The 60,948-nt window shown below is 38.0% G+C and overlaps 1 protein-coding gene across 3 annotated transcripts; it reads left to right on the top strand.

The window, feature by feature from the left end:
* The first annotated feature begins 30,799 nt into the window (after window positions 1–30,799).
* Window positions 30,800–58,731, top strand: MED8 (mediator complex subunit 8). Of its 3 annotated transcripts, none has more exons than XM_083142349.1 (5): window positions 30,800–30,952; window positions 40,767–40,939; window positions 46,665–46,910; window positions 51,743–51,980; window positions 58,296–58,731. In XM_083142349.1, the coding sequence occupies exons 2-5, from the start codon at window positions 40,775–40,777 to the stop codon at window positions 58,373–58,375; spliced, it is 729 nt and encodes a 242-aa protein (XP_082998475.1). In that variant the 5' UTR covers window positions 30,800–30,952; window positions 40,767–40,774; the 3' UTR covers window positions 58,376–58,731. The 3 variants fall into 3 exon arrangements, with proteins under 3 accessions (XP_082998475.1, XP_082998476.1, XP_082998477.1); XM_083142350.1 differs by having other exon boundaries at window positions 30,801–30,956; XM_083142351.1 differs by lacking the exon at window positions 30,800–30,952 and adding an exon at window positions 31,065–31,210.
* The last annotated feature ends 2,217 nt before the right edge of the window (window positions 58,732–60,948 follow it).

The following is a 60,948-nucleotide window of genomic DNA, read 5'->3' on the forward strand; positions in this document are numbered from 1 at the left end:
ACCGTTGATGATAATTGTTTTAAGGGCCTGGATATTTATGTCGTCATATTTCTATCCTTTCTGTTTTTCCATGCCTAAATTCATTTAAACACATTTCTAACTTCTGTGAAAATCATCTCGTTGGTTTTATTTGCCACATAAATGCATTTGTTTACCAGCTTCAAGTGATATTTGTCCAAAATATGGTATAAAAGTGTACGCTTTAAGAAACTATTTACGTCGACATATCCAAGATGTCGTCCGTAGCACAATATTGGCAAAAATTATTAAACTGAAGTCAACCATTGAAATATATTGCATCCAAATAAGAATGTTTGTAATTTCATTGCTCGGCGGTTGAATCAGAATGGTTATCAGCTCTAACATGTAGGATAACTTTAAAAATTCTACACGGGTCTTCTTTAATTTAGGTCATAAAACGTAGATGTATCTTTGTGAGCATTGTCTTTATAACAATTCAAAGTGTGTATACATTTTTACCCGTATTAGAACACCTAAGATATGAGATTGTTTATTGATTTGGTTCATTTTACCTCGCATTTCTTCCACTTTTGGCTAATCGCGAAGATGAGGACGAGTAATCATGATGAAGGGACACTCATGAAAAACATTCATGATCAGGCCGGGTTTCGTTCCCGGGATCCTTGGCCTTGAACAATCATCCTGGATATATATAGCTTATTGGTTCAACAGTAATTAACGAAAAAATTGATTGCAAGAAATAATAATAAAAATATTAATATTTTTTTCATTTACAACTAAAGGGATTTACTTTTAATGCTAATACATCTATATCATTCATATTTATTAAATTTTATGTTCATCAGTGATAAAGCATAGTCCGCTTACAATTCATATATGAAACATGTTATACCAGTTATGAGTCATTCCATGCCAAATCAACACAGATACAGTAAAATCTCTATAATCCGGACTAATGTGGGGGATAAAGTGACCGGTTTAACGAAAGTCCAGATTAACTGAAATAACGTAAGGAACAGTACAAAGTGCATTAAAACTCCGTTTATAGCAACAAAACACGTTTATTACGGTGTATTTAAAGGGCATAGGCCTAAATACAGTATACAGTAAAGTACAAAGTCTGCGGGAAACAGAATTTCATCAGTGGTTGACTGCCTTTTCTTTGGGAAGTTGTCTTGTTGACTTCTAGCCATATTTAAAACCTTGCAGTCTGTTTTTTTTTTGCGGGGGGGGGGGGGCTTTTGCCTGTCCGGATTAAGCAAAGTCCGGCTTATCGGGGTCCGGATTAACGACGTTTTACTGTATGTGCGATTTTCAACCTGATCTTCCAGATTTCCATGAAATTTTAGGGTTGAAACTAAGCTTGTTCAATTCCCTGTACATACAATAAACTTTATTTCAGCTTTTTAGGATTTAGGTCTAATAGGGTCAGAGTTACACAACATTTAGTATTCCAAAACGGGCTCAGAAGGAGCAATTTCTGCGAAATTTACCTTGAATAATTTTACAGTTCCAAGAAGCACGAGACTCAAAATTTTCACAGTTTCTAAGTTCCATGCATAATTTAAACTTCCCAAATTTCATGAAAATCTGAGATTGTCAGGTTGTGGGCTGTGTTGATTTCGTATGGAATGACTCTTGTATAGTATCTTATTTAAAATATAGTAATTGTTAAAGTAACTTAGTGTGAGTTTTTAAATAGTAACTTTCCTGGTGAATTCATCAATCTAGAAGCCTAACTTCATTCACAGCTCTGATGCCGGTTTCTGTTATCTAGTGGCTAGCGAATGCAAGGGTTTCTCGCTGATCTGTAGAATCACAGTAATAAACGAAAATATGAATTGCAATAATCATTCGGATGATGAGCCAGCGTTCAAATGAAAGAAATGTAGACGGTGAGAAGCATCATAACTTTCTTCTTTGACATTGCAATATTTCTCAAGGGCTATGTGGGGTGTAACACTGAAAACAATCAAATGCCAAACTTTCTTCCAGTATAATCTGTAGGGCTCGTATTGTGTCCTGTCCATGTGTGTTTTTATTGTCCTTTGATCACTTTCATCTTATCCCCCATTCATCCTCATCTTCGCGATTAGCCAAAAGTATAAGAAAAGTGAAACGTAATAAAACAAATCAATCAATCAAGTGCTATGTCTAGGAGTTGGATTTCTATGGCATAAAAAGTGAAAATATACATGTTGTACGTACGTACGTATCTCTGAACAGTTTGTAGTAATATAAGTAGAAATGTGTACGTTCAGAGTGAGTGGTGGTTTACAGACTTCAGCCACATGGCGCTAGTGTGCATGGCAGATAAAAATGGTGGTTACGCAGAAACAGTGCACATAGTATGTCGTACGCGGGGCTGGAATTAATGTGTACTAGCAAGTGGCTTATATGTGCATACATATGAACAAACAATTGGCAAAATATGGACTACCACATGCGTAAAATGGCCCAAAACGATGCAAAGAAAACTTCTTCATAGTGAAGAGGTTTTCTCGGGTAATAATCAACCAGGTGATTTCCGGAAAGGCTTCCGAGCTTTCGAGAGCTAAGGTCACTCTCATCTTCAGAGATAGAAGATGACTTCAAGCCTTTCCGGAAATCACCTGTTTGATTGCCCGAGAAGAAACCTCTTCAGTTTTCGCCACCAGGAAAGCTTCAAGAATTATTTCTTCATAGTGATTTCCTCATTTGCGTGATTAAAAAGTAAAAAAACAATTATTATTTTCGTCTTCAATGTTCAATCCAAATAAACCCGTCTAAACTGGTAATGTCGACGCGCTAGCTACGTTAACGAGCGGCTGGCTTTGAAGTCGACGGAGCGCGCCCACCAGCTCCAACAATACTTCCACCGCACGGCTGAGACTCCACGTGGACTAGACGAGCAAAATGACAGCTGCGCCCATTGGCTCAAGGACTTCACGTGGAGTAGACGAGCAGAATGACAGCGGCGCCCATTGGCTCAAGGACTCCACGTGGAGTAAACGAGCAGAATGACATCTGCGCCCATTGGCTGAAGGTTGAGTGTGATTGGGCGAAAACAACTCGCCCGCTGTTTATCCCCACCCACGTTCGTGGCGGCATCTCGCTTCAGATCTTACACGTTAAGCAAGTAAACGCGTCAACTATACTGGAATTGCAACGACAGGTAATACACGACTGACACTACCAATGGTTTGAGAACTAATAACCTGCGAACGTTTTAAACCGCGACAATTGAGGGGTCTAGTGAGAGAGGGAGCTATGCCACAAATCTTGAAAATTTTATTTTTGGCCATTTTCAGTCTTCTACTACCATCTGTCATCTATCATGTGAACTACAACCATGTGGCATAGCTCCCGCTTGTTCTGCAGCAGATTTTCTGAGTTCTTGAATACGTCCTCATCAGCATTTTAAGTGAGAGAAGGAGCTATGCCACTTACTGATGGTGTCTGCAATAGGAGTGGCAGAGGTTGTGTTGCAGTAACCGGTGCAAGATTTAATATCAGCCCTGAAGTTAAAAGATCTCATGGCAATAATGCCTCCAGTTCTTCATGGTGTTTACCAAAAACTAAAATCCACAGAAACAATGGACAGTGAAGATCCTCCAGAAGACATATGAAGTTGTCTTTATGTAAATCATATGTAACGCTGTGAACATGATTTACACTCAGGCAAATGTATTTAAGCCTTGTTCAAAGTATTTGATGTGCTAGATTGTTTTTTTCACATGGGTATACTACAACAATATACCACACATGTTCATAATAAATGGTATTTATATTGAAATTCATATTTTTCCTTTTGAATAATTTACCTAACAATATGTTCAGCAAAAAAAAAAATACCCTTTGTTATACAAATTATGACTCAACGCAATGCTTTAGAAAACTCAATTTATTTCCATTTCTTGTCAAAGTGGCATAGCTCCCTCTCTCACGAGACCCCTCAATTGTACCACAGCACTCCTCCTTCAGAAGTATTATTTCCTCGCTGTGAAGGGCAACAGTCGGCTTTCTTCGTTGTACATTTACAAACGATACCAGCTTCCTCCACATATACTGCCACCAGACGATAAGCTGCACAGCTTTTTTCTTTTGCTATGAAGTTGTCACCCAGCGGCGGCCGCTCATGAGGACGATACGGACGCCGCACTGCCGTGTGTAACCACAAGTGAACAAACATTACATTAACATTTATATATTAGCTTTTACATTGTCTGAATTGAAATGTTTCCACTGCTTATAGATCGTTGGTTAGTCGGTTCAGTATTCATGCTTCCGCGACCATTGCGAAGTTTGCACGCCACCGTGCTGGGGAATACGGAACTTCGAGAGAAATGTGGCGGGGCGCCTTCCTCCCACTTTAGGAGACGTAGAGCATTCTCAGGCGCGGCCGCGAGGGGTAAGAGGCGAGGGAACTGGGGGAATAACACGCGCGGGATCTGTGCCTGGAAGGACGGAGGGTTTGTCGTCCGAAACCCAGCCCCTAGGCGAAACTGACCCTCTCTCCGGAGAACGGTAAACAATGAAGAGTTGTCAGAAGCAATGAAGTTAACATAAGAAAGAAAATTACCAACCGTTGAAAAAAAATCATTCTGTATTCCATAATCTTATTCACTTATGACATAAGAGTAGAGCAATAAATTACGCAATTTCCAATGAGGAAAGAAAATATCGGTAACTGAAAATGTACAGACTCTTGCTTATTTTTGTTATTTACCGTCCCTTTCTGCTACTTTTCGGTAATCACGACGATGAGGATGAGTGATGATATAATGAAATTGATGGAATAGCACTCACAAAGAACACACATAACCATGCCGGGATTCGAACCCAGGAGCCCTGGCTTTGTAATGCGGTATGCTAGCCACGGAAGTCGACTATATATTCTTGTTACTCTCAAAATTATCGCATATGTACATTGTAATTTTTCTGAATTTAGTGGAAAGTACATTTGGATTACAATAATGTGGAGTACATCATGTAGATTTAATTACATGTTTTGATCAGCACGTTTGAAAAAAATCATCCTGATAATGTGACAAAGTTGTCCAATTTCTTTTCAAGAAACTCGTCAATTAAACTCACCAAGAGCCGCTACAGGAACCTGTGAACTACAAATTTCCGAAAATTTGGCAAAATTGTCTGGCAACCCCGAAGCAATAAAACGACCTAATGGGAAGACGATAGTTTTGACACTTGTTGTTTCTTCGTTTTCCATGGAAAAGTGAAGCTTTTTCGGTAGTTGTGTGCTGTAATTGTGCATTTGTCGCGATGAACAATGTGTAGAAATTGTTGGTGCGAAGTTTTTCTACCAGAAGTCTGAAGTCTGGATGAAAAAATAAACATAAAAAACATAGGCCGAATTTGAATCTATAACACGTGTCCAAGAGGAGAGGTCGTGAGTTCATTCGCAAATTTCGCGTTGAAGGACAGAAGGATGAATTTCAGTTACAAGCATGTGTGAAGATTTCTGGTAAGTTTGAAGTTTTTACTTTAGAGTTTTTGGTAACGCAGATATCACCTTTCCAGTGAGATATTTATTTTGGTGCCCTATTTTACATATCAATTAGTCATGTTGGACAGGAAACGTTTTATGTGTAACTTTTTGCTAGAAATTTTCACGATCAATGCACGTAAATATTCGTCATTGTGCTTATCAAGTTATGTAAAAATTAATATCCCTTCTTCTGAATTTTCCCCTCTGTTAATTTTAAAAAATGCTACGACTAAATCTATTAGAATTATATTTCTTCTTCCATCTTCTTCGCATTACTGTTAAATAATTATTAATTTATTATAATATGTGCAAACGTGCAAAACATGATATTCGGTAAACACGAACATATTAATTTCTTATCACGTTGGTTGTTCATCATTTAAACTCACATTACTAGTAGAGTAAATTTGTGAGCTATCGCCCCTCCACTTTGGTTCACCACGAGCCGCCATGTCACCCATTAAAGCAGTTATATCAAAGAAAACAACATGCATAGCATTAAGCAGCAAAAAGAACAGCCTCCTTTATAGAATTCCTACAAAACACGGACCGGGGTGTCGTGCGATGAGTGCACGTACTTATATCGAGCGCACAAAGGAAATTTCGTATGTACAGGGTGTGGCACTTAAAATCAGCCCGTCCCTTCATAAGATATCATAAGATGAACAATTTGAATGATTAAGTGAAATTAAAACAAAATGAAACAAAAGCAATACACCAAATGAAATTTAATGTTGTGTGTTAAGATTTCTCACCTTCAGAATAGATGCTGAAAGTGTCCTCCACCCACTTCAACACACGTCTGAGCACGTTTCAGGAGATTCATGTACACCTTTGTTAATTCTTGAGTGGTGATGCTGTTCATGATATTCTGGATGGAGGTCTTGAGTTCTTCAATTGTGTGTGGATTTGTTTCGAATACTTACCCCTTTAACATTCCCCACAAGTAAAAGTCACAAGTTGACAAGTCGGGTGACCGAGGAGGCCACAGGCCTTTGCTAATTGTCCTCTCTGGAGTAAACATTTCATGCACACGGGATAGTGAAGCATTTGATGTGTGGCTTGTTGATCCGTCCTGCTGAAAGTAACAGAACTGACGCTCCTCTTCTGCCAATTGTTCATAAAACTCTTCCAGAATTCCCAAATACACGTTACTGTCTACTGTGGTTTCAAAAAATATGGGCCCCATAACGCGTTGTGCGGAAATGGCACACCAAACACCAATCTTTTCGTCATGCAATGGCTGCTCGTGGATTACGTGTGGATTCTGTGACGACCAATAGCGATTGTTTTGGAAATTTACGTATCCCGACAGGTGAAACCACGCCTCGTCACTCATGATAAGCATCAATGGATCCAAAACACCACTGGCAACATTCGTCAATACCCATGAACAAAAATCCACCCTCTTCCACGGGTCAAGCTCCCTCAGTTGTTGCACTACACTTATCCGGTAAGGTTTTAACTTCAGCGCCCTTAACACACGTCTACAACTTCGCTCACAAGCTGGAACCTGTTGACTTAATTTCGTCGTTGATTTACGAGGACTTGTCGCCATTATGTTCTGCACCTGCCTCCGTAATTCAGGTGTGCAGACAGATGGTCTTCTGTCCCTGGGAGCATTTGCAACAGATCCTGTACGCCTCCATTTCCCAATCAAATCCTGTATTGTGCGTTTTGCTGGGACAGGACGTCCTGGAAATTTCTCCTGAAACAACTTCCTTGTTTGCACAAAGGATCCGGTGCGCACAAAAGCTTCAACAATTGCAACACGTTCAGGAATCAAATACGGCATTATCACGGCTTCACCCAACAAGGCCTGATTCTCAACTGCTTTCACTCGACCACGGGTTCACAAGCCACCTGTTGGTGAGAAACAGAATTAGTAACTCATGCAACGCCATCTTCTGTTGACATGTTCATTTAGATGTTTTACATGTTCATTAGCAAAGCAATTACATCGGGATTACAGCGGGCTGGTTTTACGTGCCGCACCCTGTACATCTAGCGCACACTTCCTGAATGACCTTTAAACGACCGTATATCCAGCGCACACATATTTTTCTACCTTTATGATTAAATGTCAACCTTCCCTCAACCGGATTATTTGTCCGGTGTCTTTGGCCAGAAACATTCCATACAGTTGTTGTTATATTCTTGTTGTTCAACCACTGCTCCACAAAATAGTCCAGGAATTTTGTTAATTTTAGACCCTGTGGAGCGCTCTCCATAATCCCGAGCTAGGCTTCGTCGACTTTTTCTGTCGGTTTCAACGCCAAAGCAGCGCACATCGTACATGTTTTCCTAATCTCCTCGTTTCCTTTGTACTCCTTTGCTAAGGCCAGCTTTAGACGAAAGCATTTATTTTAGCATTTTTGCTAGAATAAATGCTATGTAAAAGCTTCCAAAAATCTTATAGCAGATAGTACTTTACACGCAACGCAAGCATTTCATGTAACTTTTCGGCTAGCTCTTGCGATTACAATGCATAACATATACAGCTTGAAAGGCACTTCGAGTTATACCATATATAGCGAGTGCGGGTGTTTACAATTGAAAGAACTAAAATATCATTCCATACGTGCACAGTAAACGTTGTAAAGTATATATTTAATCAGTGCCATGCTTCTCTACCTAAAACCATTTAATATGAAGCGTAATTCCTCTCGGTTGAATAATTATCGTGTTTTAAAAATGTGAAGTGATACGTTGTCTACATCTCACGCGGCCGCCATTACAAGTGCGCTCGTGATCTAGAGGTCGCTCCTGATTGGTTATGCTACGAAAAATGCTACGGAAATAGGACGGATCCTATCCTTGAGAAATGCCATGGTATCTGAAATGTCATAAGATTTCTAACTCTACACAGTAGCATTTTGGTCATGGCATAAATGTTAAGAAAAATGCTAAGGAAAATGCTTTCGTCTAAAGCGGGTGTAAGCCTAGTTGCTGTATCTGCCCCCACAGACACTGCTTAAAATGATAATTACAACCGGACACGAAAATCTTTGGGAACACATCTCTGATCGTCTGTATCACCGCTATCTCAAGGTCCAATTTGACGGTTTTCGGAGACCAGCCCCAACGTTTTAACGCTGCAAAATGTTGCGCGTAGGTCGATTTCTTCCCAGTAAGACGTTCCCCGCTGGAAAAATGTTCGTTTCTTTTTCTGAACTTCCACAATCAGCTTGGATTGTACGGGGGTTATTCCTGAGAAAAAAATAATCGATCAGGCAATTCGATTATAGATGGCGGGGAAAGAACTTCCGGTTTGGGCAATTTTCCAATGTAAAAAGTGGAATACAGATCGTCACCGAGCTTATTTTCTTATAAAAGATCGAATACAACATGGATCACTCGAAATTTTTGAGTGGTATAGAGGAACAAAGGTACTACCTAGAAAAGATTGGCAATTTCCCTGATCAGTTTCGTGTTAAGACTTCTGCAGGTTGAAATAAAGCTTACATAAATTATAAACATTGAAATACTTCAATTTCACAACAGTAGAATGTATAATTTTCGACATTGTGTAATCAAACACAGCCCCTTTAAGTTTAGATTAATTTTGTCATATGGATTAGAGAGAGCGTTGTCAGGAATTCTTGTAGGGGATAAAGGCCAGTAATAAAAGTAGAATAGTAGACATAATAATAATAATAATAATAATAATAATTACAACTGTTATAAATGTTATACAATAAATAATTACTAAACTAATGAAATAAATTTTATTCGAAATTTATTATTATTATTTATTCATTAATGCTATTCGAGTGCATACCCAGCACAACAGTTACAATACTGAAATAGAAATACACAGTTAATGTATTTTATTATTAACTATTGCAAGTGTCGTTCAAGAAAATACTTTATTTTACTAATAAAGTTTAAATTGATTACATTAAATTATAAAGTTATAATTTATGGAATTCTGGATGATTATGAACAGTTTCAATTTTTAAATATAGTCAACACATGTGCGTTAGACGATTATGATTTTTGAAACACGTAAAACATTTTCATTTGAATTACTCCGGTGATGTAGTGTCGACTATAGAGCCTATTCCCTCGTGTTTGTGTCCAATCTTTTTGCTTTACTGCCTGAATTCACCGATTTTCCCTATCGGATCTGCCTAAAAACTATGTATAGATACCCGAGAAAAAAGATTTGTTCCCAACCTCGTGTTGTAACCAAAAGCCACACAATGAATGTTGCCTTTTCTTAAGACACTGCCTTTACACCTTTGAACTCCATGCTATTATATTCAAAACCGGAAGTAAAGTTCCCGCCAGCGTCAAGGAAGCACAGAAATGTAAACATCTGGTGAATAGCCCCCATACATCTGTTAAAACCACGCGGTTCCTGTGGAAAGAAGGTGTGCCTACAGCTATGATGCATGATCGACTACAAGCAGTGTGTGGTGAATCAGCTTCAAGCCGTGTAAATGTGTTCCGTTGGGTGGCACGTTTCACAGCCGCATATTCGCTGATCCCACTCAGTTCAGCATAGGCGATATAATTATCCTCTCTGATTGGTTGATTTCGCGGGTATGATTTGACTACAGCGTCTTGAATAACATAGTGTGGAAAACGACACTCTTCTGGGCTCTTTGGCTGGTTCCACTCGAATATGATACCGCTAGAGGCGCTGGTGTCGGTACAGCTGCATGGCATTCGTCTGCTTATAATGGGAGTAAATGGAGTTTTCGCTGCAACGTCTGATTCTTTTACATGAAGCATTTCTATGAATGTGATAATTGCTATGATATTTGGTACAGTGGTCGCGAAGATATTAACGAACATTCTAGACAGTCGACCACGTCCTGTTATCGTTATACTTTCATTACGCGTTGAATGCTATTGGTAACTACATTTTTGTGTATGAATTAGGTTGATTATTATTATCATCATCATTTCTTTTAAAGATATACACACTGAAGCATTTGTATTTTTGGTCTCTTTTCTTCCGCTTGAAAATAATCGCGGTAATGAAATGAGGATTGCATAAATCGACAAGGGAAACCCACAAAACTTCTTTAGTGCCATCGACATGAGTGTAAGGAAACTTTCAGATCAATGCAATGGAACAAGCGACACGGGATGTTCACACTGATGTGACTAGTGACACAGACACTTCCAGACTGTAAAATACCATTCATTGCGCATGAGGGTCCAAACAGCGAATGACACATTCATATGCCGTAATTGCGTGCTACTTGTCACTTCGGTCTGAAAGCTCCTTAAAGGAAGTGTGATCAGACCGAAGCGACGTGCCACAGGCAGGCACGTATCCAGGAATTTCTTTCGGGGGGGGGGGGGCTCAACACCATTTTTTTAAGTAGTATATAGTAAGAACCTCACAATTGTGTTTAAGACCAGAGGTGGCAATTGCGTTCCAAAACGGGGGGGGGGGGGGGGTGCGGAGGGCGTTGCAAGGAAAGTTTACTTTCTCTTGGTAGCCAAGGCTTAACATTAAGAGGTCATAATGTTGAGGCAAAAAAATAAAAAATGGGGAGCAACTATTCCTTAAATCGTTGCCACTGTAAGGCTATCATTTTAATCAGAACGTGAAATCGGAACATTTTTTACCACTCGACTCCTCTGTTTTCATGCATTAATATTGTGTGCCGGAACCATCTCAGTATGTGGGTTTGTCCATTTCTTCTGAACAGGCATAAAAACATGTATGGTGTCTTTGAGTGTTTTTACGAAGCTGTTACACATGCACGGGATGGACAATCCACTCGACAACGCGAGATTCAAATTGTGGGCTGCGAACTGGACGCAGACAGCTCTCGAATATTTCTCTCTGATTCGAGCCTGAACACCACTAATGTGTCTTGTCCTCCCATGTTTGCAGCTCTTATAAAAGCCGAAACCCACCAAATTGTTCAGATTCAAACCTTAGCACTCACAAGTGTTCAAAAATGCCTGTCACAGCTTCCGCTGTCTTATCATATATCGGCACGAAACAAAGGAAGTCTTCTCGAATACAGGTGGATCACGAAACAATTAATGCACAGTGAAAACCCTTCCTTTCCCAACGCATCTAATGTTTCGTCTCCCAGTATGATGAAATGCTTACTCATTTATATCCAGTGACGTGCCCAAGGGAGGTTTGGTGAGGTAATAACCCCATTTGACCCAGTATTCCTTTTTTTTAAAAAAAAAAAAAAAAAAAAAAAAGAGGAACGTCAAAGACTGGGAAAAAATGGCAAAATCAGAACTGACCACCAAAAATAGTATGCGTAACCCCTCTCCCTTCCGAAAATCCTGGGCACACCTCTCTTTATCTCGGACACATTTTTTAAAAATCAACTCACCAGAAGTTTTTATCATTCCGTATTGGAGATTGAAGTAAGATGCGTTCTTCCTGTAGGTTTGGATATGATCCTTTAGGGTGCTGTCGTCTGCCTGCCTTCACACCTAACCTTAACAAGGCCCTAATTTTCCATCCTTGTGACTTGGATTTTCAAGACTTAGGAAGGTTTCACACCGAAGGGACACGCGATACATGTCGATTGGAATGAACCAATCAACAGCAACGTTTCACACCGTAGCGACACAAAAGGCTGCACAAAACTAATTTCGACTTATGAAATCCTCAGGCGACACGGTGTGAAATCTCCCTTATTAGGCCACTGTCATTGTCACCTCGAAATAGTAGCTCTTGTTGACCACGGAATACTCCTCAGTTTTCTTCTCTCTCGTATATTTTCTGTGCTTGTTCACTATACAGGCAACACCTTACGATTTGATATACACAGGACATGTACTATGTAGACATTTTAACGAAAATTCAGTTGAAGTCAAGGATGGCTAGGTGGCTCAGTTGGTAGATCCCTGATTTGGGTTCTGGTAGAGCCTGCAATTTCCGCCTAAAATGTCTACATATGCAACATCTTGCTTTCTCTTCTCGACATTCATAAAATTTTCGGCTGTCTCTTTATGGTAGTTAAGTATTTGAATTTGTTTCGAACCCAGTAGGCTTAAACAAAAGTATTTTTTTATGCCATGAAATTCTCGGACTGCATATACGAAATTTAGTTCAGGCAAAACTAAATCATCACTCAAAACTTTGCTTTTCAGTTGATCTATGCAGTTTATTTCTGTTTTAATAAACCACTGCAATATCCGGTCCTGCTGAAATATTCACTTTAGAGAGAGACAGACCTTTGATCTCTTCGGCCCTCGAACCGAACTTAGCACTACACTGAGGCATCTTATAAAGCAACCAGAGGATGCTGACTGATCTGATCACCAATCGACTGTATGAATTGTCACACTTACCTCTGAAATCTCATTAACCGATTCTTTGTACAGATCAACCGAAAAATTGAATCCGCGTATTTATATCCTCATTATATTATAGAACGTTCCACAGATAAAACGATTCTTTAATATTGCCAGTAGTTGACTTCTTCTCTCATTCAAAAACGTACCCTCTCCCGCCTTCCAGAGATTAGAAATTACAACGAATCGCCCTACGTGTGGAGCTACCTTTGTTGTGCAGCTTCCAAATACTGACAAGTCTCTACATAGTGCTCAAGTGCGCTGCGACAACACCGAACGCGCAAGAAAAGTGTACGTGCAATATTATCAACAACATTGTTATAGAACATTCTCCGTCTTGCCTCGATAATTATTTCTCTCCTTCAATTATTGTCACATTATTTTATTTCACACCACAAGAAATGAAAAACCTCATTTTATCTAATGTAAACCAAAAACTTTCGGGGGGGCTCGAGCCCCCTAAGCCCCCCTCTGGATACGTGCCTGGCCACAGGGGAGTTCCCAACTAAGTGACAAGCGACATTTTGTGCTTTTATACCTAAGGGTTTATTCTCCAACCCCTGGCCATTACATATTTTTCACATCATTATACAGTTTCATCCTTTTAAATTTTTTATACATATGTTCATTTATCATTATACAATTTTAAAAGTTGAGTTATAATATGTTTCTTTCTTTTATCTTGCTTCACAAAGAGTAAAATTTATAATTTACAAGTTGCAGTGGACAGTTGATGCATCTGGTTGTATACAGGTTAAACGCTCTTTTCATCTGAGCGCTGATTAGCGGAACATTAAATGCGTAATACAGCCGCGTTACATTTTTCAACATTTTGCATAAGAATAAAGCCGTAACAAATAAAACCGTAACACGGTGCAGTCAGAGCTTGTGTCCCTACGATTCGAAAGGCTGCATTGATTACCGACTGCTCGTTTCCAAGCGACACTTGTGGTTTGTCGCCTCGGTATGAAATATATCTCAGGATACTATTTATATTCTAATAACATAGAAAAATAAACTCTAGTACACAATCCAACACCTGACGTCCGGAATCAAATTGCGATGTTTCTTCTTGTGTTACACATTATATTTATTTATTAATTTTATTTCACTTTCTTTCCAAATTAATGCCATTTCGTGACTGCAAATCAATCCACAAATATAACTGTTTCCATCAATTTACGTACCGCCTTTCAAGACAAACAAATCTACACAATATATTCCAAAAACTAACTAAGCCGCATTACTTTGATAAGAAAAGTATCAGCTGTGCTGATCGCACTGCCATCCATGTTGTCATCCGTCTAGGGAACTAGTTTTTCTTGGGTCGTTTTCCACACTGGTTGGAATTAGTACCACAACACTTTTTCCTTGTCTTCTTCTAATATGTAGCGTAAAAGGTAGGCATGCGCATGTGCTAGAGCAACGTCATAACAATGACGTCAGACTTGAACTTAAATGTGGATCTTGAATCTTAAGGGCCAAACAACACGATTCAAAAGCTCTTGTTTTAAATGGTGGCGTATCAAACATCATTACTTAAAAACTTGAACGAAGAAAGAAGTCATTTATTGTGAAAGACTGCCCTCAAAAATAGGCACAATAAAATTGGAAATAATTAATTTAAAACTAAAGATTGCCTCACATTCGGTACATTTTAATATTTTATCAGAATTCTTAGGTGGCATTAATCAACACACTTGAGCAACAAACTGTTGTGGCAGCAATACATTCAAACCTCTCCTGCAACGAACTGTTGTGGCAGCAATACATTCAAACCTCTCCTGCAACAAAGTGTTGTGGCAGCAATACATTCAAACCTCTCCTGCAACGAAGTGTTGTGGCAGCAATACATATCCGTTTCCTATCATTCCCACTAAATGCTTGCCACATGTGGAGAAATATTCATTTTAAACTTTATTTCTACATATTTTCAAGGAGTTCTGCCATTATTTTGTGAAATAATGGTTAATTTTTAAAGAGCGTCTCCCTTCAACCCAAAGTGTTGTGGCAGCAATGCATAATCGGTTCTTACCTTTTCCACAACATACATGCCATATGTTTTGAAATATCTAGTTTAAATTTCATATCTACACTCTTCAATGGTTTCCGTCATTTCTTTTACTTTTCTTTTGTCGGATTAAATTTAATTTTTAAAACGTCTTCCTTCAACCCGCTCCTACAATGAAGTGTTGTGGCAGCAATACCCTACCCGTTTCGTATCTTTCAAAACTAAATGCATGCCACATGAAGAAAATATTTTATTTGAACATTATGTCTGCTTTTAAATGGATTTTTTCAAGGAATTATGCCATCAATTTGTGGAATAACGAACATTTACAAAGAGCGGCTTTCTTCAGACCACTTCAGCAACGAAGTGTTGTGACAGCAATACATTCAAACCTCTCCTGCAACAAAGTGTTGTGGCAGCAATACATATCCGTTTCCTATCATTCCCACTAAATGCTTGCCACATGTGGAGAAATATTCATTTTAAACTTTATTTCTACATATTTTCAAGGAGTTCTGCCATTATTTTGTGAAATAATGGTTAATTTTTAAAGAGCGTCTCCCTTTAACCCAAACTGTTGTGGCAGCAATGCATACTCGTTTCTTATCTTTTCCACAACATACATGCCATACGTTTTGAAATATATCTGGTTTAAATTTCATATCTACACTCTTCAATGATTTCCGTCATTTCTTTTTTTTTGTCGGATAAAATTTAATTTTTGAAACGTCTTCCTTCAACCCGCTCCTACAATGAAGTGTTGTGGCAGCAATACCCTACCCGTTTCGTATCTTTCAAAACTAAATGCATGCCACATGAAGAAAATATTTTATTTGAACATTATGTCTGCTTTTAAATGGATTTTTTCAAGGAATTATGCCATCAATTTGTGGAATAACGAACATTTACAAAGAGCGGCTTTCTTCAGACCACTTCAGCAACGAAGTGTTGTGGCAGCAATACATTCAAACCTCTCCTGCAACAAAGTGTTGTGGCAGCAATACATATCCGTTTCCTATCATTCCCACTAAATGCTTGCCACATGTGGAGAAATATTCATTTTAAACTTTATTTCTACATATTTTCAAGGAGTTCTGCCATTATTTTGTGAAATAATGGTTAATTTTTAAAGAGCGTCTCCCTTTAACCCAAACTGTTGTGGCAGCAATGCATACTCGTTTCTTATCTTTTCCACAACATACATGCCATACGTTTTGAAATATATCTGGTTTAAATTTCATATCTACACTCTTCAATGATTTCCGTCATTTCTTTTTTTTTGTCGGATAAAATTTAATTTTTGAAACGTCTTCCTTCAACCCGCTCCTACAATGAAGTGTTGTGGCAGCAATACCCTACCGGCAGGGGCGGCGCCAGGAATTTTGGATGGGGTGGGCAGAAACTCCATATTGATAGATTAGGGTGGGCAGTATAAATCTAAGACCATATATAGTATATATGTGTATGTAAGACGTATGTATCCCCCTCTCTCTTACACTCCCGATTTTCCTCTTACTTCTTTTCCCTTTTCGATTTCTTGTTTTCCTCATTATTCTTTTCAAATTTATTCTCGTATCTTGTTCCATTTCCTTTCGCTTTGTCTCTGATGGGACACAATTACCGGTATTTCAAGAAGTGTTTACCCATAATCACATTCTTTCATGCATGTTAATACAGTGAAATAAATGTGAATTAGGTTTAAGCTTGTGTTGCGAATACAAGGCACATACATGATTTTATGTATTCGGCGACAGTGATAGAAAGTGCGATGGTAGACAGTCGTGAAGTTTCTTCTAATTTAAATGCACGTTCCTGAGGATAGTATTTTCATCTATGAGTTTTTGACTGAAAGAGATTTCTTACTCCTTGGGGGTTACTTTTCTTAGCTTACAAGGTTTGTACAACTGACAAAATTATATGAATGTTTGTAGTAGCAGCGATTGGGTGCCAATATTTGAGGGGGAAGGACAATATACTTTTTCTTGGTAGAAAAGGCTTAGCATTAATAGGCCATAGTGCGGGGGTGAAAAGCGGCAAAATGTGGCGCGGGGAACTACATCCCCCACTTCCCGCTCCTCCTAATCGCTGCCACTGAATGATTGGATTAAAATGAACGTCTTATTAGGAATGATTTAAAACACACACGGACAATCAATTCTTTGTTCATTGTCCATGAAGTATTCCTAGGCTAAAGAAACGCTATTTTAACAAATTATCACTCATAAATAATAAACAAGTAAGATTGAAAATCTATTCAGAATTGAAGAGCTAAGTTGCTATTCGTTTTCTGTACCGTCATGTTACTAATGCGGGAGACGCAATACACGTATGCTTACGTGAACATATTTTTTGAGGTAACAAAATGATTTAGGACAAAGAATTCATCGAAGTTGATCACCATACCAGTAATAATTAATCTATTTTCATAGATGACTTGGGTTGTATGGCGTGACCATTTCGAATACACTAGAATGTCAACCTCTATCCTGTGCAGAATACCCTGGAAACTTTTTTCTTTCAGGGCAACGAGTCCCTGGGGCCTTTAACCGCTGTCAAAGTAATAATTTATGAGGGTTTGTATTTTGAGTGTCAGCATGTGTTTGTTTTAGATCCTTGTTCACTTTCATCTAATCACCATTGAACCTTGTCGTCGTCATTATCAAAATTAGCAGAAAAATTACTTAAAATAAAACAAATCAACCACAACTTACTCTTCCAAAAATGGAGTTTCATTAGTTCATACCTCTTAGAAAGTTGAGGTGGTAGTTTCAATTACACAGCGTTTCATTAGTGGATCAAGGTAGCTAATTCCGTGAACAATGACGTTATTTTCTGAAAGTCGCAAATATTTGTCTCACCCTCTAAAATGGACGCATCTTCTGTGGTGATAAAATGGCACGTTTGGTGCGAGGTCTTTCTGTATATGTTTCTCCAATGGCATAACGCTGTCGCATTATAATGAAGAGGTCCTGTGTTCGATTCCCCCCCTCCTCTACTCTCCCCCCTCCTCTGGTGGAAGCACAATGCACACTGGTTCGGACTACACGTTAAACTGTAGGTTTAATCCCGATTAGCCTATCTGAGCATAAAAGCGGGCTTAAGAACAAACTAACAAAATCGTCTTCTGGATACTTCGTGACATGACTTACTTTCTTTACTTCAGCTGCATCTACAGATTCTGTTGACATTTTCGGCTGATTCATGTGGCAAAATTTGTGTGGAACGAGGATTTCTAAATAGGATAAGCCACTTATTGGCAATTGAATAATTATGTAGCTTTTTCCATACATAACTGGTTTATTAAAATTTATTCACTTCGGTATTGTCGTGATTATTGTGATTCCTTCTTATTAGTAGAATGAATATAAAGTTGATATTTCGCATACCATATTGATATTGGAGATAACAGGTATATAAAAATTGTAATGAAATAATAAAAAAGGGACACTTCTGGAATTTCAATGCAGAGCTAATTAAAACTACATTATACTCTCTAGCATACTTAAACCCGAAGGTTTATGGCTGCACCAACACAAGCCTTCCTTCCATCTGTCCCTAATTAGGGCAAGATCAATCCAATCTTTCCCATCCTTTCCGATTTCTTTTAGGTCCATCTCAACGTTATCCCCCCATCCTCGTCTTGGCCTTACTACTGGTCTCTTACCATCAGGTTTCCCAACAAGAATCCTGTAAATTATTCTTTCCTCTGCCATTCGTTGTGGCCTGAACATCTAAGTCTTCTTGATAAAATTATTCTAATAATAATTAAAAAGTCGAAATAATTTATTGTGTTGCTGGAGGAAGTAACGCTAATATGATGTTTTTATTTGTTTATTTGGAGATTATTTTTAACCATGTCCCGGCCGGGATTTATATACGCATGTGGAGGCCCGGAGATGCAGACCTCAAGTTCACCCTAAATTCTGATCTAATCTTGATCATACCCTGCATAATTTTGAGCCTCCTAAGCCTACTATCTGCTTTTAATCATGGAAGTATTTATTTGATCACAGTTTTTGTTTCAATAGCTCTAGCAATTACTTTCACTTTCTAATGACAAAATTGGATTTTTTGGGTTGTTAATATTTGAGCATTTCTAGCATAGATAATATTCACAAGTAAAATATACATGTTATGAATACCAGAATACACTTATTTATTGAATCATTCATATATCCCCAAGTATATGTACTTATTGAATTTGATTGGGTGGGCAATCGGGTGGGCACACGAATTTTTGGGTGGGCGCTTGCCCACCCTTGCCCACCCCTGTCGCCGTCCCTGCCTACCGGTTTCGTATCTTTCAAAACTAAATGCATGCCACATGAAGAAAATATTTTATTTGAACATTATGTCTGCTTTTAAATGGATTTTCTCAAGGAATTATGCCATCAATTTGTGGAATAACGAATATTTACAAAGAGCGGCTTCCTTCAGACCACTTCAGCAACAAACTGTTGTGGCAGCAATACATTCAAACCTCTCCTGCAACGAACTGTTGTGGCAGCAATACATTCAAACCTCTCCTGCAACAAAGTGTTGTGGCAGCAATACATATCCGTTTCTTAGCTTTTCCACTAAATGCATGCCACATGGGCAGAAATATTTTATTTAAACTTCATTTCTACATCTCTTAAGGGATTCCTCAAGGAATTCCATAATTATTTTGTGTAATAATGGTAAATTTTATAAAGCTCCTTCCTTCAACCCGAAGTGTTGTGGCAGCAATGCATACTGGTTTCTTATCTTTTCCACAACATATATGCCATACGTTTTGAAATATATCTGGTTTAAATTTCGTATCTACACTCTTCAATGATTTCCGTCATTTCTTTTATTTTTTTTGTCGGATAAAATTTAATTTTTAAAACGTCTTCCTTCAACCCGCTCCTACAATGAAGTGTTGTGGCAGCAATACCCTACCCGTTTCGTATCTTTCAAAACTAAATGCATGCCACATGAAGAAAATATTTTATTTGAACATTATGTCTGCTTTTAAATGGATTTTTTCAAGGAATTATGCCATCAATTTGTGGAATAACGAACATTTACAAAGAGCGGCTTTCTTCAGACCACTTCAGCAACGAAGTGTTGTGACAGCAATACATTCAAACCTCTCCTGCAACAAAGTGTTGTGGCAGCAATACATATCCGTTTCCTATCATTCCCACTAAATGCTTGCCACATGTGGAGAAATATTCATTTTAAACTTTATTTCTACATATTTTCAAGGAGTTCTGCCATTATTTTGTGAAATAATGGTTAATTTTTAAAGAGCGTCTCCCTTCAACCCAGAGTGTTGTGGCAGCAATGCATACTCGTTTCTTAGCTTTTCCACAACATACATGCCATATGTTTTGAAATATCTGGTTTAATTTTTATATCTACACTTATCAATGATTTCCGTCATTTCTATTATTTTTTTTTGTCGGATAAAATTTAATTTTTAAAACGTCTTCCTTCAACCCGCTCCTACAATAAAGTGTTGTGGCAGCAATACCCTATCCGTTTTGTATCTTTCAAAACTAAATGCATGCCACATGAAGAAAATATTTTATTTAAACATAATTTCTGCTTTTAAATGGATTTTCTCAAGGAATTATGCCATCAATTTTTGGAATAACGAATATTTACAAAGAGCGGCTTTCTTCAGACCACTTCAGCAACAAACTGTTGTGGCAGCAATGCATTCAAACCTCTCCTGCAACAAAGTGTTGTGGCAGCAATACATTCAAACCTCTCCTGCAACAAAGTGTTGTGGCAGCAATACATTCAAACCTCTCCTGCAACGAAGTGTTGTGGCAGCAATACATATCCGTTTCGTATCATTCCCACTAAATGCTTGCCACATGTGGAGAAATATTTCATTTTAAACTTTATTTCTACATATTTTCAAGGAGTTCTGCCATTATTTTGTGAAATAATGGTTAATATTTAAAGAGCGTCTCCCATCAACCCAGAGTGTTGTGGCAGCAATGCATACTCGTTTCTTAGCTTTTCCACAACATACATGCCATATGTTTTGAAATATCTGGTTTAAATTTCATATCTACACTCTTCAATGATTTCCGTCATTTCTATTATTTTTTTTTGTCCGATAAAATTTAATTTTTAAAACGTCTTCCTTCAACCCGCTCCTACAATAAAGTGTTGTGGCAGCAATACCCTATCCGTTTTGTATCTTTCAAAACTAAATGCATGCCACATGAAGAAAATATTTTATTTAAACATAATTTCTGCTTTTAAATGGATTTTCTCAAGGAATTATGCCATCAATTTGTGGAATAACGAATATTTACAAAGAGCGGCTTCCTTCAGACCACTTCAGCAACAAACTGTTGTGGCAGCAATTCATTCAAACCATTCTTGCAACAAAGTGTTGTGGCAACACTTTATGGCCATTCATTTAAATCACTCCTGCAACAATGTGTTCTGGCAGCAATACATATTTGCTGCTTATATTTCGCACTGCATGGTTGTTTTATGGGAAAATAATACATAATTTCAGTTCATAACCCTTTCCTACCATTCCTGTTGCTGGTATGGCACAATTAAATAGATTTCTCATTAAAATGTCATTTCCATCTTTACAAGAAATTCCGTCATTATTTTATTGAGTAAGAATATTTTTAAAGACAGTCTTCCTTCAAATATTTGTAACAACCATTATAATATTTATTAAAATGAGCAGCTTCCAAATAATAAAAAAACAACAACTTAAATGTAACTTATTTTGTATTGCTTTTCAACACTGTTGGCTAATCATGTAAATAACCTTGGCCAAGATTCGAAGCAAGAATCTGTTACAACCGCCATATGAGCCAATCTGACTCATTAAAGTAAAGGCAGTGCACATATTGTCATGAAATGTTTTACTTATCACTGCCAGGAGCGAGTAAGACCCAACAATATGATTTTCATTTCGTACAAATTCGTATGTAATGTGTGTGAACCAATATTAAATTTTTGGACATTTTAAATTAATTTAATTGGTGTACAATTACTCTCGGACTAAAAATTATAGATACTCCAGTTTGGACTCCATTTAAAAATGATCCAGTAGACCTACATACATTACAGCAATCATTTGCAAAAAAAAAAAAACACAAAAAAAAAACTGTTAGCATAGAATAACGCAGAATCGAATAAGCTAAATTTTGCTGCAACATAAATGTCGACTGGTTAATTTCTAATTGGAGTCCAAACACTAGTATCTATAATTTCTATTCTGTCAGTAGGCCTCCCTATTTTACTTCTAGAGGATTGAGATTCGTCTTAACGCAATCCCTGGGTGAGAACTCGTCCTTCCAACCCTCTAGCTGGTGGAAGTAGCAGTGTGTTGTGCGTTACTAATTCATGGCTTTAATTCTCTGGAGTTACGTTTGTGGTGCCATGTTGCAAACGTTTGGTGACAAGATCAGTCGACAACCCAATCTATTAGGGCACCAAGGCAGCCAAACACAAACATAGATCTGATGGAGGATATAGCACATGAAATGTAAATTACTTTAAACTATACAGTGAAACAACCTCTCACCAAGGATTCTTGGAAATTATATTCTTATATGTGAGAAAATTTAATGATAAAGTGAAAATAAGTGCACATCATTCTTTTCCCTTTTGCATAAATTATAACCTACTGTGATGTCATTCATTCTTAATAATGTGTAGTGAACTTGTGAATGTAACAGTATGTAATTGTGAAGTTAGTTTAAACTATGTGCATTTGTCATTATTAAAAAAAATATTAATTAAGTTCTTACATATAGGACTTGAGTGTACCTCGTATCAAGCTGCTCCTGTGACTAAGTATTCATTAGACATTGCCCTAAGACATTTATTCGATACAGCAGTTGGTGACTAATTTAAAATTTATTTCATATTTTTCATAGCCATAATCAAACTATTATTATTTTTTGTTATGCATAATTAATAACACATAAAGTTAAAAAAAGTTAGGACATTTTGCAACTCTTTAAAAGATATGTCAGTTTCAGTGGTGTGCCCAAGGGGGGATTGGTTGAGGTTATAACCCCCCCTTTGGCCCAGTATTCCTAAAAGAAGAACGTCAAAGTTAGGAAAATATGACAAAATGAGGGCTAACTACCAAGAAAAAGTATACATAACCCCTCCCTTTTGAAAATCCTTGGCAGGCCACTGGTCAGTTTCATGCCATACACATGAGAAATTGCTCCAATTCATTCTGGAATAGTCATGAATTTTGTAATATGTAGCCCTTGTATGTAACAATGTATTCAGAAATTTGAATATTCCAGAAACAGGTACATTGCAACACACTGTAATCAATAATTTTTTATCCAGAAAATGTTTCCTTGGGCTCTGATAGCCAGCCACCTGTAGATGAAATAGTAATATTAACACCAGGACCCATTGGCGGCTGGCAGCTAGTATGATGGGTAGTGCCAACGTGATTAAGAAAATCGAAAAATTTTCGCTAGCATATGTCATAGAAATCTAATGAAAGAGGTAATTTTAATGGAACTTTGTTTACTAAAATTGCAGACAAAAATTCAGAGTTCCTAAGATTGGTTTATTTTACTTCACATTTGTACTAATTTTGGCTAATCGCGAAGGTAAGGATGAATGAACACTCACAAAGAACACCGATGCCCAGGCCGAGATTCCAACCCGCAATCCCTGGCATCGAAGCATGCTGTGCGGAGGTCGGCCAGAGTTTCTAAGCAATAAATGCGACTATTAAAATTGCGACGCCTGTCACCTTTACCATTTTTTTGATATTTTTAAATAGAATTGATGTTTAAATCTGGCATGGGACAGCCAAGTTGTTTAACTTTTAATATAATATCTCATAGTTCCTTGGAAAATGGTGTATGTAATAGTGCTCTAATCTGACTCATCTTTACTAACTACCCTTCCTTTCACACACCATCGGACACTTTCACTTCACTAAAAAGAAAAACACTGGACAATTAGAGACACCGAGTTGATTGGTATTCTCGCCTTGCTTTGTTTATAATTTGCAACCCCAGCACGGCAGACGGTACATCAACGATCGGTGTTACTAACAACTGAAATATGATTATCTGCTAAATGAACTAACTGTAGATCTACAATTTTTAGAATTCAATGCAAGAAATTGAATTATATCTCCAAGTGAAATTCTTATACTGATAGATTTTACGTGTGATTTTTTACAAATATTAAAGTAAAAAATCCCCTGGTGATGCGAATTCCCTTTGATATTTAGGCAATTCTTTTGTACTTACAGTAAATGTCTTCAATGTTGTCAATGTCAGTTGCAACACATGAGTGTCTGTGTGCGTGAGAGCAAGGGATATATCTTTTCTTAAGGAAGAAATCGATAACAAAAAAGTCTGGATGGCTCTTTAGACGCATCTATCTAAATGGTTATATAAATTTGGGGAAGATGTTACATTCGTTCTTGCCAAGTATGCAGGAAAGTATCTTTCTCACGAATTACTTCTTCAACGAGTATTACAAATCGGTCAGGATTAGTCACTTCTCCGTGAAGTTTGCAACTATGTCAACACAATGCAAAAGATCTCGCGTCGTGCCACGACGCGACCTGGCTCGGTTGATTGTCTCATGGCTACCACTGGGCTACCACCCCACCTCCTCGCTCATTGACTACGGAGACTTTTCCATGCCTCCGCACATGCCTCTGCGTGCAGGGCAGACTATGCCAGAGAGAGAACAGCTGGGGATATGGCGAAGAAATTGAGGCGGCTGTAAGCTGGAACGCTTTCGAGATTTGAATCTCCTTGTTCGTAAATGTATTAATTTAACTATATTTTGGCAAAGCAAGTGCTATTTCTTTTTCTGAGGGTAGAGCGATGGCACGGCGGCTCTCCCCTTAGAGCCGCCGCTGCCAGGACCACTTTATATGGAACACAAAAGGTCTCTCTTAACTCATGCATATATTTCCTTAGGGATTCCAGGTCTACACTCATAAATGTCATTCTCCTCTGAAGAATAATGAAATGCATCCCATCATTCAAAAAACATTAACATTTATTACAATTCAAAAAAATTCCTACAACCAATCATAAAGCATGATAAAAAAATTATCTTCCAAAGACTTCTTTGTAGAGTTGTAGCCCAACTAGATGTACCTGGAGTATAGTGTGGTGCAAATGCAATTCTTTCTGAATCCAATACTGAAATAAAAAGTTAAAAAAACCTTAAAATCCAAACCACAAAAATACATTGCACGTAGCTTTTCAAGAAAAGATCATCTTATGGCACGTACAAACAGATATTTGAAGATTATCTATTACATGAATCAGTGTGTACAAATAATTTTGTTAACCTTGGATTCAGAATTTGAGGTACTTGGCTTGAGAATGAAATATACCGCAGATTGAAATTAAAAATACAGAAGTTATGCTCTAATCAAAAATGCAAGAAAAGCTGAGGTTGGATATGCAATAAAATAAAAGTAATACTTTTGGTAATATATACATATGTATAATAATAATAAAAAAAATCATATGGGGTGTAAGGTACGTTCCATGTAGGTGCCCAAAAGTCAACCTCATTTCCACGCAGTACACCCTGGATGACATTTTGCAGACGAACGAGGCTCTGGCAACTTTGTGTGTGTTGTCCTGTTTTTTTGCCCTTATGTGCTGAGTGCCCCTTTACAGCCTCAGCTTTCAATCGGTCAGAAAATTTTCAAGATTTTAGTTACAACATGGGATTACAGTTATGGTAAGGGGCTGGACCTCGTATTGTGTTACGGGTGCAAAATAGCCTTAGTGCTGACGAACCCAATAATTTTAAATTTTTAAAAAATATCATATCTGGTACAGCGGGTGTGTTTAGACCTCGAGGGTCACTAACAACAGACCCTTATCTGGGTTTGCCATTATTATCTATATTGCAGGGAGTAAGAAAGCATTAATTTATCCACCCATAGAATATCTCGTGAAAACTCAATTTTCTTCTTTTACAAATGTCCCAGTTTTAGTTGTTTGGCATTAAATTTTCTTAACCCCCTTCCAACTGGAAATTGAGTTCAAACCCCTGAAGATAAGAATAACGTTGTTGCAAGTTTCATACAAACTGTTTCTTCTTACTACATTTTATGCACAAATAGCCCTGCTCAAAATTCTGTTACTTTTTCCAGTAGGTCGATGGGTGGTTTGAAACATCTACTGTGTTTAGATTTTTCAAAGTAAATATGAAAACAAATTGTTTATCAGGGGGAATGTCAATTTATATTTACAGCCAATATGTTAAAGAAATGGTAGATGAGTTATCCATCACAGTTTTCATTTAGTCTGTAAAAAACACAATGTGAAATTTAAATGAAAATGTTAGAATATGTGCTTCACTTCAACAAAATTCCATTCTTTAAAGCAACATATGATGTGGAATATAAAAAATGAAGGTAAAAGTTCAGTATTTCAGAGACACATTTCTTCAATTTTACAGAAGAAACTACTTACGGAAATGAGTTTCTACAAGGTTTCCAACATTCGTTGATGTGTTTTCTTTCATCGTGGAATATATTTGACCAGGAAATCATGTATTTTTCAAGAGAAATATCTCACTGATGCACAATTGCGATTGCTTTCACTGTCCACTGTCAGTGTATCCAAACCCCCTTTTTTCACTATACTTGCCTAACCAAACCAAACCGTATCGGAAATGGTTCGTGGGGCTATCCGTCAGCTACGTGTGCATAATGTACAATTTGCACACGTGACAAACACCACAGTACGTATTTTTTGGTGAAGAAGGTTCGAAACACTGCATTCCCACAACATGAGTCAAAATGTGCCCGCCATATTGTGCCTCACGGAAGCTAAGAAAGGAATAAAAAAAATTACTGTAAATGTGAAAAATTTTGGTTGTTTTCGTGTAAAAAGCATAATGGCACCTTGAACTATGTTCCGCAATACACAATAGGTAAGTACAAACCATGCAAAACACAAAATATCCGATTTTAATGTGTCTCCGATATACCAAACTTTTACCAAAATGAAAATAGCAATGATCATATTCGCCTACTATTATTTATGCTCTTGGCTGTACATTAGGTCTACTGTAGGTGTTTGGTAGGAAACCACTCAGTTTCAGTAGATTTCCAAGAAAACAATACAGTTGATAGCAGTTCTAAATAGAAATTTTCAGATAATCCTCTAGTTTAGTAGGATCTGAACCACTATGTACCTTCACTGGTTATTGAACCCAGCAAAGTAGAATGTGAAGCATTGGAATCACTAACGAAAATTAAAGGTTCACAGATTACAAATGTCAATAATTATTAGAATACACTTTTGAATGATTTTGTGCTAAAAAATTGTTCATGTCTTGAACTTGGCCCAACTTCTAATTCATAAATAAAATATTTTCATTTTACATGCTACATTTGTACATATGAATTTGATTTCTGACTGAATGCACATACTATGGAAACATAAAAGACAGGCCTATTTGCGACTTCTTTCAAAACGATTTTCATGTCCCATGTTATGTATGGATTTCTCAGCAGACAGTCATTCATTGTCTGTTGCCAAGAAGATGGACTAGTACTGCCACCACCTGGCAATATAAACAAAAATTCATTACCTATGAGCAGCTAGCGACAGCAAATTGAAGTATGCTAAAAGCATAAACCCTGACATACCTAACCTACTCACACTTGCATCTGAGAGGAAAAATAAATCAAACTTAACCAGTCTAACATTTTCAGATTCATATGCAAGTAGGTTTGATGCTTTTAGCACGTAACACCAAGCTGCTCAGGTATTATCTGTGTATACAACAACCACTTGCGTCACATTTGCTCACCCCTCCAATTAACAGAAATTTCATCAAATGATAATGTCAAGAAATGATTAGAAGTTGCACACATCAGAATATACCATGCATTCCTATAGATAAAAAAGAAAGAAATATTGACATTTTTAACCCATTTGGATTAGAAATCACACAATAATGAAAGAACCATATGGAATTATAGATTTAAAATAAAAATGCTCCGTTCACATATTCTTTACCTATTTATTGATTGATTGATTACATTGTTCTTCTGACACTTTTGGCTAATCAAGAAGATTGGGATGAGGAATGAGATGTTTAAATTGACGAAAGGACACTCACAATAACATCCATGTCCTGGCAAGGATTTGAACCCTTAACTCCTGGCATCTTAGCATACTTTGCTAACCTCTTTACACTTTGGTGCAACAAATTAATTTTAAAGAAGTCATGTTCTAATGCAATTTCCTCTCATGTATTAATTATTTTGAAAGTTACGTTGTTTTACAATAATTGCTACCACACATTTTTAACCATTAAAAAATAAGTAGTGTTACATAAGTAAACATGAATAGGTTGAGGGGTTGCCAATAGAGGAAATATAGTTCTTCTTGTTTATAATAATAATATGCTGATATCCCTATTTTACGAGCATCGAAAGATGTTTTGTGCTGGCTGATACAGGATTTGAACTGAGAAGTTTTATGTACAACACACTTCCCAAGCACAAATCCCATACCATGCCTTGCATGCATTAATGCTCCTGAGCCTGGATCCTAGGGAAGCCTGAATGAACTTGGAACCTGAGAAAAATAAAAAAAATATACCTTGCACATGGTAATGAACACAATCATAACAAACTAAATGTTTACATGTGTTCGTGTCAGTACAGTGTACTGCTTTGTAACAGCAGATAATACGTGCTCTATCTACACTATGCCATAAGTATACAATGTGTAAATAAAACCTGCTGTAAGATACAATGTTTATCCACATCTAAATTTTACATGACATATGTTTAAACAATTTGAATTAATGCATGATCAAGATCAAAATTATTTCATAATAAATGCATAATTATTGTGCTGTGAATTTACTTTATAAATTAAGCAAAAGCTGGTAAAATTTTCGAAGCCGGGAAATGGATTTCTTCAAATTTACATGAGGAAGTACTTATGTAATTGAGTTTCTGTAGAATTGTGATAGGCCTTACAAGTGTTCTCTCTCATCGGTCAAGTTATTTCACTGTTAATTCATGTTTGCATGTGAGTGCTAATGGAACCTAACCTAACACCTCGTAGACATACCTTGTCCCCGTGATGGTTCTTGGGGCTATCGTGAATTTTTTGGGCTAACGTCAGTGCTAATGGAACCTAACCTAACCTCGTAGGCATACCTCATCCTCATGATGGTTCGTGGGGCTAACATCAACCATCCACGGGTAGCCCCAAAAATTCACGACAGCCCGTGGGTATGCCTACGAGGTTAGGTTAGGCCTGTTAGGTTAGGTTGCATTAGCACTCATTTTCACCAAAAAATACCTATGGAAGGGGAAAAACAAGGAAGATTAATTACTCGATATTTTGAAAAAGGAAATTATTTTCGTTAAAAAAAGCTAAATCCCTGTTAAACAATGTTTCGCAATGAAGAGTAGGTAAGTACGAATGTCAACAATTACAGAATATTTATGGTTTGTAAAAGATGAAATTGGTGTTTGCAAATCGCAGCAAGTCCTAGGTAACAGTTCCGAATGTTTCATGATTTTTGCATTGCAAGTTTTATAGGAGCATTAGGAAGTGTTCACAAAACTGATAATGATTGTGGGAATAGGTTCCAAGCTAGGAGAAACTAATTAGCACAGTTAAGAGTTGCACAACGTATTAATTAAAAGATAAATTATGTTTTGAGAAATGTATTGTGCACGAGCAGGAACGCCTTGCAAAGAGGTGCTAACAAACAATCTGCTCGTGGAAGTGTATTTTGATATAAATCAGTGCAACATATTGGAAATTATTAATATTACTAACTTGGATTACAGGAGGTTCAGAGAAACAATACTTTTTTTTGGGAAAGACGTAAATCGAAATCGAACCATGTAAAAACAAAAGGAACTTGGGCGGACTAGAGATAAACGAAAGCTCTGGAACAATAAAAATGCTGCCAGTGTATTCTCAAGATTTAAAAATCTTGCGGAATAAAGCCCATCATAAATTGGCACGTAAAAATAGTTTTCCCTCAAATAAATCAGTCCTCTCCCCCTCCCCAGAAACACTCGTCCAGCTGCCTGCAACAGCAAACTACATATTCACTTCCTACAAATTATGAACAATAATTAACCATCATTTCAAAACTTGCACACATGCTTATCCTTACAATGCGCCCCATGATTACACATCACGTCTAATAACATTAATCAAATATTCCCACACATAAAAAGTGAAAATGAACTGCAGCCCGTAGATAGCAGCCAGTGGTCTTTACACACAAAAAAGTATATATAATACAAAAAATAATAGTATTACTCACTTATATTGTAATTCCAGCAAGTATTTTATGCTATTTGTTCCTGAAGGATCGTGAATTTTTGGTGTAAAATGATATTCTCTACACCACACAACGTGGAGAAAGATATTTACTTGTTGTTTCTTAGTTCTTACCAAAAAGACGCAAGTGAAGATCAAAGATTCATTTACTCTTCCACAAAGATTCATTTCAAGGTAGTACGTCATTCATGCGTCCACCAATGAACAACGAGCTCGCGTCAACCAATCAGATAGCTTAAAACTGGTGTGGCAGCAATCACTACCTTCCACACTACGTTATTCAAGGCGCTGTAACTTGACGACACATCAAAACAAAAAAAAAACAAAAAAAAAAACAATTGAATGGATGATGCGAAGTGATAAACAACGAATATACGTACATACGTGTGTGAATTTATTACTTTTTGGAAAGTTTTTACTATTGCACGTATCTGGTGGCTGCACAGTGTACTGCTTTTCCATGTTTATCAGGCACTTAACGCGTTAGGCGGAGCTCCGACCGCCACTTACCTTACACGGGACTTTAAGTGCTAGGTAACGTTAGGCGATCATTGAACAACCGCAAAATGGTGTTAAGTGGGGGATGAGATGGTGCAACCGGCACTTAGCCTAAAACAATGAAAAATTATTCTGCGATGACATCAGAACGCAAGGTTGCTAGCGCGTTGTGCGATAAGGGAGACTAGTTTGTTTATCTGGTTTGTCTGTAGGTCAACGAGAGCAAGAATAATATTATTTTTCACCGGGAGTGTGTTGTCCTTGGTTGTTGTCGAAATCGTAATTCCTAATTTCCTATGCGTAATTCGGACCAAAGATATTGTAAATAAACATATTGTGGCGGAAAGAAAACTCGAGCGTACAAACGTAGGTAAAAGATAACCTTGGGTAAAAGTAACCAACAAATGAAGTTGGCTAGGTTATTTTTTAATGAAATTTTGATGTATTTTAAAATATTAAACCACATATTAACCATAGAGTTATTCACAACTGTGCTAACTTCTCTTTGGACACAATTTAGAATATGTGTGGTGGATAGTAATACAATTTTAAGTGGAATGAATGTACTAAGACATTGTTGATTTCACTCCTTGATATTTTTCGAGGCATAAACTAATAACAACGGTAAAAGTTTCATACACCGGTGACACATTTCTTTATATTTACAGAAGAAACTACTTACGGAAATGAGTTTCTCAAAGGTTTCCAACGTTAGTCCAGGTATTTTCTTTCATCGTGGAATCTATTTGACCTGGAAATCATGTATTTTTCAATAGAAATATGTCACCGACGCACAATTACCATTGCTTTCCTACGTGAACCGGATGCTCTATACGTTGGATGACGTAACCCCCTTTCAGTGTTTCCGACACCTTTTTTTTAAAACTGCTTGCCTAACCTAACCTTATCGGAATGATTCCTGGGGCTATCCGTGAATGGTTCATGGGGCTATCCGTCAGCTACCCATGCATAATGTACAATTTGCACACGTGACGAACACGATAGTAGGTATTTTTCGGTGAAAAAGGTTGCAAACACTGATATTCGAAAACAAAAGAAGCGATATCATTCGCAAAGTAAGCGATATTGCACCGTTACATGCGTTCCATAGCACTTTAAAAAATGCGTTATTTTAGTAGAAAAATGTTTGTTTTCGTGTAAAAAGCATAATGGCACCTTGAACTATGTTCCGCAATACACATTTGGTAAGTACGAACCATGCAAAACACAAAATATCCAATTTTAATGTGTCTCCGATCTATGAAACTGGTAGCAATTACAACTAATGGGATTAGATTAAAATGTCAGTATCCGCCAAACGTCTGAAATTCCTTTATTTTCTTCTTTTTCACATTGGTACTTACGTATTCTGCATTGCTAAGGATTCTTGAAGGTGGCATTTCATTTTTTTTCACGACAATAAGTTCAATTTTCCACATATCTAGTAATTATTGTTCGTTCGTTTTTCGGTTGCATCATACACAATATGGCGGGCAAATCTTGAATAGCGTTGTCTATGATCACTGGGTGTGCAGTGTTTCCAACCTTCTTCACCGAAAGATACCTACTTTTGTGTTACTGATTTTGTATTTTTTTCGGGTTCGAAAACCCTACAAACCATGCACGGATAGCCCCACGAACCATGCACAGCAAGGTTCGGTTAGGTTAGGCAAACATAGTTAAAATTGTCATGTTCTTGCAAAAAAAAACTACGTGGTTGGAAACACTGACCGGGGGTTACATCATCAAAGGCATGCAAGATTTGGTTCACGTAGTAGAAGGAGATAGAGGCAACAGCTTTCATGCATTGGAGAGACATTAATCTTCAAAAATACATGATTTACCGGCGAAATAAATTAAGCGATGGGAAAAAACACTTCCACAACATTTCAAAAGTTTACGGAAAGTCAGTTAGGTAAGTACTTTCTCCTGTAAAATTGAAGAAATACGTTTTGCAGATACAAAAATTTTACCGGAATTAGGGATAAGAATTCATTAATTGAAGTGCTAGTAAAAATTACAACACAATCAATTAACAATTTATGACATAAATAGCATCATGCATTTTACTCCAATAATGGTACACTGAAATGTATTGAGTTAACATATAAAATACAATTCAGAGTGATTACTTGCACCAGGTGGTGAACCTAGCATTTTGTACTTTTTTTAGTATCATTATTCATCACTGTATGTTGTTTTCATTTACAAAACATACATATTCACTTGTAAGATATTTCTTTCTTTTTGTGCTGCTTCTTAGGTTCCATGCATCTACAAAACAAACTAAAAAGAAATATCCATGGCGTGTAAGTGAGGTAGTTGTGTAAACTGCATTCTATATCAATGATAATAATAATAACACTTTTCAATTTTTTCATGTTATGTTTTATGGTTTGTGTGAGTGATTTAACTTAGCTACAAAACACTGACAATGTATGAAATACAATAGCATAAGTACTTGATAAAAGAAATAAACTGGTGAAAATAGCTGAGTCTGCTACTCTCACCAAATGTCAGTAATCGCACCCCAATACAGGTATGTACAAACATACATTATTTGTTACATGATACAAATGTTGTAAAAAAGATGTGTATGCCAGGGCACGAAATTTCCGGTCGCCAGGTCGCCAAAAGTTTGGGGCTGGCGACTAAAATTTTGTTGTTTCAAATGTGTGTCAAACATGCCCGAACATCTCAATCCAACGTTCGTACATGGTTTTGGAAAGCGAGCCGATTGAAAACCCCGTGTTCACTCAACGCCGACCCCATCTTACAAATTTATTTAATGTAGCATACTATGTAGCTAAACATGAGAAGCCATTTAAAGACTTTGTAGATCTGCTGTGTTTGGCAGGAAAATTAAGTGTGAGTGTTCTACCTAAGTATGGCAATGAAAAGCAATGAGGAGAATTTATTCATTTCATAGCTGAAACTTTGAAGTTAGATCTAGTGGAGAAAATAAAGAAAAGTACATACATCAGCCTTCTGATGAATGAATCCACAGATAGATCATCAGTCGAGCATGCAAATGTGTACGTATGTTCGATACGTGTATGCAAATTATGGTCACATCAAAGAGGACCTTTTAGGAGTAATAGAGCTCACAAACTCTATTTCTGCTGGTTACTTCACAGCCATAAGTGATTACTTTGATAAGACAATAGGTTCAAATAAATACAGAAACAAGTATTACATTGTTGGCTTGGGTACTGATGGTGCAGCAAATATGGTCAGTCACAAATCAGGATTGGCTGTGCAAATGAAAGCTATTTGTAATAAAATGATAACTATTCACTGCCTTGCACATCGTTTGCAGTTAGCTGTATTGGAGTTAAATATCGTAGAGCAATTGATTCCGTGATTAGGAATATTTTTCAGTTTTATCATGGCTCTGCTAAAGACTTCACCTCTTGAGAGAAACGGCAGAAGTTATAGGAGAAGAAATTCTAAAACTGAGTGGTATCCACACTATTAGGTGGTTAGCCAATAAAGAAAGTGCTGTAAGAGATCTCTTGAAATTATGGAAAGCTGTTGTGACCAATCTTGAACAGGTGCTCCATAGAAAAGACAATGATGGCGCTAAAGCTAAGGGTTTGCTGAAAAGTTTGAAGCAATTTAAATTTGTTAAGCTTCTGTACTTCCTTTTGGATTTTTACAGGAAATTGAACCCTTTAAGCTTGGCACTACAAAATAAGAATCTTTTGATTTCATCTGTGAAAATAAGAATTGAACACTGTATTTCAGTTTTGGCTGACCTGGAATCTAATGTTGGACCAAGCGAACAAGATTTCTTGGACCATGTATCCATTTCAGGGAAGATCAGGGATGTGCAGCTCACAAACATTCAAAATGGAGAGCAAGAGTTTCAGACTGTTAGAGGAAACTTAATTAACAATGTGAAGGTGTACATCATAGAAAGATTGCTATCTATATCAACAGATGTGATTGCATCTCTGCATGTTTTCGACACCTTGGGTTGGCCTCCCAAAGAAAATATTCTTCAGTTTGGGATAGAAGAAATAAAGAAGCTCTACATGTACTTGAACCCGAACCTCTATAATGAGAAAATGGATGTTCTGTTAGCAGAGTGGACAGAATACAAACTTTTGTTTTCTTCTCTGACTTTGAATCAGACACTGGAGAAGATTCACAGTGAGGAGTGTTCAGCAAGATTCCCAAATTGTTCCAGATTTTGACATTTTCTGCTGTTCTACGAGTGAGCACAGCTTCATGTGAGAGAGGTTTCAGGTGTCACAACAGACTCAAGACTACTTACAGGAACTCTCTGATGACTGAGACACTGGATGATTTGCTCCCAGTTTCCGTAAATGGACCCCCCCCCCCCCTGTCAGTGTTTGACCCAGCAGCTGCGATTGATAAGTGGTACTTCAGTGTAGAACGACAGCGCTACACAAACATTATTTCCTAAGGCATGTTATTTTTAATAATTGCTCATATTTGTATTATTTATCAATATAAAATAGTGGCGACCAAAGACTTGAGTCCGGCGACTGACTTCAAACTTGAAATTTCATGCCCTGGTGTATACACATTTTCATAACAATTGCTCATTCTTCTGTGCAAGGAACCGATTTGTGTTGTGTGTGTGTGTACTGTACATATACACTGTGTGTCTGGCTTAATGAAAAGTGTAAATATGTGAGACTTGCCATAAGGCTTGGTTAGTCTTCGATGTACATCCCTTCAAAGTCCATACACTTAGTGACATGCCTGTACAATTGCTGGATGCTCCTGCGGATATCTTCTTTTGGGATTGTGTTTAGGTGCCTCGTCACAGCTTTTTCAATTTCCAAAATGGTGTCAAAACGTTGTCCCTTCAGGTGGGATTTCAATTTGGGGAATAAAATGTATAGTCAGCCAGTGCCAGGTCTGGTGAATAAGGCAGTTTGTTTTACACAATCACTTGTTTCCGTGCCAAAAATTGTCGGACAATAATTGCCTTGTGGCTTGGCGCATTGACGTGCTGTAGGAACCAAGCACCGGATTCAATCAGCTCTGGTCTCCAGCTGCATTCAGCAATCAACCTCAGTGACTATGCCGGTTTTTGTTCAGTTTTTGTCTAACTTTTTCAACATTACCGCCAGTTTGAATGCTGGAGGGACAGGGTCCGTTGTCATCTAACCCACCCTCGATTTTGCAAGGTTTTTTTTTTATGATGATTATGTGTTGCTAAGTGTGAAGAAAGAAATTGTGGAGCGCAGAAAGAAGCATTTAGTACTGTACAGCCGTTCATAGTTGAGATATAGCCGTTTGAAGTTGCGAGGTGGAAGTCTACTTGTGGCCATGTTAGTTACGTAGCACCCGTACTGATCGATGTATGTAAAAGTTGGTTTTTCAGTACTGTACCCCAACAAATGTCATGAAAATTGCTGTCAAAATTTCCCGCCGATTCTGGGCTCTGCCCCTGGGGTAATTAACCTACCGCCTGCAACCCCTATCGTGGCCACACCTCCGCTCCGGCTACCTGCCTGTCTCTATAGAGTTCCTTAGGAAGGCATGTTAGTAACTGCCCGGACCAACCTGCCCAACACTATTTTCTGCACTGAAACATTATAAGGGTACCAAAAAATTATACCTCATAAGTAGAGATATGTTGAAAACGAATGTTGCGAAGGCCAGGGGGGAGGGATTAGATTAATTTAAAGTCAATTTAATTTTGCCTATTTTGCCTATTTCATACGATATTGCCTATATTATTTCATCGATGCCAGATATTGCCTATTTTAGGCATTTTCTTTAAAATTGGGAGAAAATTGCAGAGGAAATTCATGTTTCATTTCCCGAAGTTGACGCTTTTAATTTCCAATGCTAAGAAAATATTCCTCAAAGCACCATCCTGGGTTCTTTTGTTTAAAGAAACAGCCCTGAACTTGCTTTGCCTCCACAGCCAATACTAACTAGATGAGGTACTTGGATATCTGCTGCAGTAAATTACGCGACCAACTATCGGAAGGTGGCTGAAATAATTAATTCCCTATCTGAAGATGATGCAACATCAATTCGCGTAACACAGCGTCTTTTGAACAATTCTGTTGTGCGAAACGACTTAGGATTCATCACCACCCATTATTGAAATTTGCCAGACACAATAACATTACTGGAAGAGAGAAGTGAAACACTGATAAATTCTATGGACCATTTTCATTCGGCAGTTGACCAAATTTGTGCTGTACCAGGTGCTAAAGGTCAGGCTGTTCGTGAGAAATGTCAGCGAGTTATTGCAGCTAATAAGGACTTGGACTAATTAAGGGAAATTCAACAAGTTCTGAAAGATGAAAATATACAAACTGAGTTAGATAGATCCACATGTTCTCGCGTGCTTTAAGTATGCTTCGGTAACATCTGTGGAGGTTGAAAGATCTTTTTTAATTCTAAAAAATGCGTTGTCCGATCGCAGACATAACTTGTCGGTTGATCACCTGAAGAATTACCTTGCTGTGATGTGCAACCGCAATTAATGCTTCTTATTCAGAGACTGCCAAACCGTACAGTACAAACTTGAATTGCATTTAAACAGTTTCTTAGTTCGAACTGCTGTGTGGAATATATAGTGTACATTTTTTAACTGAAATAACCCTGTGTGCAGTGATAAAGTGTATATTTAAATAATTTGCATACTGGTTGGAAGTAGCCAACAATTTCTTTTGTCAGACTATTGTGTGTACAATGGAAAATTTTGGGCTGATGTGACTCCTGTTTGCAGTGATTTATTAAGTACAATATTGGACTGCTGTCTTTAATGATGAGCTCCTGGTTTATTTTAAGCAACTATAAGGAATGTACTGGTATGTTTCTATATTTTTTAAACACGTATTTCTTTTTGTATGTCTACCTTCATTATTTTGAGTTAAATTTCATTGCCTTTTTTATTGCCTATTTGTATTTTAATGCCTATTTTACTGCCTATCTTGAAAATTATAAGTGCTGATTTGCCTGCCTATTTTATATGTTTTTAGTGCCTAAACATCCGGTCTCTACTCATAAGGTAACTTACCTCTTTATCCGTAGACCAGGCATTTGCGGATTGAAGTTAAAGTTGAGTAAGTCGTATGTTCAAAGTCATTGTTGTCCTTTTCCACAGAATACTACACTCCCCGTACGTTTCATCATATAACAAGTCGCAAATTATCCCATCCCACAAGTCATTCAGAAAATACAACCCTCCCCTTTACGACCTGCCAAAAAAAATGTGCACGATGTTCCAGAAGAAAACGTATTTACTATTTACACATGCTGAGGATACCGTTCAACAATATGTTGAATGATATTCCTCATCGCGTCTCGCAATAACATATCACAAATTATCCCATTCCACAAGTCAATCATAAGAAGAAGAAGAGAATGTGTAGATGTGCGCGTGAGACATGAATCCATGATGAAAGCCCTGGAAAATCGTTTGAACGTCACGTAGGTAAGGAATGTAAATATTTAAAAAATGTAAGTTTCGTAGCAAGTAGAACTCCAAAAATTACTTTCCGCGCTCCAAAATTTCTTTCTTCACACTTAGCAACACATAATCTTCATTATAATAAAAAAAACCTTGCGAAATTGAGGGTGGGTTAGATGACCACGGAGTCGAGGGGCAACCCTCCCTGGGATCATCCACCTGACCATCATGAAATCAACAATGTCAAATGAAAATATTGGAAGCAGTTTTTAGCATTTCAATGGTTTCTGAAGAGATTTTACTGAGTTTTACACAAAATTTAATTGCCACTCTTTGTTCTGTTTTCAAATGCATGATGAGGGTACAAAACACTACACTAGTTTAAAAGCTGTAACTCACTCAATATTGCACCAAATCAGACACCAATTTCACTACATGTGACACTATGTAATACATGTACCAAATACCACATCGTAGCATTTATCTTGTTACAATGTTCCCAGTCTAAATACTAAGTAGGCACACTGTGTATAATTGTAATACACACACAGTATAGCCAATAGACACCAGACACCCCTGTGCTCCAAGTGAAATTGCCCACTATGACATCAACAGATCTGTTGATGCACTTGTGCCTTCACTTATATAACATTAGTCACATAACATTAGAATACTCTAGAATCCTTTGCTATTACAATGAGTAAATGGAGAAAGTTGTGTGGTTTCGAAGAATGGGGAATGATTGCTAGGACCCATAAATTCAGACATTCACTGTTAGTGATGTCATTGTCAAGTGGAAATGTCATGGAAGCATTGAATCCAAACATTGCATCGGTAGCCCAAGACACTAACTGATCGAGACTGGTGAACTGTGAAGTATGTTGTATTGTGAAAGTAAAAATAAAGAAAGCCACATTAGCAATTAATTGCTTTTTTCCTTTGCTTCGGTAATTTAAAATCTCAAGCAATGGGTTTTCAATTTTTTTCAATATTACCCTTGTGTAATTTATGAAATATTCAAGATTTAATTTTAAGAGTGAAAATAATTTTTAGGTCATTTTAAAGAAAATTAAGGTCATTCTATAAGCCATTTTTAAACATTTAATAGGTCATGGTACATGATCTGGCATGTCAGATGGTTGATGCTTGACAACTGATATTTGCCAGAGTGTATTGTCTTGACGATGAAATTTGACAGTGGCGGAGTAATGCTGTTTTTTCCTGTTTTGGACTTGGGTCGTTAGTTTTCATCGATGGGCCGATGACCTCTGATGTGTACCAATACATTTTAGACAATATCATGCTTCCCACACTGTGGCAACAGTTTGGAATTGGAAATTTTCGGTATCAACATGATAATGCTCCTGCCCACCCAGCAAAGTCAATTGCATCGTGGTTTGAAGAAAATCAGGTTGAGTGTTTTAACTGCCCAAAGCCCCACTTAAGCCCAATAGAACATCTTTAGGATGGAGCATCAGTTGCATGCCAGACCCATTCGACCAACAAACACACATCATCTGTTCACCATGTTACAAGAAGAATGGAAACATTCCGCCATTAGTTTACCAGGACTTATACTGCTCACAATTCAAACTGGCAGCTGGGAACAGAGATGTCCAGCCTCCGGAGGCCAGGCCTCAGCCTCGGTCTCCAGGACTATTGCGAGGACGGAGGCCGAAATGGAGTTCGGCAGCGGAGGCCATGTGAGGATGGAGGCTGGGCCTCGCAAGCATATCAAATAAACAGCTTTCCATACACGATAGCAGAATCCGATCTCACTTCCAATGGATTGGATCTGGAATTATTATGAAGTTCGGAGCCAAAGATGTCCAAACTCCGGAAGCCGGACCTCATGAGGCCCAGCCTCGGCCTCCAGAAGCCTAGCGAGGCTGAAGCCAAGTTGGAGTTCAGAAGGCCCTGTGAGGCCGGAGACAAAAAATGGAGTTTGGAGGCTGGGGCCATGTGAGGCCGACCTCGAGCTTGGAGGCTGAGGCCATGTAAGGCCGGAGGCTGACCTTGAGCTTGGAGTCTAAGCCCCTGTGAGGCCGGAGGCCAAGATGGAGTTCGAAGACTGAGGCTGTGTGATGCCAGAGGTTGACCTTCAACTCGGAGACTGGGAAACAACGAATCAGCGATCAGTTAAATTCTCTTCGACTGTCATTGGTCATTTTCGAGAGACAAGGCACTGAAAGTTCCTGATGGGACAAAACAAATGAGCGTCGGATACACAGAATGTTGCCAAACGTACTGTACAACGGGAGAGAGAGAGAGAGAGAGTTGATCAGCACAGTTACTGGATAAAAGTTGCACAATAGTTCACTGAAAATTAGTTCACAAAACACTGTACAAACAAGCCAATAAGAACAACTGACAAAAGCAGATGTACGCTTGGCAAGGTGGTAACAGGAAAGTGATGTTACCCCTACAGCTCTTACTTTGTAACTGAGGTTGTTGACACTCATTGAGGCAACCCCCCCCCCCCCCCAAGATGATTGGTGGACAGATGGAGCTATGTAGCAAAAAGTATGTCAGCTGCCAGTTGGGCCTGCGATCAGTATAGTGGCGAGCCTACCACAAAGGTTAAACGTAATAACAGTAAACATGACCATGGTGCATTCGGAACCAACAGCAATGAGTGTCTGGTGACTTTTGGCTACATATAATATATTCAATCCTTTAGACTTTCTTTCTAATTGGTATAACTCTGTAACATGTAGAACCTTTAAGGGACATCCTCCATGTACTTGCTAATTGTTGTTGTTGTTTCAGATATCAAGATGCAGAGGGAAGAGAAGCAACTGGACTCAGCTTTGGAAGTTCTCATTCAAAAAGTCAATGATCTCAAGAGTTCTATAGCTGGAATGTTGCTCAAATTAGAACGTGAATATGATACATTGAACTGGCCGACATTTTTAGATAACTTCGCACTTATATCAGGACAGGTGAGCATTTCATGGGACTCTTAGCCCAGAACACTAACCTTATTTTACCTATAGTGGTTACTAACCATGAGCAAAACTGACTCGTCCTCTATTATTAATGTTTTTAAGCAAAGAATTTACTAAAATTTTATATTTTTGTATGTTTATTCATAATTTATTGATGTAAAACATATTAATTAACTAATATTTATTAATGACAATGATAATTATTATATAAAAGTTGTTACATAAATGAATATAAAAGAATGAAGAAGAGATTAGTTTTACGTTCAGGTGCATGTTGGACAAATTTTGGTTTGATGTTAACTGGAAATAATTTTGTTGTACTTGCCACAGTATGTAGTTTTGCATATTATTTTTGAGTAGTGGTACAGCCTGCAGTACTTCCTATCTCCTTTCCGAGTATTGTTTGCAGTTGTTTTCCTAGAATTTTAAAAATTATCTGAAGACTTTATCTGGCTGTAGATCAGTGTTTCTTGTATGTCCAGGTTTAATGTACTGGGTGAGGCAAAAGTCAGGCACCACCCTTTAAACTTATTTACACGTGTATAATTCACGTGCGTGTATAATGTGCACCCTGGTTTTTGATAGGGAAAATTGATTTGGTGTTTTAATTTCACGTTATGCACAGTAAGGCTAATCGGGACTGTACCTATAGTTTAACGTGGGATCCGAACCACTATGTGCCTGGATAGGGAGAAGTGACAAACAATTATATCTCGTATATAATGCACAGTACAATCCAGTTTCAAGAAATGGCTTTCTTAGTTGTAGGTTGTAAAGCTGTTGCTATGCCGATAAACAGTGAATGACATCATTCCTATTCAATGAGTCACCTGTTGCTATGTGAACCAAGAGGAGAACATTACATTAGAAAGTGAAAAATTGTGACACATGGCCTTTAAACTTTTATAAGTGGTTTTGCTCAGTTCCTCTTTAAAACTTCAAAGTATATACTTTTTGTATGACTAACGACACATTTATAGGAGACACATTCAGGACCCTCAAACTAGCACTTAGCAGCACAAGGTTTCTTCCATTAAGGCATTTATGCACTCCATATATGTCATATTATTTGGCCAGTAATGCATGTTAATTATATTCTTTTCCCTTATCTTTATTTAATACAAAGTACCATAAAAATCAGAACCTTCCTTCATTTTGTAATGAGTTTATTTCAACCGCATCGCAAATAAGTGTCGCCATCTTGAATGGAATAATGTTACCGTATTCAGAAACTGCGGAATTCAAGCTTTACAATGATATATAACATGATGGGTTCCGTAAACATTAAAAAAAAATCCCTGCATAATGCGCACCACACTTTTTGGGGGCAAAAATTTGGGGAAAAAGCACATTATACATGAGTAAATACGGTAATTTGAAAATGGGTTGAAGGAAGATGATGAAACCCAGGAAATGGGGAAGGGGGCACACCAGATGGGGCTAGTATGCATCATGGCGGCTATCTTGGAGTTGCCTCCAGATTTTCAAATGGGAAGGGGGTCAAGTGACACATCATTTAACATGTGCATTTTCTCAGATATAAGAATATGTAGTTATTTTTCCCATAACTTTATTTGGTGAGGATATTTTTAGAGTTGAAGTTCACATTTTGCATCCTACAAGAAGTGCTCTATGTGTTGCCCATTCTGTGCCACACAAAATGCAAAGTGTTTCCTCCAGTCCTTGTGGACACGCAATGACACTGCAGGGTCCACAGAGACACACACTTGCTGGATCCGTTGCTGGAGATGTCAAAGATCATTGATTTTATGTTGATAAACCATGGCTTTAAGATGGCCCCAAAGGTCTGGAGAACAGGGTGGCCACTCGTTTGGTCCTCCGACCAATCCAGTGACCGGGAAACTGTTCATCCAACCACTATCTGACACATATCACGTAGTGTGGAAGTGCACCGTCCTGTTGGAAATAAGCTGGAAATTCGCCTTCCGGGTGAAGGGAACACCTCTTCCTTGAATGTCCCCATTCAAGTTTCCATGGATGAAGACAGGTCCCACAATTCGGGTGTTCCATATGCCACACGACACCATAGGGATCTGTCCACAATAGGTTGGTATCTGACCAATAATGATGATCCTGTTTATTTACCTCACCGTTCACAAAGAATACGGGAACATGGGATCCTCATTGCACTGAGCCAAAGCCCGGTATGCACACACTACCTGCCTGTCTGGGTCATCCTCAGTTAAGAACTGCTGCATTTAAATTTTGTAGGGGTGCCACTTGTTCGTATGCAACACCCGGAGAAAGGATCTCTGACTGACTTCTGACACTGTTGCCAAACGTTGGGTACTGTGTTTCGAGCTCTTGGTCACGGATGAAATCCTCTGCTACGACCCTGGCACTACACTCTCAACTTAACACAACACTTTCAATCTGTTCTTGGAGGGTTTTAGCCATGCTACATCTCCTGGAATAAATAAACAACAACCCACTACATTGCGTCAAATGTGAACTTCAACTGTGAAAATATCCTCACCAAATAAAGTTAGGGAAAATATTACTGCATGTTCTTATTTTTGAGAAAACACACATATTAAATGATGTGTCACTTGACCCCCTTACTATTTGAAAATCTGGAGGTAATTCCAAGATGGCCACCATGACGTATACTAGCTCGATCTGGTGTGTTTCCTTCCCATTACCCATATCCTGAGTTTTGTCGTCCTCCATCAAGCCGTTTTCAAATTGAAAGGGTAGTGCCAGACTTTTGCCTCATCCTGTATATATATTTTTCTCTTTTTTTTATACATTGATTTGTTTAAGATGGTTTGATTTTTGAAATAAAGTCATTTTTACCTTCCAGTTCTTTGTCAGGAACCATAATGTGAGCTTGATCTCGAATTCTTCTCCTTTTTCTGGCTCACAACATTTTACCCATTTCCTTTTCTTTCCCTTTCCTGATTTTCTATCCATCTTTCTGGTATTTAATAAAGCAGGTGTTGGCTGCTGACCAGTCTTATCTTTCTTTCTTTCTTAACTTCATGTTGTAGCCATTTGACTGATCTTCACACATTTGCTCAATTGATTGAGTTGGTGTTTTAAGTCTACTTTATGCACAGTAAAGCTAATTGGGACTGGGTCTACAGTTTAAAGTAGGATCCAAACAACTATTTGCCTTCCAAACAACCGAAGCATATTCAAGTTTCGATCTAACAAACGCAACAAGAAAATTTTCCTCCTTCTGAGTTGTTTGCCCATTCTCATTATGAATCCTAAATTTCTATAGGCTTCGCTGAGGATGCGCGCAATATAAGATTGAAAGCTTAATGAATGGTGAAAAGTGACTCCAAGATCGGTAATGGTATTTGCTCTTAGAATTTCCACACCAGAGATGTTACATGAGTATTATATTGGACACCTGTTACGTGTTAATGACACTACTTTACATTTATTAATATTAAGACTACCTTTATTATTTTTGCACCAATTAAGTTGTTCTTGCAAATTGGTTACAGTTATCGTTGTTTATGATTTTTTTTAAATATTTTTACATTGTCAGCAAATATAAGTTTTTCTGAGTTTGTGAGCACATTGAATGACAATTTAATATAATAAGGGGCCAAGGTTCGATCTTTGTTGGACCCCAGAGCTAGCTGTGTAATAAGAAGATCTGTGGCCTTGTTACATGACATATTGTCGGCAATTGTGTAGGTACGAAGTGAGTAGTCATATAAGTGGAGGTGAAAGGCTTATTGGTTAGTTTCAGCATTAAGGTGTGAACCATATCAGAGCCCTTCGGAAAGTCGGTATATAGAATGTGAACTTTGTTTTTTATTATCTACTAGATGCAATATAATCTGTTAGTTCAACAAGGTTGGTGACAGTTGAGCACATTCGTACAAATCCATGCTGCTGAGTGGAGAGGTTAGGTCTAACATGAGAATACATATATATGTTTGTATATTATTTTCTCTAGAAGTTTTGCAGGAGCCGATATCTTTGCAATTGGCCTGAAATTACATTCTGCCGTATTAGCAGCTTTCGGAATCTGGCTGATTTCAGTTATTTTCCAACTTGCAGGAAATTTTGATGTAAATTTAATTTGAAAATTTTAGGTCCAAAAATTTTTCAGTCAACAGATACAGATTCTGGTTTAATTTTAAAATACAGCTAAATGGGAAGTTTCCTTTTGGTGCATATGCACAGAGGCAACCTGGAGCAACTCTGTCAGCCATTGTGCCAGCACACATGCCACATGGACAAGCAGAGAAAGAACAAAGAAATGGCACTTGTGCTGCCATCAAGTTGGCAAATTATGAACTAGAATCTTCATATGTTTGCAGCACAACAACAATGAACGACATAAAAACAGGACCATATTTTCACTAGCACTAAAGCACTGAGAACATGTATATACGCTCTGCATGCTGAAATGGCTAACTGTTGAATAAATCTTTACAGATTGTCTTTCCATTATACAGGGTACACACAAAAGAATGGCGTGGTTTCAAAAGTTAATGAAAAAAATATTTCACACCTTACATATGCACAACATGTACTGTCAGTGGCTGTAACTGTCCAAGTTTCTCATGAGCTACCATGCTTCTTATGCTTACTCCAGGGCCGGACATGGGGCCATCTGTTACGTTTTAAAGTGTCCAGATCTGTGATTACAGTGTTGAGCCAGCCCTTACACCAAAACACAAAGTGTAAAGGCATGACTTTTCAAAGGAGATGCAGTTGAAAATTGAAAAAGATGGTTTCGTAGAGAGACTGACGTTCTCCCTTGAAGCCACAGTGGTTTGATTGATTTGGTGTGTTATGTCCACTTTATGCACATTAAGGCTAATCGGGACTAAACCTACAGTTTAAAGTGGGATCCAAACCAGTATGTGCCTCTACCAGGTATCGAACCCTTAATTACAAGGTGACGACGACACCACTGTGCCATCAGGGAGGCCCAAAGCCACAATGGTAAAGTGAACAGACCCAATGTCCATATCTGGGGAACTGAGTAAACACATACACAGGGAAAAAACCTTCTCCCTTGGCAACCCCATTTGCTGGATCTTACACCATGCGATTTTTTTTTTTTTTAAAGACATTGTTTATGTACTACCAATGCCCACATTCGTCCATAAACTTTGTGATCGGATAATGCATGCATTGCAAGCTATTACAGGGAGCATGCTACACTGAGTCAGGGATGAGTTTGATTACCATGTGGATGTGTGTTGTGTGATCCAGGGTGCACACATTGAAGGATTGTAATTAATGCATAAGGAAATTGGACAGTTTCCGCCGCTGGTGTTGTATATTGTGTCCGTGTAAGGTGAGCAATATTTTTTTATTATTAACTTTTGAAACCACACCATTCTTCAGGCATTGTGTATGCCCTGTATTAAAAATTTTGAGAAAGATTCATGTAAAATGCTTGATATATAGGGGGAATGAAGTTCTAGCCAATAGTTGGATGAATTATACCTAATGGCATTATGAAATGCATGTGTATAATATGAGTCAGAAATAAGGAAAGTAATTTCTTAGAAAGAATTCAATGTTGTCTACTGTTCCCTTTGCTTCTTCAGACCCTGTGTTGGACTTTTTCTGAATGATAGAAATTGTTGAGAGACACTGAAACACATTTTGTGTTGAATCAAGTATTTGTCTTGCTTTATGTAAGTATGCATCATTAACTTTTCTTTGATATTCACCAATATTGTTAGATTTATTGACTTGTTTATTTGTTTTCTTGTAGCTGTGCGCATTGTCTAAAGTCCTGCGTAATGAGAAAACACCCATCCTGAGGAACTTGGTGGTCCTTCCACTACACCTGAGTCCTGACAGGGATGAAGAGCTTGTTCGGATGACCGAGAATAGGGTGAATACCTTTGCCCATGATCTGGTTCCTGACTATCTCCGAACAAAGCCCGACCCTGAAGCCGAGCATAAGATGTTGCAGCTGGAGCAGAAAGCAGCCAACATAAGTCAGGATAATATGCAGGTAACCTGATTTGATGTTAAAACTATGAATTTTCATCACTGTAAGCTGGGTGAATGTAATGTCTGGAATATGGATTTGTAGGTGCTTAAAAGAAACACTTCCAATAAAGCCCCTATCACACGGAACTGGATATCTAGTTAGTTGGCGATGAACTAACTTTCTGGGTAGTAATCATGGCCGCCTGGCTGACTGCTTGACTGGTTTTGAGGAATAGGACATGTTCTAATTGCTACTAACTTTCTTCTACTAGATTCTGTGGAACAGCCAATCAGAGCAAAGTTTGGCTATGTGAAGATAATCTGTGAGTTTGTAAAGTAGCCTTTTTTTGTCTGTGGCTTCCGAGTGCATACAACACGAAAGGCAAGTTTACAATTGAAAACTAAAATATTCATCCATACGTGTATAGTAAACGTTGTAAAGTACGTATTTTATCAGCGCCATTCTTCTCTACCTAAAACCATTTAATGCGATGCGATATTCCTCTCGGTTGGATAGTTATCGTATTTTAAAAGTGTGAAGTGATACGTTTACATCTCGCGCGGCCGCCATTATGGAAACGAAAGACTATCGACAAGTACGGTATAACAAGTACCGTGTGAGGCGAAAACTAGCAAATGGGTAGCCAGTCCTGCGTCAACTAGAGCATTCCAAATAGAAATCCAGTTCCGTGTGATAGGGGCTTTAGTCCGTGCACACTTATCAACTTCATATTTTTTTTTATTCTCTTCAACTTTTCTTATTTTTGTATCATTTTCGTCTTATTTCGGCTAATTATAAATATGATGATGATGAACATGATTGATTTGGTTTATGTTACTTAGCTTTCCTGCCACTTTTGGCTAAACGTAAAGATGAGCATGAGTGATAACCAGAGTTGGCAAGTAATTTACTAGTAATATACGGCATGTAGAAAACCAGTTTTTTACATAGACGTAAAAACTATTTTTTTTTACTCCCAAGCCCTTCAATTAATCTGTCCCATCCCTAGTAAATACATATCTTCATATGATGTTAAAATCAGTGTTACCTTGTATTATCTCAAAATTAACGGTTCTTGTATTGCAGCAAGTCATTTTTATAGACACCACTTCTTCGTGCTATTATTAGTCTATGTGGGCTATTGGCAATCATGTCGGTTCCTGAAAAATATTTTTTTTTTGCAATATGGAATTAGAGCCGGTTAGAACTAGCTCGTAGGGTGTCTGACTGCCATGCGGGAGACCCAAGTACGATTCGTGGGGTGGGTGTTCTGAGGTCGGAATTTTACTGGCCTAGTCTCTGCCCTAGGGCTCACCCAGCCTCAAATCAATGTGTACTTGGGGGCAACCCTGGAGGGTAAAGGTGGCTGGAGCATGGTGTTGATCACATCACCTCCAAAATGGCTGAGATCGAGAATATGTACCCCCACATCCCCTAAATGTGTCTTCAAGATATGGTGCTGCATGCAGGGTAAACCTTACCTTTGACCTTACATAATATGAAATGTTTATTTGGGGCAGAGTCTATATATAGATTGTAGCTTCATTTTGCAGCCAATCTTTTTATAGTTAGTTTTTGCATTATTTACGATGACACGAATTTGCAGTTGCATCCGTATATAGATGATTTTTGTTTGGTTGTACTTCCCGCAGGGAAGAGGTTAAACACCAAAGCGCTACTCCTCTTTTAAAATAATGTATCCTGAAATTCCATAGCCACTTACGGCACTACTAACTAGATGGAGTATGTAGGTGAATATGAACGAGTATTATGCTGAAAATATACACTGTTCTAGATTCTAAGCATGCATCCTCAATTGAATCTGCAAAAATGGTTGTCAGTAATACAAATTTGAGGAATGACTTAATCTACATTCAACATATCTTTTCCATGGATTGCTAAAGCAGTCAAAAATATTCACGACTCTCTTTCTGGAAGTTTTGAAATTGTAAATAAGACTTGAATTATTGTGAACGGCAAGTTGCAATTGTGGTTAAAATAAAGGTGGAGTCTATTTTCCAAGAATCCTGGGTATGAAGAGATTTAGAAGCTTCATGTAGTTTTGTGTGGTGATTCAAATGTGAATATAAACTTGAACTTAACTCCAAAAGGCATTGCATATTTTAAATATACTCCCATTACTTCATCAGGGTTGCTACCCATCTGGAAAACAGGGAAATGTCGGAATTTGGTTTGTCAGGGAAACGTCAGGGAATTTTACAGATCGTCTGGAATTTACGTGCATTTTGGAGTCTGCAAGATAAAAAGTTGCAAAATGAACAAGCAGTTCACTTCCACTTCGAAAAAAGATTCAGTTTAGAAACTTGTTTCTTTCGTTCTTATGATTCTCAGTCTTGTGCAAAATTATGATTCCTTCGAATACTAGATATTAGAAAGAATATCAAATTAAAACTTATAGTCCAGATATCTGATTGATAAATAAAGTACATTGACAATATGATCATAATTATTGGAAAGTTTGGTGAAGATGAGGTTATCATCTATTATTTTATAGATCTTAGTCTTGTTGGCATTTTCTATAGAATTCCTATATGCAACAAAAATTTCTCCAGATGTTGTGTACTTATAAATAATGTAAGCAAAAAAGCAGCATTTTGTACGACACTATAAATCTGCTAGAGAATGAAAAATTGTGTGTAGTTTATGAACTTTTCCTGTTGTTTTTATATTGTGCACATCTGTTAATGGTGAAATAATGTACCTCTGTTACCTTAGCTGAAGGCTAGATGCATGTGATTTCTAGCACCCAATACATTTGGTGCCGATTGTAATTTTACATTTTACTCTTCGAATTTTCACGTGTTCTTGAGTGTGTAGAATGAAATTTGCTTAAAAAAAAAAAAGTTGAAAAACATGAGGTTCAAAAGCAAAAATCCTGATGATAAAAATGTCTGGAAAAATGTCATTTTTGGACTGGAAAACCTGAAAATGTAAGGGAATTTCATAATCAAAAAATCTTAGCAACCCTGATCATGCTATGTTGTACACAGTTTCAGTCAATATAAATCTATGTTTATGGACAACAGAAAGAGATTCATGTTTCAGCATTTCAACAAAAGTTTGACAATCCATTGTTTTGGTAACAAAATAAAGCATATTTTGTATTTGAATTTTGCATTACAATTAATTTCATGTGAGCCCACTGCACTTTATTTAACTAGGTGAGCTGCTTGCTTAATGAAAAATTGCCATTTTTCACAATTAAAAGTCCATTGCTAATTCCATAGTTTGATTAAAATACAACTAAATATATATTTGCATATCTAACACTTTTAGCACATGTAAACCCATTCCCTGTTGATTACTTTCAATTCACTCTTGAGAGAGCCAAGTAGCAAAAGAAAGCAGGAATTGAAAAATAACAGGCACTTTAGGCAAATTATGTAAATTAGAATCTCAACATCAAAATAGTAATTTATATGCACTATAATGCATGCCTGGAAGGTTATGTTTTTATTTAAAAGATGCAAAAATTATGACATGATGTGGGCTGAATCTTGACAGAGTCCAAAAGAAAAGAAAGGAATTGCTTCTTTTCATACCGTTTCGAGTTAATAGTTGTTCAAGCATTTAACACATTTCATGTAAAGCTTTGGGAAAACATGCTGCTTTCCACAAACATTCGTTTGTAGTTTTATATGTACAGTGTAGAGCCACGGTGGTGTAGTCGGTAAGGCATCTGACTGACTGCCATGCGAGAGACCTGGGTTCGATTCTGAGGTCAGATTTTTCTCGCCTTGTCCCCACGTAAAGTGGTTCTAGGGCTTACCCAGCCTCAAATCGATGGGTACCTTGGGGTAACTCTGTGTGGGGGGAAGGCAGCTGGAGTGTGGTGCTGATCACATCACCTCCAAAGTGGCTGAGATCGAGAATGTGTCTCCATGGCATGGTGCTATATGTATGGGGGAGGACTTTACCTTTTACCTTTATGTACAGGGTGCGACAGTGTTCATAGCATATTTTGAGTAGGAAATGACAATGAAGCTGGCAACAATGTCGATATGATGACATTCCATGGCTAGCTCAGTTCAGGGATCTGTACTATTCAGACTTCTTGTGCTGTTTTCTTAAGTAAGAAGTATTCCAAACACATCCTGCCACAATCTTAGAACTGAAGAATCACCTGAGAGATGTCATTATAAGTATCCCAACTAACATGTTAGAATGAGTAATGATAGTGTTCAATGCCACTTGGAAGAATGTGTGGTGTGCTACGGTAAAAATTTACCAGGGGTCGTATTCAAACATTAACTGGTAAATGGCATTCCTTTGTGTGCAATTAGGCACTCATGTCATTCAATAAAAATACTTTTTTCGTCATATAATTGCAACTTTAAATTATGCTATGAATGATACCACACCCTGTACATTATTTTTGTGATGCATTTTGATTATTGGGGTGTAAGGGGTGATTTTCCACGTAGTAAACCCAACTGTCAACCTCACTTCCACGTTAGTACACCCTGGACTGCGTTTTGCAGACGAACGAGGCTCTGGCGACTGGCACTCTGGCCAGTATAATTTTATGTGTGTTGTCCTGTTTTTTGTCCTTGTGTGTGCTGAGTGCCCCTTTACAGCCTCAGCTTTTAACGAAAGTCAGAACATTTTAAGCTTTTAAGATTTTACTTATGCAACGTTTCAGTTGTTCTTTGTTAAGATAAGGGGCTGGACCCCGTATAATGTGACGGGTGCAAAATAGCCTAAGTGCTGATGCACCCAAAATTTTAAAATCAAATCAAATCAAATCATTTTGATTATTAATCAATGCATTTATTACATGTAATTTTTAATGCTGTTGCTAACGTTTCAATGTGCATTCTTAATGTCAACAGAAACAGGTGAATGCGATGAATAAGGTAGTGACCCATGTGATGGACATTGTCGGCAGAGCAAGAGAGGAGTGGGAGAGTGATGCAAGTGGAAGAACGGGAGCAGCGCAGACGTCCTCCGTATCGGACACCTCAATGCTGGTGGCAGCCATTGGAATGGGGAAGGGACTGAAAATGGTGCCAGGAAGGCCAGGCCCACCACCAAACCAGATGGCAGGCAATCAACAGCAAGCACAGCAAAGTAAGTATTTCAGTCTTCTGAAAAAAAAAGGCTTGCAGTTCTTGATATGTTCACTTGCACATCTTCTTGAAGCGTAGAATAAGTTGAATTGCAATTATCAAGTTATTTCTCTTACATTGGTGGGTATTAGAGGTAATTGTCAAACAGGTACCCATATTTCATTATTTTAACTTTGCAACCAAGTTCTGCAGCTTCATGGTTGCTGCTTCAGGCATAGTTGAGACATTTCTTCTTTTTACCATACGAGGTAACAGGGAACAAGCTTCGTGTTATCAAGCCCACCATCGGTGCATGGCATTCCTCATACCATCCCTTCCATCAAGAAGAGGTACAGGACCTCCCCGATGCCACAATGGTTGTGTCGTTGCCTTTTAATGAAGGAGTCCTGGGTTCGATACCACCCCATAGAGGCACATAGTGGTTCGGATCCCACTTTAAACTGTAGGTCCAGTACCCATTAGCCTTCCTGTGCATAAAGTGGACTTAAAACACCAATTCAATCAATCAATCAAGAAGAGGTACTTTTACCTTCACTTTGAATTTGACACAACAGTCTCACCCATGACCATTTCACTTTGAATTTGACACAACAGTCTCACCCACGAACATTTCACTTTGAATTTGACACAACAGTCTCACCCATGACCATTTCACTTTGAATTTGACACAACAATCTCACCCATGACCATTTCACTTTGAATTTGACACAACAGTCTCACCCATGACCATTTCACTTTGAATTTGACACAACAATCTCACCCATGACCATTTCACTTTGAATTTGACACAACAGTCTCACCCATGACCATTTCACTTTGAATTTGACACAACAGTCTCACCCACGAACATTTCACTTTGAATTTGACACAACAGTCTCACCCATGACCATTTCACTTTGAATTTGACACAACAGTCTCACCCATGACCATTTCACTTTGAATTTGACACAACAATCTCACCCATGACCATTTCACTTTGAATTTGACACAACAGTCTCACCCATGACCATTTCACTTTGAATTTGACACAACAGTCTCACCCATGACCATTTCACTTTGAATTTGATACAACAATCTCACCCATGACCATTTCACTTTGAATTTGACACAACAGTCTCACCCATGACCATTTCACTTTGAATTTGACACAACAATCTCACCCATGACCATTTCACTTTGAATTTGACACAACAGTCTCACCCATGAACATTTCACTTTGAATTTGACACAACAATCTCACCCATGAACATTTCACTTTGAATTTGACACAACAGTCTCACCCATGAACATTTCACTTTGAATTTGACACAACAATCTCACCCATGAACATTTCACTTTGAATTTGACACAACAGTCTCACCCATGACCATTTCACTTTGAATTTGACACAACAATCTCACCCATGACCATTTCACTTTGAATTTGACACAACAGTCTCACCCATGACCATTTCACCTTGAATTTGACACAACAGTCTCACCCATGAACATTTCACTTTGAATTTGACACAACAGTCTCACCCATGACCATTTCACTTTGAATTTGACACAACAGTCTCACCCATGAACATTTCACTTTGAATTTGACACAACAGTCTCACCCATGAACATTTCACTTTGAATTTGACACTACAGTCTCACCCATGACCATTTCACTTTGAATTTGACACAGCAGTCTCACCCATGAACATTTCACTTTGAATTTGACACAACAGTCTCACCCATGACCATTTGCTGCAAGGGCTAGTGTCATGTATGTAATATAATATTATTTTCAGATGTGCCAATATTACTTTCCTCAGAAAACTTTTAATCTTTCCAACTGTTTATCATATCATTATCCATATTGTAGGGATGTGCCGAAGCCGATTACAGATGTATGAAAATCGGCAGAAATTGACGTATCGGCATCAGCAAAAATCTGATATTTAAACTGGTACAGATGATACTAGTGTTTTACCGTCTAATATAAGTTTTATATTTTAGATTTGTAAGATTTATTGAAAATTAGGTTATGATTCTTCATCATTGTAGAGTGTTTGTAATAAATGATTGCAAACTCTTATTCAGAGGATCAACCTACCTCAAAATCAGAAATAAAACAATACATTGCTGAACCAACTATTCCACGTGACCAGGATCCGCTGTTGTATTGGAAATTCAAAAGTGAGTATCCAAACCTGAAGCAAGTGGTAAGAAAATACTTGAGCATACCTGCTGCATCAGTATTCAGTGTTGCTGGACAGATTTGCGATAAGAGAGGAAGTAGGTTACTTCCAGAAGTGCTTCAAAACCCCGTGTTTCTGAAGTTGAATATGCCACCATTAAATTTACAACATTAAGAACAGGAATTCATTTTGCATTTCAAAGAACTGCTTGTGTACTAATGTTAAATATCTTGAGAATCTATGTTCTTCTTAAAGGTTCACATAACCACTTTTTGTAGATGCAAATGTACATTTGCATCTCTTGAGAATATATATGTATATACAGCGCATTCGGTTTAGCCTGAGCTCTGGCATGCGCAAAGCAGGAAAGGTTTGTCATTTGCAGAAGATGTCACATGACTCATGGGAGCAGTGTTGCAATTCGCGGAAGTTACAATTCTACTAGACATGAAACTGCAAAGGCTATATGCTGTTGTCTCATAAAAAAAAATAAGAAAAAAATATTTACGAATCTAAAGTAGGACTCTGTCCTTCATGATGATCATGAAATTCGTCAATTGTTCTACGAATAACAAACTTGTCAAATTCGTCCACATCACTTTAAATTTCTTTCTTCTGCGTGGTTTGCTAGTCATTACTAGTCTCTTCCCAGTTACTTTGTTGCGATCATTTTCGTATTAGATGCATTTCGAAGTACTTAATGACACGTCAGTAGAATGCTTTTGCACTTGCATAACATTGAATGCAAAAGCACTGTCAGCTTCTTTCTTCATAAACTGATGTACGTTAAATAATTATCTCTACTCTGACTGTGAATCACTTTGCATTCTCCAATATTTTTTCCAGTTTTCACCCCAGCTTCCGTTGAATAAAAACACCCTTCAACACAAGTCAACAGGTTATCACTAGTGATAACAGGATCTGCCCCCCCTCCCTGCTTGGAGAGCAAGAGGGGGAAGGGAGAATGCCTCTTTCGCCGAGGGGTCTTAATCAATGGGGGTTTCACTGACAAGAAGAATCCTCTGTCATTCTTTTCCTTGAATTATCACCTTCTCAAACTGTTATTTTAAAAAAAAGAAACTAAATGCAAGTACCGAACACCCCTAGCAATAAGCTCTAAAGTCATATTATCGATGTAGGTAATTGTTAAGGTGGTTAGCAACTCTGCTCTCAGTGGAACTCTCGCATCGTCAAGCTGGCGGCAGGCTTCTGCACAGCTGAAGGTCAGAGCTCAAGCTAAATCGAATTGCCTGTACATATGATATGCAATAGAAATGCACGTAGCAAATTTATTTTTGTCATGCTGAAAATAAATATCGTCATTGGTATCGGTTCCAAAAATTATCGGTATCGGTAATTTTTCAGATTCGTCACATCCCTACCATATTGGAAGGTGGTAACAGTGTTTTAAGAAAAGTTTTTAGCTTTTTGAGTAGAGCTGGCACCTTACATTGCTAAGGAAGTTTTTAGTGTCTGCTTTCCTTTTTAATGTGTTGTGTATGACCTGTGCAAGTCACTTTACAACCTTGCACTTTTGAGTTTCTTTTAACTTTAAGGTAAGAGTTTTAGACGAGAGGATTTGTCATCCTACATTTTGCAAAATGGCCATATGTGACGATGCATCCACAATTTTCATTCAATTCAGGGTCTTATTTTAATTTCGTCTCGTTATGAAACACAATTTTTAGGATGTTTTAAGAGACCACAAAATGTTGGCACACACTGTTTCTTCAGCTAATAACGAACACTATTGTAACTACTTATACTCCATTGAACATTCTGTGCACATGTATGCATCCGTGTGAATTCATCTTTAATGATGATTTTTATGTAATAATTGCTGTATTTTCATGAATCCATAGTGAACGTATTTCAGACCTAAATAATCAGATACAGGTTGACAAACTTTCAGTGATTTTTGTTCCCATCCTAGTTTTGTGTATTATTATTGTGTAAACATATCTTAACAGTTGTTAAGATCAGAAAGTTACAAAAAGAGTATTTTAAGTTAATGCTATTGTCACATAATGCTGTTAAGTTTGTTGAAATTATACATTGATAAGTTTGTGATTTTTTTCATCCACAGTGTAATATTAGGATGTGTGTAGCCAAAGTCAAATCCATTTTTTTTACTATTACGTGGAGGGCAATGAAAGTAGATTATACACAGGCCATGCAAACACCCTATTCACAGTGCAGAACGGTTATTTTGACAAAATCCTGTTTCCCTGCTGGCCGTTTCAGGGGCAAGGGATTCTGTGGTTGCCGCTCGTTGCCTAAGGCAACAGTAGATGTAATCAGCTGTTTGACTGCAAGTTTCTTCGTAGGTAAATGCAACAACAGCAGGTCACTGCCATAAAGATGAATCATGCACCTGAAGTTAGCTTGGCTTGACTAATTGGCATATCCAGGATGAAAAATGGAAATGAACAATGCATATTTGTTACAAGCAGCATTTAGTGATCCAGATTAATTCAGTGCAATTCAACATTATTAACTCATATCTTGTGGGTGTGCGAATTACTCACAATTACATTCTTAAAAAATATTTAAAAAATACTAAACTTATTGTATTTATGATTAGTGAATATGTATCATTTCCAAACAACGTTTCAGGAATCAACTGTTCCCTTCATCAGGTTCTAACTTGACTAGCGAGATCACTTCATAGCCATGTCAAATTGAATCCAAATCAAGGAAAAAGGATATAGGAATAACTATGGTAGAAAAGGAATTCTAAAAACTTGCCAATCCTGTTAAAACTTCCCTCACTACCATCCTATCATAAAACCATACAAGTTAAAAAGTCAATCTTAAAAGAACATTTCGACTTGAAAAGTTAAAAGACGCACGCTAATTCACTTTCGCCCGAGAAGGATCCGGATCCGGCTATGACGTGGCTATGAAGCGATCTCGCTAGTTGAGATAAAACCTGATGAAGGGAACAGTTGATTCCTGAAACGTTGTTTGGAAATAGTACATAATCACTAGTCGTAAGTACAAGAAGTTTAGTACGAGGTGCATTCAAGTTCAAGGTCTCCTATGTTTTCTTTCATAAACAACTTACACAACAGAGATGAAACTTCATTCACTTCTCAACATAGTCTCCCTCTAGACGTACACACTTTTCGCAACGTCGACGCCATGATTGCATGACTGCCGCGAACACTTCTTTAGGGGTCTGCTTGCCCCACTGGAAAATTGCTGATGCAATAGCAGCACGAGAGGAAAATGTGCGGCCCCAACGTTGGGAAAAGCCAAAAATCACTAGGTGCAAGGTCAGGGGAGTATGGATGGAGCATGTGATTTACTTCAAATTTGCTTTCCATGAAGAGCGGCTGAAGAATGGCCACCCAGTGAGGAGGTGTGTTGTCCTGATGAAAGAAGACAGCTTCAGCCATTTCCGGCCGGTTCTTTCGCAATGCTGGAAGCAACTCTGTCCTCAAATCAGTTCCATAGGTTGTACACATCATTGTGGTACCCTTAGGATAGCATTGAGTGAGTATAATGCCTTCGCTGTCCCAAAACATCCCTTTTCTCAGCAATGGAGTAACTGGCGTCTGGTTCGTGGGCCTTTGGTTTTTCATACGACGTTCGACATTCCTTGAACTATCAGACCCACGAATGCACATTGCTCACTTCCATGACACCACCACAGCATGTCTCAGTCAATTTAAGATGAATATCGATGGTAAACAAAATTGATAATAACATGCTGTTCTTTCGATTCAAGTGATGTCATTTCCAGTATCAAAAACATGTCCGTCGTTAGATAGCGCCACTAGCTTCCTATGGGCCGTTTCCTGCTGTCATCTGGCCTCATCAACCTTGAAGAATGGATGCTTCTTCTCAAACAACTCTCACGTTTATAACTGCTTCTAGTAATGAAGACAAAATAGGAGACCTTAGAACTTGAATGCACCTCGTATTTTTTAAATATATTTTTTTAAGAATGCTTATTATTCTCAACATTATTATTATGAAATTTCTTCTTTTATAATAATTTCAGATAAATGTTTGAGCATGCAAGTTAAATGGAAAGGAATATTAGTCAACCAACTGTTTTTGCATGGTATAAATTTCATTGCGAGGCTTTGAGAAAACTTCCTTCTATTTTTAACATCATACTTTTTTTTTTTTGCTTTACAGTGGGTTCAATGAACAAAGCACCCAGTGCCATCAAGACAAATATCAAGGCTGCTGCCCAAGTCCATCCGTATGCAAGGTGATTGGTTGTCACCAGAGCAAGATGCTGAGAAGAAGCAAGACTCCTATTGAATGTTGTCTATGACAGGTGCATTTGTAGAATATTCCACGTTATTGTCATGAACTTGGACTAGAGATGCTGAAAACAAAAGTCACAGTGATTCATGTGCGTGTGCATGGACTGTGAATACCACAGAAGGAATGTTCTTTGTGGTTTTTATATTTATATACTTCTTTAAATTATGAATAAGACATTTATCAAAAGTAATTAAGAGTTTTTGTCTCTTTGCAAATCCATTCAGTACAATGTATACATTGTAATTTCTCTTTGGAACATTCCATCAGTTGAAACCTGACCATTTTAAATTATCTGCATGAACCCAAACTGTTTAATTTATTAGGTAATTTTACATTTATTAACTGCTAATGAAGCATAAAAAAATCTTCTTGTAACATCTTTCTTTATTTCAGATCTGATATATATCTAAGGTGCAGCAGAATTCATTAGACAGTTTGCAATTCCAAAACTATGTATTGTAATATAAACCGATGATCAAACAATTATATTGCTGCAAGGTACATACAAAAGCATTTCATTTGGTGTTTACGATTTGAAAATAATGTCAGTGAGATGAGCTCCATTGTTCTGCAAACTTATCTCTGCATGCTGCATAACAGATTCCATGGTCTTGCGCAGCATCTCCAGTGGAATTTTCTGAGTTTCAGCTCTTATGGATTCCTTCAGATGAGGTGGTTAAAATTGTCTGGCATGTTGAAACCTTACCATTTCTTCCGATATTAAACTTTTGTCTGAAGTCACGTTGCGTTGCAGTAGCTGAGCCATCGTTCTTGAAAAACCACTCCACAGCATACGTGCAGTGCTCACTTCACCAGACCTCCATGTCTACTGAAGGTTTTGAGCTGTTCCACTAAATAATGCGTGAAACAGCACGCTATCTATCGGCAGACATGAATGGTGCTAATTTCAAACTGTCTAATGAATTCTGCTGCACCTTGTATACACTATGTTGCCATTCCTCACCGGAAACCCCTCATAAAGTGCTCGGGATCGTCTGTACACGTCATACAACCTATAAAAGGCATTGCCGGTTGAGAATACACACATACCAGCTACAGTAGTCAATATTGACAGATGACGCGAACTGAGTGTGGCGGAAAGAGGGATGATCATTGGAGCCCACAGGTTTGGGCATTCGACCCGTGAGATTTCCAACAAATGATATTATCGTGAAGTGGAAGTGAGAGGGGGTCGTGACATGCCGACCCAGACCCAGAAAAATGAAAATATTAACAGATCGTGACCGTCGATTCTTGAAACGTGTGGTGAAGTCAAACCGGAAGGCGTTATTACAGGTGGTGGCACAGGAGTTTCGATCAGCTTCCAGTAGTGCTGCAAGTGATCGTACTGTCCACCGGGAGATCGTCACACTTGGTTTTCATGGTTGCGCAGCAGTTCACAAGCTGCATATCACAACCCGCAATGCGACCCATCGGTTACAGTGGTGCAAGGAACGCCGCCACTGGACTCTCGAACAATGGAAATCCATCCATTGGGTTGATGAATTGCGCTACCAGATGTGGCGGTCCGATGGACGTGTGTGGGTGTGGTTTATGCCTGGTGAATGCTGTTTACAGGACTGTATCGTACCCACAGTGAAATTCGGCGAAGGTGGCATCATGGTGTGGTCCTGCTTTTCAAGGTATGGTCTTGGTCCTCTTGTTTTGGTTCGTGGAAACATTAATGCCGATGCGTACCAAAAAGTTCTGGACAATTCTGCGCTACCTATATTGTGGGAACAATTCGGTATTGGCCCATACCTGTTTCAGCACGACAATGCTCCATGTCGTACGGCAGGCATTATCAACACGTGGTTCGAGGACATGGGTGTGCAAAAACTTGATTGGCCAGCCCAAAGTCCAGATATCAACTCCATTGAACACATTTGGGACGAGTTGGAGCGCCGCTTGAGAGCCAGGCCGTGCTGCCCAAAAAACAACACTGAGCTGTTTGCCGCTTTGCAGGAGGATTGGAACAAGATTCCCGTCGACACGTATCGCAAATTGGTGGAAAGTCTTCCTCGAAGGGTTGCAGACGTCATTGCGGCGAAAGGTGGCCCTACACGATACTGATGTGGTGCTGCGACCTGATTAACGTACTGGTATGGGGTGTCCGGTGACCAATGGCAACATAGTGTATGTGCATATCCTCAAAAGGTTTGGTGAAGAACCATATAAATTTTTGACAACTCATCTGTCTGTCCAAACTGATGATCAATATGCTACTACCTTTGTTAAGAACTAGGTGCATATTTCTGAATGCAAAAATGTGTATGTTTCATTGAATATGGTTATTGTTTATAATGATATGTGATCCAACAAGGGTTATATTTCTCTTGAAGCTTTCCTAGCGGTGAATAATGGAGAGATTCTCTTGGCATATAAATGTCATTTTTGAATAGGTTTCCCAACTACTGAATTGGCATCCTCAAGGAAGCTGGTGAATTTTAGGACTGAGCTGATACTGATGCTGATGTATCGGTATCGGATGGAATTCATCTATCGATACCAGCTGATA

The sequence above is a fragment of the Lepisma saccharinum genome, chromosome 21 (genome assembly GCF_977018435.1).
Source record: "Lepisma saccharinum chromosome 21, izLepSacc3.1, whole genome shotgun sequence".
NCBI lineage: Eukaryota > Metazoa > Arthropoda > Insecta > Zygentoma > Lepismatidae > Lepisma > Lepisma saccharinum.

Coding starts and splice junctions, on each gene's coding strand:
- MED8 (XM_083142349.1), top strand. CDS start 40,775: ATGCAGAGGGAAGAGAAGCAACTGGACTCAGCTTTGGAAGTTCTCATT. Junction 40,940..46,664: donor TCGCACTTATATCAGGACAG/GTGAGCATTTCA, acceptor GTTTTCTTGTAG/CTGTGCGCATTGTCTAAAGT. Junction 46,911..51,742: donor TAAGTCAGGATAATATGCAG/GTAACCTGATTT, acceptor TAATGTCAACAG/AAACAGGTGAATGCGATGAA.